The sequence below is a fragment of the Sitophilus oryzae genome, unplaced genomic scaffold (assembly GCF_002938485.1).
Source record: "Sitophilus oryzae breed Bouriz unplaced genomic scaffold, Soryzae_2.0 scaffold_935_pilon_pilon, whole genome shotgun sequence".
NCBI lineage: Eukaryota > Metazoa > Arthropoda > Insecta > Coleoptera > Curculionidae > Sitophilus > Sitophilus oryzae.
Window position 1 is genome coordinate 603,528 of NW_022147567.1, and position 72,089 is coordinate 675,616.

Below are 72,089 nucleotides of genomic sequence, written 5' to 3' on the forward strand. Positions count from 1 at the left end.
GCCCCTAATGATAATTGAAAAAATTGTGAATTGATCATAATCAGTTCATTTCGCTCTTAAAAATTAACTAAAACATGTATTGACATGAATCAAAAAATAAAATGCTCAGGAGTCATGGTTCTGACCGTAAAATTATATTTTAGGAAAATTTACACACGAAATTATTGCACAGGGTGTTTTAAAGTTAAAGTAAAAAAAAAGAACACTTCGATTAACCCTGTATAATATGCCAAATACTAAAGTTTATATAAAACTTAGTTTACGAATTAATGTTGATATAATTATGTACAGCTTGCTAAAAAATTCATGAAAATAGGGCTAAAAATAACAGAAATATTTCACTTTAAATTTGACTAAAAATTCCTCGGTTGCGTTTTTTTTGCATCTGAGCGTATATTAAGAAGAATACCTAATATGAATGAAAGTTATTCCTGAACAGATGGCTTGTATTTTATTTCGATACAAGGCGCAAATATAAAAATGAATGTCACGATAAGTCAGGTTGACTGTGATTGATCATCTCTACATTGTGTTTTGGTTCTCTAAAAAATTCCGAATTTCAGAAAATAATACAAGACATATTTTAATGATACACTCTCATTAACAAATAACTGAATTATTTACTAGACAAAACGAATTACGATGTTTTCAGTTTACCAAGTTGATTGCATTGCAGATGTATTAAAAAATAACAGTTTCTATACTGAAAGTTGTATTTTCCTGACAATATTCTGATTTCCAGAAAAAATACTTCATCAAAATTACAAAAAAGCGTTTCGGTATCACACAAATTTATATTAATATATTTAACTTTTTCGGAAGTAACGGCCACAAGACCGACTATTCTTTTACGGTTCCATTCCATACGTATCAATATAACACCGTACCCGTCAACCCATAACCATATATCATATTAGAGAGACCCATAGAAACCAGTCTCGAGGTACCTGAGGAATGTTCATTCAGTGTTTGGTGCGTTCTTTTTGTTGAATGATCGGTTTTTACCTGACTTGATTGATGCTCGGAACAGTAACAAGACACACAAATTATTTTTGGACTGGGCGGGAAGATTTTTTCGGTACTATTTGAGACATATTTTGTAGTACCTGTAAAACCATTCTAAATAAAATCTGTTTAAAAGTTAATTATCGCAAAAAAATTGTATAAAATAGTGCTACCATTTGTTGATTTAAAAACAATCTAAAATGTCAATATTCCATGGGTATATTGATAAATGAGGTCTAAATGATAATAAAATGCATTTTCTATGAAAACTTGAAGGATAGTTAAAAAATGGTATATTACAATTTAATAGACAATTAAATTGTGCATCTGATTCTCCTAAAATATACAGGGTGTTCTACTTAAATTAAACAAGTTATTGCCGTTTAAATCTAGAAAGTATTTAAAATACATTTTTAGACACTCTGTATGAGGTAGTATTATTTCTATTATTGCAACACAATAACTGATCAATAAATAAACTTTAGTAAATATTTAGTGTTAAAAACTATGATACCCTTGGAGAAATGAAGCATTAAAAATTTTACTGCTATTTCACAAAATTGAAAATTATTTTAAAAACGGTAAGGTTTAAGTGTGATAAACCTTAATCAAATTTACCTTTTTTTAATCGTAGAAACTAAAAATGTAATAACATACAGGGTGTTCTATTTAAAAAAATACATCTTTGATATTTTTTATTTATTTGGGCCAGTGTGTATCTTGTAAAAATATTTTTAAATTGTAGCTCTAATAGTCCTTCAACGAACCCAAAACTTACAATTTGTAAAAATCTAATCGTTTAGCTACAATAATCCGTGTCGTATGTGGTGAACAACCCTGTATATCAGAAATTTGATTTTTTGCACTACACTATAAAAGCTATCGGTATAGTTAAGTAACTTGGTGCTTGTCTCAATAAATAACAGTACAGGGTGTCCATTTTTCCACACTTTTGTATGCTATCTCGTTTATTTTTTAAGATAGAAGGTTGCCATTTTTGCAACACTTTACTACTTTTTAATGGAACTAATGATGCTACCAACAAAGTTTCCATAGCCCTCTTTGTTTCTGAGATACAAGGTGAAATTGAAAAATGGCATTTTTGGACACCCTTCTTATCTCGGTTGTCTCTTATTAACCCTTTATAGGGCAGTACTAATTATTTTTTTAGCACAGCCATGGCACTCTAGATTGAAATTTAAATTACAATTTGTTTCTGAGCAAATATGTCAAAAGTTGACACATGATATGTCATTGGATTCAGAGTGTCATTTTCTATCGAATAAAGTAAAAAAATACGGAGGGTGCTATTTAAAAATCAAAAGTTGTAGTCATTTCCGGTGAAACAGGAAGTGACAGAAAACAATTGAATACATCAATCAATCCTATTTTATGTCATATACTAACATACCAAATCTCGTTTTTTTATCTGAAAAAATAAAAAAGTTATAGGGTTGAGCCACTTTTGAGACGCACCCGGTATAAATTAGCACAAAGGGAGCATATTTTCTTAATAACATTTTTCAAAAAGTTAACAAATAAGGGAGTGGGGGTGGTGGTCGATTTTTAAACCAGAGACTGTCAAGGCAAATAAATAATATGTAATGATCTAATGTATAAACTGTATGTATCATCCAATGTAAGAAAAGAAAGTGAGTTCCTTTTGATTATCTGTGTTAGCTCTCCACTCAAAAATATGCCCATATCAAGTAAATCAAATTTTGTTTTTCGAGAAACTCGCATCCTGTGAAAGATGATCGAACACATACAGGATATGTTAACGATTTCAGAAAATATCATCCGAGCCGTAAATTTGGTCCACTAAATAAAAAGAAATAAACGTCACCGATACATTTGTATCTATTTTCTATATTTTTAAATTTTTATAGCACGAAATTTGTATAGAAAATGCTTAGACGCTACTTACCAACGCTAACTGGTCGAATATTCAACCGCTTACGTTAACTTTTCGCGCCAATTCAGCCAAGGTATAGATATGGTTGATTAAATAGCCATGGCGCGCATAGAAATGAGCATAGCAAACAAACTGGACGATAATACACTTCCACGCGACTGATTAGTTGGTTAAATTAAAGTGGTAGATTTAGCGATCATCAACAAAGGGTTGAAAAATGATAATGCCATTCTTATAAAACTTCTTCGGTAGAATCCAGCGGCGTGGCTAGATTTGTCCTAGCGCACTCCTTTTTGCAGTTATGAAGTAAACATACGTTTTTTTAATGAAAAACCCTCTATATTTTTATATGTGCAAATTGGGTATCATTTTCACTTTCCACAAATAAGTGATTTTTGTACCATTGTAGGATACTCTGTGTGTGTGAATAGTTTACAACATGATTTCAGTTTGAGGCATTTTTTAAACTTAAATAATTAATCATCCAATGTTTAAGATTAATATTTGCTGTGGCTATTATACAGGGTGGTCCGAATTGTATTAGGGAAACTTCGGCAGCATATTCGGCAGATAAGAATATGTAAAACAGTTCGTATAAATGTATATCCTAAAATACTTAGTTTTGAGATACAGGGTGTAGAAGTTTCATTTTTATTTCGATTTTTTCCTAATAATTTATGAACTAATGTAGATATTTAGATGAAACTTGGTGTCTAGAAGTTATTTGACACGGGAAATTTGATTCCGATGTCAATGCGGCTCCCTGTGGGAGGGGGCGCCACCTACATATTTTTAACTGGTTTGAAGAGTAATAACTTTTCGTCCGTACCTGTATAAAACTGCTGTGTAAAAAATTATACATTTCTGCTATTTTTTATTTAAAAAATGTCTCTTGATAAAAATTGCTACGATTTATTGTTCTCGAGATATTTAGAATCAAAATTATCAATACATGTCATCATTAACAAAAATTAAATATATTGACAAGATAGTTATTAGACTGAAATCATAAATTTAAAGTGTTTTTGTGTCAAAAGTACAACAGACACTGTTCCATCATATTTTTTTGTAGAAAAAATTATGATTATTAAAAAAAATAAAAAGTTCCCAAATTCATTATTTCAGTCAAATAACTATCTAGCCAGTATGTTTATTTTTTGTCAATAATGACATATTGATAATTTACATTCCAAAAATCTTGATAATGGTTAGTATTAGCGATTTTTATTCATTATTCATATTACATATTATTTATTATAAATATTACTTATGATATATTTCCCCCGGTATATTTAAGCATGTTTTTCTCGATAGTTATTTCTTTTCTTCATTTTTCTTACACTCATATTATCTACTTGATCATAATATTCTATAGCCAAATTCACGGCAATACACAACTGTGAAAGTGAATTTGATTATAGCGATTGATATAAACGTGCTTAAAAATAGTGGATAAAATAAATGTCTCTGTCTTCTTCCGAAAGAATGTTGATTAGTTGTTTTCTTTTCAAATTTCAGCCTATGATTCACCGCAATATGAATTTGGACCCATACTGACCTCAATGGGAAAGGTCAGTAACACAATTTTTAAGCACGTACCCTATATATACCGTGTGATCGAATGAAAATAGTGCCACAGTATGCGTAGAAATAATTTTTCAGTTCAATCGTCACTTTGTCTACACAATGGCATCTGCTAAATAGTTATTTCAATTCTTGTAAACTTTAAATGGACAGTATTCTTTGGTAATATTGTATATTGTCGATTTACACTTTAACAGTGACATTCGACAGACATAACAAAATTCGGACTGAAGAGTTATTTCTACGCCTACTGTGACATCGTTTTTATTTAGCCATACGGTATTTATTGTATTTTAGAACATCCAAAATTGCTTCTTTAATTTATGCTTATTTTGTGTTACGCACGCTTAGACTATCAATGTTTTTATAGTAAAAGAAGACCTTCATATTGTTTTAACAGCAAAAATATTATAATTATAGGTTTAAAATAGGTTGCTGAATATTTTGATTTGATATTAGATTAATTAATTGCTGATCATATATTTATTAATGATGGACAGGTTAAGATAAGCTTTGAGTACGAAAATATGGATTGCACTGTGTAGTCCCTATTTTGCTGGGTGAGTGTTAAATAAGTGCAAAAATTGCAATTATTTAAGATTCACCCTGTATAGTTGACTGCACTGTGTTTTTTTAAAACTGTAATTGAATTGATCCATTGCAACTAGTTAAAGAAAATTCAGTATTTTTGGGACAATTCTTATCTAATCTTTTCTACAAATTCAATAAATGTCACCTTTTGTATTACAATTAGGAGAAAAATAAACAAAAATGAAAATCATTGAATCTTTGAAGACCCTGTATTGAGCTTTTTATTATATTCGATTCGAATAATAATAAAAGTAGTAAAAAAGTTATATATTTCTTCTTTTCAATTCAATTTTGTCTTATGCAAAATAATGGCTCTTAAATAACACGATATTTAAAGGGTTTGAAAAAATTGCAAATATTTATATTTGAACACACTTATATTAATTCAAAGGGCAATATACAGGGTGGTCCGAACTATATTCCGGAAACTTCCTCAACATATTCTGCACATGAAAATAAGTAAAAAAGTTCGTATAAATGCATGTCCTAAAATGCTTAGTTTCGGAGATACAGGGTGTAGAAATTTTATTTTTACCGAATGATATCTGACTTGTCATTATTGACAAAAAATAAACACGTTGAGTAGATAGTTATTTGACTGAAATAATAAATTTGGGAAATTTTTATGTTTTTAAATTAATCATATTTTTTTCTGCGAAGAAATGATGATAAAACAGTTTCCGTTGAACTTTTGGCACAAAAACATTTCAAATGTCAAAAGTCAACAAGTTTAATTTATATCAATGATGACAGGTATTGATAATTTCGATTCCAAATATCTGGAGAACCATTACTCGTAGCGATTTTTACCAAGAGACCTTTTTTCCATAGAGAACGTCGTAAATTCACATTTTTTTACTCAGTAGTTTCATACAGGTACGAACGAAAAGTTATTACTCTTCAAACCAGTTAAAATATGTAGGTGGCGCCCTCTACAAATAGAAGTTATATTGATACCAAAATCAAATTTCTGACTTCAAAAAATTCCCAGATACCAATTTTCATCCAAATATTTACATTACTTCAAAAATTATTTGGAAAAAACCGAAACAAAAATGAAACTTCTACACCCTGTATCTCCGAAACTAAGCATTTTAGGATATACATTTATACGAACTCTTTTACTTATTTTTATCTGCAGAATATGCTGTCGAGGTTTCCAGAATACAGTTCGGACCACCCTGTATATCTTTATATGGGCTTACCAAATTGTTCCATCTTCGTTTGTTACTTCCAGTATTTTTAAATAGTCCAATTATACATTTCTGATATTTAGTAAATAATAACGGTGCTTAAAACTGCGATTTTGTATGGACTAAAAGTTATTTCCTCGATTATTGTTCGCTCTCTAATCTTGTTTTGAAGGCCGGGATAAAAATAAGCTGTGCTTTTATGTATGTATTTCTTTTTCATGTTGAACACTCTACTTAGATGTATTGAAAAATAGTAATTTTTGACTGTAACACATGTTTTTGGCAAATGTTTCGATTTTACAAATAACAAAGTCAAAATTTTAAGTAAATTTTCAAGATAAAGAAAAAGCCAAAAAATTTACGTCAACGAATTGACATAATTTGCAGAAATTTTTCGATCTATAAGTTGTTTTAGCATCATCAGTACCAATCACTAATCGCAAAATCTTCTAACACAATATTGCCAACTATTGCAACCATTGTTGATCGCTCCGTATGAAAATATCGTTATAAAACATTATATTTTATTTGTTTCTTACATTCTTGCTGTCTGCAAAATTGATATTAATAAGTAGGTACTAAATTAGAACGTTATTAAGTGTTTTTGTTAGGTAACATTAAACTTCGCCGGTATTAACTTAATTACGAGTATAAAATATGGTACCGAACGACAGGAAAATATACCGGTAATTAAGTGATCAACTGCCACCTCTGATTAAACTAAACGATTTAATAAATAACCTTTAAATAATTCACTGTAGGATATATGTATTTTTGCAGCAACTATATAGTTTGTAGTTTTAATTGTGTCTAGAATATGATAACGTATTTTAAATGGCAAATGAAAGGAATACGGATATTTATGACGAGAGTTCTGTTTTTTAATAGAAATGTAATTGTCAGAACCGTATGAAGTTTTGATTGCTTGTACAAATGTGGAATGTTCGGGAGGGGTGTTATCACCCTTACAGATCTGTTTTGTGTACCTATTTTTTTTAGTTATAACAAGTTATAACTAATCATACAGTCTCAGGGCCTTGACAAAATCCAGTCTCTAATACGGCTTCACAGAGGCTAGTTCTTCATCTCCGATATCAGTCGTACCAAAGTTTATGGCACGAATGGTTGTCGTCTCGGCGCACTCAGTGATGAGGTGTTCTGGTGTTTCCCTATTTTCCCCACAGAATCTGCATTTGTTGTTGTTTCTTAGTTTCAATCTACTGAGGTGTTTGTTGAGGAGACAGTGTCCACTCTGTCACAATCCGGAGATTCTTCTTCCTTAAATTAAGGAAAATCTTTTCTTGGTCGTAAGTTCTTGGAAATTTGATTGTGTGTTAGAGATTGAAATTTAAGTGTCTTAGACCGTTTGAAGGATTCCCAGGTTACGGATGGAGGTTCTTGAGTTCCACTTTAAGTTGGTTTTCACTTGGAAAGCAAAACGGTTAATGGAGTGTTCGCTCCTTTTCTAGTTTCTAGTTAGATCGTTTATTTTTTCATTTCCTTCTATCACTTGGTGATTTTCTTTGCCTAATTTATTCAGCTTCTCTAGGCATTCTTTGACCAACTTTGAATTGATGGTTAAATACTCCTAACCCTGTCCTCACTTTGGTTTTGGAAGCATCAATATATCACGTTATTGAATGTTCTTTATCTGCTGAGCTTGTATATGCATTATACAGGGTGTCAAAAAATAGTGTATCTAACTTTGGTGGATGATACTACAGATAAAAATACAACAAACAATTCCTATGAACATATGCCCTAAAATACTTCCCGAAGAAGTTAAAGCCTTCGAAAGGCCAATAAAGGTATATAAATATTTTGTTTATTTTTAAGAACATTGATAAACTGTTTTTCTTGAAATTTGGTACTCTTACACACATTTTAATGCCAAAGCGAATGGCAGTTGTATAATATTTCGTAACAGCCCTGTAAGGGTACTTTCCATTAGGATAGAAAGTAATACTGGTGGTACTTCTTTTATCCTTATAGATACAGTAATTTTAAGACATGACGTAAAAAGCTAGGACCTTGTTACGTAGAAAAGGTGTTCTCAGTTTAGTTCAAAAGGGTGAAAGGTTTTCAACTCGGTTTTCAAGATATTTGCTTTTAAAGGTAACGATGCATCGATTTTAGTATTTACAATTTCTTTAAATTTTACCCACCAAGAGATAGAAATTAATGAAAAAGTAAACGATCTAGCTAAAACAGGAGCAAACCCTCCATGTCCCACTAACTAGACCAGTGGAAACCAACTTAAAGCGGAACTCAAGAACCTTCGAAGACTCCATCCGTAACCTGAAATGAAAATCCCCCAATGGTCTAAGACACTCGAAGGGCTTACGACCGAGAAAAATCAAAGATTTTCTTTGATTTTAGTATGAACAATCTACGGATTGTAACGGGGGGGCCAAACCAAACCAAACAGTACATTGTCGCCTCAATGAATACCTCAGCAGATTGAAGCTAAGAAACAACGGTGAATGCGGATTCTGTGGGGAAAATGAGGAAACACCAGAATACCTCATCACTGAGTGCGCCGAGACGATAACCATTCGTGCCATAACCCTGACATTGGCAGTATCTATTATTATTGGAGATAGACTGGCTTTTCTCAAAACCCTGAAACAGTATGATAAGTTATAACTCAAGAAAGGGGTACACAATAGATCTACAAATCGCGGTGATTAACTTCCCCCCTCGCATACAATCTACATTTACATAATAACTAGGTCGAAACAACTAAAATATTGAAAGAATAAGGCAATCTTAGTGAGAGCGCCCACCAAAGTAACGTAGCATCTGACGTGACACGTAATCTGGCAAGGAGTAACATGCACCTAGCAAGTTACGTCGAATTGAACAAACGACAATAAGTGTGTCAGCGCACACTGAAGTAACGCTGTCAGAAACGTCATTTGTCGTTGTAGCATGCCATGCTACTGCTTCAAAACTAGAACTGGTTCTACTTTTCGCCACGTGCTATTAACACGTTACTCGAATTTGGCAAGAATGAAAGACGATCCGGACTTCAATATACGTTTTGTATCACTGATTGAGACTAAACCATGCATGCATTTGTGACCACACTCGTGCCGATTATTCCAATAGGAATAAACAAGACAAAGGTTTCTTTTTTCATTCCATAAAATGCTTGAAATCTTTCAGGATAGATATTCAATTCCTTAAAAACACTAAATCCACTGTTCCTTTGTCTCTTTTTGCAAAAGGAGTGTAGCCAATAGTGACGCTTTGGATAATTTTGGTTCATATTAATTAGGTTTACAACTGCTAACAAATCTTTATCCTCTGAGGATGACATGTTTACGCCACTGCGACATCACTTATAAGTGCGCTTCCTGAAAAATCACGTAACGCTATTGCCATATCATTGCCATGTATGTGCCACGTCAGATGCTACGTTACTTTGGTGGGCGCTCTCACTGAAACTACCAACATACATAAATCAAGATGTCCAGCGCTCGGGATTTTTTGACGACCGACCTTAACGCCGATTTGCGTTGTTAATTATAATTGTTTATGCCTTAAGTTTTTTAAGAGGAACGTCCAACGTGTCGTGGTAATTCGGTGCCGCGTCGGTGCCACCGCCCCCGCTCCACGGAAGATCGTTGCCGGTAATTATTTTAACTGCCGTATCCCTATTAAAACGTTAATTACAATTCGTTAAGCCCGGTTCACACACACATACGTGCGAGCACCTAAACGCAACGACGGCGTAATTAAAGAGAGCGCGCGCGTCACATCCTTTTCCTGCTTAGCGCTCCCAGTTCTAATTTGGACAGATTTTCTCTAATTGACTTAAGTGAATTAAGAGGACAGATAGAAAACGATTTCGGACAATGGCGATGAGCGCGTGAATAAGTGATGGCCTTAGAGAAGTTAATAAACATAGAGCCGTCCTAACAAAATGAATAATATTGGTCTGTAGTTAGACATCACTATATTAAAGATTTTTTTTTATTCTGTGGGAAAGAGAATCTTGCATAAGATACCCAGCACTAATAACAGTAAACTACTGTCCTTAGTGCCGGGTAGTGCCGGATTCTTACCGGCTAAAAAAACCCACACTTCCCTAACGCTGATCATGGTGGAAACCGCTTCCGCATTACTTCGCCATGAGCTGTCTGTTTACTGTCTTCTTATATCATTTTCCTTTTCCTCTAATATTTGTCTTAGTATCCCTGCAGTTAGTTTTCACATTTCCTCTGTCCCAGTGAGGTATTTCATCATATTTTCCGCATTGAAAACTGAGCCGGTATGAGTTTTATAATCATTACGAATGTAGTCCCATTTCGTACATCTAAACAGTGTATGTTCTGCGTCATCACTATTTCCACAGTAGTTGCAACTATCTGAGTCCCGTTTCTTTCTTTCCGTTAGATACTTCATAAAGCAACCATGTCCCGATAGAGCTTGCGTGACAAAGTAATCAGTCTCTCCGCATGGCCTGGATATCCATTGCCTAATATCAGGAATCAAATTTCCTGCCACTTGTCGAGTAGGTCCCCTCTTGCGATTTGCTTCTGTACTCCATTGTAAATTTCCTTCCTTTCCTCTATTAATAGGTCTATGGGTGGGACGCCTGCTATTGCGCCTACTGCCTCTGTGGAGATTGTTCTGTAGGCACTTGCAATTCTGATGGAAGTAAGTCTTTGGATCCCCGCAAGTTTTTTTGTTCTGCTTTTATTACTCGTTACGGTGTGCCAGAATGGAGCCGCATAGAGTATTTGAGAGTGTATTACGCTACCTAATATTTTACTTTTGGAGGATCTTGGTCCCCAATATTTGGCATGATGCAAGACAAGGCTGTTAGTGTTTTTCCAGATTTCTGTATAGTTCGAATTATGTGTTCCGTAAATTTTAATTTAGGGTCCAGCCATACTCCTAGGTATTTGATAGCTTTTGATGGAATAATATCCACGCTCTCTATAGAAAAGCATATTGGCTTCACCTTTCGTTTTGTTGTTAATATTATTGCCTCTGTTTTCTGTGGTACAAGTTTAAGCAATTTGATTTCCATCCAGTTTGAAATTCGTGGAAGGCCGGTATTTGCTTTGTTCATGAGAATTTTTTCATCCTTCTCCACTATTGTCATGGCTATATCATCGGCAAAACCGATTAAAGATATTCCGACCGGCATTTCCATTATGAGTAGGCTATCATATAAGATATTCCACAATGTGGGTCCAAGTATGGAACCTTGGGGTACACCACTGCTCAAGGGTATTTCTTGGGTCTCACCTTCCGCTTCTATAATAAGTTTCCTATCCTTAAGGTATGATGCTAGAAAAGATATTAGGCCCTCGTCTATTTTTCTCTGTCTAAGACTCTCTAATATTACTTGCCATGATGCGCTGTTGAATGCGTTTTTCACATCCAAAGTTATTACCGCGCATAGTCTTCGGTGAGCAGCAGAAAAATCCTGTGCCTCCTCCGCTATTTTGAGTACTTCTACTAAGGCATCCATTAGTTGTTTCTATATATATACTATATTAAAGATTATATTAGATTTTTATGAGGTAGTTATTCGTTTACTCCACTGCGACCTTTAAATCTATTGTGGTAATTTTGTCCTCAGATTATATTCTCCAATCTTATCCTTTTTACAAAGTCTAAAAACTTGGAGAGAAACTCTGAATCAGTGAGAAGCAAAATATCCACTGGGGAAACAGAAGGAACACAAGCATAGCAAGGCCTATATCCAAGGACCTAATTCTAAAACCACAAAGGAACTGATACTAAACAGGAATAAAGTGCAGAGTATGGCAGGTCTCTTGACTGGACATATGGTTGTCAAGTGCTGCCTGAGCAAACCAAACCAAACCTATACCGGGTGCGTCTCGAAAGTGGCTCACCCCTATAACTTTTTTATTCCCCTATAACTTTTTCAGATAAGAAAACGAGATTTGGTATGTTAGTATATGACATAAATTAGGATTGATTGACATATTCAATTGTTTTCGGTCAATTCCGGTTTTACCGGAAATGACTACAACTTTTGATTTTTAAACTACGATATTTTTTTAATTTATTCGACAGAAATGTCTTTGAATAGAATGACATATTATATGTCAACTTTTGACATTTTCGCATATGTTTATTTGAAATTATAAGATGCGGTTCATTCAACGACAATTTTGACTTGATATACCAAGTGTGCGGTATCAAATTATTCGTAAAAAAAAATTCTTTTTCCAAATATCCTAATGAGCCACCCTCATTCCATTTGCAAAAATTGAGATATGATTAAAAATACGATATGGGCATCTTTTAACCGGCCAGGACAAGACACTAAAAACATTAGACGATCAAATCTATTTTTCCAAGGCTCCTTGATTAAAAATTAGTGTTTTTAATACAGCCATGGCACTCTAGATTGAAATTTAAAATACAATTTGTTTTTTAGTGAATATGTCAAAAGTTGACTTATGATGTGTCATTCGATTCAGAAAGTCATTTTCTATCGAATAAACTAAAAAAAATACGGAGTGTGCCATTTAAAAATCAAAAGTTGTAGTCATTTCCGGTGAAACAGGAAGTGATCGAAAACAATTGAAAACGTCAATTAATCCTAATTTATGTCATATACTAACATACCAAGTCTCGTTTTTTTATCTGAAAAAATAAAAAAGTTATAGGGGGTAAGTCACTTTTGAGACGCACCCGCTATTAAGGAAGTCTTTGCCGCAGGCTCTGCGATGAAGAAGATCCTGAAACAGCGGAGCACATAATATTCACAGCTAGGCTTTGGATCGCAAGCACCACTTGAAGACCAACCTATGAAGAACCCATTCTATGAAGAACTTGCACACGTTGGTACAGGGTACAGAAATAGAAGAGTGGATGCAGATATTAGAAAGGGCGCAAATACAATAGACCTTACAAGTCGCAGTGTTTCCGGCACAGAACGGTCTTTTATTATTGGAAAAAATAATAACTTGGAGACTAAGTCTTCCATATCGCACATTGCCAATGGCTTTTTATAGTTTAGTATAAAGAACAGTACATTTGGTATGTTCTGCTCTTTTTTCTGTGATTGAGAATCTGCACAAGAGATCCGCTTCAGTTTTCCTATCTTTGTTTATCACATTTGCCGTAAATTTTTGCGAGTATTCTACTATGAACAAAAAGTGAAATGAATAATAATAATGGACAATTGAGACTGGAGGACCAAAAAGAGGACCCCAAAACACTATTAGAATTAGATTAGATTGGATTTTCTACTTAACTAACATCTTATCTAAAATTTTCAAGTTTCGACCATTGTCTCTAGTTCGAAACTTGAAAATTTTAGATAATGTTAGCAATGCTTTACTAACTATTACATAACGCAGAAAACGCTATCAAAATTCAAAATAATTCGTAAAAACAAACTAAATCAAACGAACAATTACCACAGCCATAAAACAATTATCATAAAAATATTGTAATTATTTTGCTCCACACTAAGTTTTCCTATTAAATATTACCTATGCATGATAAATTCGCATTCAATGGTATTCTTGTATATTAGAAGATGTAGTCATAAAGGTGATAGTTGTTTAATAACGCTCCCTTTTATGTTTACATTTTAGAACCGCTCTAAGTTTACTTTTTTCTCTAAAGCGTATACTAGTACGCACAACAATTTTTTAGCATCTTATGTCAAAAATAAAACAGTGTTTCATCACAATACACCAAAACTGACATCTCGCTAACTATGTTATCATCATCAAGAGATGATTACTGATGATGCTAACATGGTTAGCGAAATACGCGTTCAATATTAAAAGTAAAGTGTTTTGTTGTATTGTGGTGAATTAGTGTTTTATTTGGCTGTTGTAACACCAAAGGTTCCAACCTCCAACTGTCTAATCTTCTAAATTGTCGGATATTTTTTCTCTCTTAAATTAGTTTTATATTTGGTTTTACATAATTGTGAATAAGTAATTTCGATGTCATATTTAATTTTATGTATAATTTGTAAATTACTGTTATATGTAAAGGAATTTCTCATTGGTACTTTAGTTAAACGCAAACTTAGTTTATCAAAAACGTTCTTATGATGTTTCAAGTGTTATTATCTTTATCTAAGTAAAAAAAGAACGAAATCGATATTTTTAAAACACAATCGTTATTTTACAGATACTAAGTATTATGTGTGTATAAAGTGTTTTTTACTTCAAAACTCTATTGAAAATTAGTTGAGAAGATGAGATGTTTTAACCTTTAGAAGTTAAATCATAAGTAGATTACGCAAATTCGTGTTTATGTATTTTTAATTAAGTCGAGATATTCCCAAAAAATATAATAACATTTTGTAAATTCTGATGTCTCATAAAAAGTATAGTTTGGAAATTTTTTCTAATAAAGATTTCTTTTTTTTTTAGGTGAGTGATATTCTATTTGTCCAGAACTAGGGGCTACTTCAAATCGTAAGTTACTTAAAATTAGTATTCTTAGTATAATTATTTTAAATAAAAAAATTCTTGATTCTTAGTAAAAACTAAACAATTATTTTGCATAAAATACCTGAATTTATTATGAAATCCAATTTAACTATATACAAATTATGTTAAAAGCCAAAAGCTTTAAAAATCTGGATATTAATCAATATTGCTGTTAACGTTAATTGCAGCAATCTGTCCTGGCACGCGCGTCTACTTCCCCCCAGTTTTCAACCGATAAACTCTTTATAATTGCCATACTTTACAACTTTATCTTGCTCCAAAAATGCCGTCGCTATTTTCCAACCCTTTTTCTCATTAATTTTCCTACTTCAACCCTTTTCGCAGCCAGGCGCGTGTTGTTAGAATTTGATTTGACAATCACTGTCCAGAGAGTGCAAAGCCGCTGGATATCAATACAATTTGTCTTTGTAATCAACAGATGTGAATTTAAATGAAGAGTAAAGGAATACTTTTTACTTTTAAAGATTATTTTTTTTAATAATTTTTTACAAATAAATATATAATGAGAGAAATAGGAATAAACTAGGAATTTAATTTTCTAATATTAAACGGTATAAACAAATTATTGTTTGAAGTACATGCTGTAGACATTCATACACATCTAAAAAAAAATAAAAAAAAATCAATATTAAATGCACCTTTATTAGAACAAAAATAGTGATCTCAGTTTTCAGGAAAATGAAAATACGTAAAAATGTTTGGTTTGTGCGTTGAACAGCAATAGATCATTAATTACCATTTTACTACATATTGCAAGAGTATGATGAAAGCATATATTTACCACAGTTTAAAGAATATATACACAGTTTAAAGTATATATTCTTTAAACTGTGATATTACTTCTAAACACCAAAAATTATTGTATAATTTTAGTTTCAATAGTATTTATTATTGCATTATATTGCTCTCAGTTGCAATCCTGGTATCCAATTTTTAATGATTGCAGCCCATGATTAGCAATTTGAGTATTAAAGAGATCGATTCAGAATATTAACACAAGTGTTTTTCGTCCTAATCAATAAACAAAGACATAATATTTTTGTCTTTTTTAAGGAACTAAGAATAATATACCACTTTTTTTGGGCTATTACTAGGAAGAACCTAATGAATATAGAAGAGCATTATAAATCAAGGCAAATTAAAAATTTATATTTGGGACTGAGGAATGAAAGAAAGGGATACCAAGGTAGGACACTATATATTAAAGACAAAGATGGACAAATAATATCAACTGAGGAGGATGTTTTGAATAGATGGAAAGAATATTTTGAAGAACTATTAAATGAAAGCGAAGATACTCGAGACAAGCAGGAGGAGGATGAAATAAATATAGAGCATCAGAATAAAGAGGTACTCCCACCGAATTATGAAAGTGTACAAAGAATAATCCAGAACTTAAAGAATGACAAAAGTCCCGGAAATGTTCACATGCCGGCTGAGGTATTTAAGTATGGAGGGTCCAAGTTGATAGAACACATCCAGGAACTACTGAAAGACGTATGGGAGAAACAAGAAATACCGAAAGAGTGGAAAGAAGCAATAATCTGCCCTATACATAAGAAGGGAGATAAGAGCGAGTGTCAAAACTACAGGTATAGCTCTCCTAAATGTAGCGTATAAAGTACTGGCAACATATATTAAAGAAATGTTAGTGGAGGAGGTTGATGACAAAATTGGAGAGTACCAATGTGGATTTAGGAAAGGAAGAAGTACCATTGACCAAATATTTACCCTTAGAGAAATACAAGCGGAGAGTTATGAATACGGAAAACAGACAATGCTCCTATTGCTAGCTTTTCAACAATGTCCAAATGAAACAGTATCGCAGTCGTAGTTTTTAACTTCTGTTCACACATAGGCCAGTCAAATAAGATCTAGCGATAGGGGTCGCTTGAAAAAAAGTGTTGGAAAGCTAATTATGGTTTTGATTTTTTCAGTTGACAAAGATAATAATTATCCTAGTTTTGCACGGTTGCTCGACCGCCGCTCGATTCAGGAGGACCAAAACATGGTAAACTTCTTGGACTTCTTTCGGTTTTTTGCATATAGTTCCGAAACGTTGTGTTCTAGCCAATATTTCACAAAAATTAAAGACCATTAAATTCTGCATATAATGAGTATTCGTTCAATTCGGTCCAGTAGTATGGCAGAAATCGAAAGATGAAGAATGGTGATATTTACCTATTTAGCAATTTTGCTGATAAACGCATTAAAGTCACATTCAAACGTTCGTCAAACGGAAATGATTATTCTAAATAATAAACCATACAATGAAAGTTGCAGAGCACCAAATTAGCATTATACATCAAGTAATACATGCTGAGGAAATGAAAATGTTTGTGTCTCTTTAGTACTTTGTTTTGGAATCGCTGGATTATTTCCATGACCATAAAGTCTTCAGATCTATGAGTTGTAAAGTTTTAGTCTATATTTGACGAAAAACAAATAAAAAAAACTATTTAACTAACAATTTAGACTTTAGAAACCAAAGAGCTCTATTTATAATTTGTTGTTTGGCAATGTTTCATAAAAATGACTCCAAAATGTAAAAAATAAAAAAATAATGTCTTAAAATAACGTGCTTTTACAATTATCGGCATTTACATCGAATTAACCTCTACAAATACCGAAACAATACAAACAGAAATCCGTTCTGGCACGAGCCGACTTTCTCCCCACTTTTCATCCGATAAACGCCTTTTAATTGCCACGCTTTGCCACTTCATCTTCGCCGTTGTTTCCAACCCTTTCGCTCGTTAATTTTCCGACTTTAACCCTTTTCCCTGCCAGCTACTTGTTGATTGTCGATTCGGCTTCGTGGAAAACTAACTAACTGGCTAAAAGCCCTCTCTCGGGCTTAAAACTCTCGTTAATTATCGGCTCGCGGCCGCATTGTTTGAATTTAAAACGATTAGCGACGATTTGACAAATTAAGGGGTTGTGTTGGTGAGAGGAAAGGGTTGAAATAAATTCCTGCGTTGTGTTCATTTGGGGATATCGCCGTCCGAAGATGTTTAGGGGGAATAATTCTTGGTGTTTTCAGTAGAGTATCTATAACGTTATTGAATAAATAATCTAATAAAACAAATATAAAAAAATTGAATAGTTGTATGTAGATATTTTTAAATAGTTTATTGAACTTTGTGTTTTTTTTTTGCTTCTGACGACCGGAGGAGATATGCCTCCTGAAGCATTGTTTGTCGGTTAGACAAATTTGTTTTATTAGTAAAATGCCGCGTAGCCCAAGCAGTAGTGTGGCGATCAGGCGATCTGCGGTGCGAGAGATGGGATGGTATTGGGTTCGATCCTCAGCCATTACGGTCGCTTTATTTATTTAAATAAAAATATTTATTTATCTAAATAAAGCGACCAGCGAGCCGCCACCTCAAGGAAGGCAATGGCAAACTACCTTAAGTATATTTGCCTTGTACAGCCTCTAAAATAGTGCCGTTCGGATTAGGCCATAAACTGTAGGTCCCGTGTACTTGTGAAACACTGATGACACACATCTCAAGTACATGCGAGAGGTAGCCGACGCTCAGTATAGAGTATAGCACTATAAGAAGAAGTGTAACAGTCAAATTTCCTCGCAACGACCTCTGTGTGCCAGCTCATAAATTTTCGCAAATAACTATTGTTTTTGCATCATGTTTACTATAATTTTATGGTTAAATATTATTTTATTTAAATTTTACGATTATGCAACCCGTTATACACCGCGATATTATATAGCCACAGAATATTGTCACTGGATACCGCCCAGCATTAGAATTTTTGTCCATCTCTCTATATCTTTGGTCATCACTTGTCCCTTGTCACTGTCAGATCAAATCAGATGTTTTTGGATTTATTTATCCTTTGTTTTGGTTATTGAAATTTTATAATTATCAGATAAAATTTCGTAGTTAAATTGGTTATTTTTGATGTGGATCGCAGTGTGCAATTCGTTCATTTAATTGTGGGAATTTGTGAGTTTAGTTCGTTCATTGACCGGATATCGAAGATGGCTGTGAAAATAACCTAGAACATGGTTTTTTATTTATGCCTTTTTGTGAGTTGGACTAGTCAAGATATATAGTTCTCTATCTATATCCTGGAGGGAGATTTTCGGTTGAAATCTGATTTTGTGAAGGAAATCGAATCCTTGCATCACTTCTTGTGTACTCCCCGGCTGAAGAGTGTCGTCGTGAAGAACTGGCTGCCGTTCCGTGAAGCATTCCCTGTTGGTGATTAGCAGGTCTTCCTAGTGAAGGATTAAGTCTTCCAGAACACATTTGGTCAGAGACGTGGTTGTATTTTGTGGGATTTACATGGACCACCGACCAGTTTCCATAATGGGATTAAAATAGCCTTTTTCCGACCGATATTCCGATTCCACGTGCCCAAGAAGTCCCCGAATAGTTCCAAGAGCAAGAAGACCGATCCAGACCGTAGCACAGAACAGTCCAGAATTCCATCCGTTCCTGTTGCCCGTGTGTAGAGTTACCCGTTGGACATCATAAACCCTCGTTGAGGTAAAGTTCAGATTTGATTAGTCCTTCTTTATTACCTTTATTAACTCCTACACGTTTTGCTAGTCCTTGTTCTATAATTGAGGCTCTTTTCTAAGACAACCAATATTATTTAGGGTTTTTATGTTCACCTTTTGAGGTCCTACACCTGCCTGTACATTTGCTGAAGGGCTCCAATTGCAGTACACCGAGCTGCTGTACCCTGCTGTAGCCACCTCATAGCTATACACCGTAGCTCAGCCCGAGGAACTTCCGAGTTGTTTCAAGATTGTACATCCATTAGAGTAAGACTGTTTAGATTTAGATTTGCTATTTATAAACCACCCTGACTGTATCTAGTATAAGTTAGCTAAGGGGGTTTGACGTCATAGGTTTAGTTCTTATTGATTTACATACTGATTTAACTTACATTTTCAGTCATTTACATTCATTTTTTATTTTCTATTCGTTTTTTTTATATATCCTATTTAACTTTTAATATTTCAATAAATTGCTTAAATATTTTTAGTAGTATTATTTACAGTCTAGTCTCATAGTTAAGTTAGAGTTACATAAGTTCAAGTAATTATAGTATATTTGAAGTTCATGGTAGTTGCACTCAACAGTTCGAGGTTAGTGTTGAAGTCTACTTAATAGTTACATCTTTATTGCCGAGTTCATAGAGGATAATCTCGTGGCGCCCTTTTATTAATATCTTTGAACCCCGACCACCCGGCTGTTAAAATTAAAAAGCTAGTGGCCTCTATGCAACTCATTCAGATTAAGTAAACTTTGTGTTTTATTGAACTTCAAATTAGAAAGGGCGTGGCAGAAGAAGTAAAATACCACTGACAAATTGATCTCGGTTGGATAAACGCAGTGTTGTATGTAGAAGGTTGTAGTAACTATGTTACCTTTTTTAATAATACCTCTTTCTGTTTTTATTATTATTAAATCATGAGTTGTTTATAACTTTCTCTTAATTAATTATAATATTTAATATATATATATATATATATATATATATATATATATATATATATATATATATATATATATATATATATATATATATATATATATATATATATATATATATATATATATATATATATATATATATATATATATATATATATATATATATATATATATATATATATATATATATATATATATATATATATATATATATATATATATATATAAACAGGATTTGGTTTAAGTATTTAATACTCATTTCCAACTACAGCCTATTGCTGCCTTCCCGTTACCCTACGCCACACATCTCGATTTAGAGCGTCATCAGCTTCTAGGTTACGAGCTTCCATTGATTCCGTAACCGTTCCGTTCCAGGATTTTCTAGGTCTACCTCTCTTTCTTCTGCCCTGGGGAGCCCATTGAAAAACTTTTTTTGGTCATCTGTTCTCCGGCATACGCAGAACATGTCCAAACCATTTTAAGCTGGATTTTTCGATTCGATCCAGCACTGTCTCCTCCGATGCATTCATGATACGCCTGACCTCGATGTTTGTCTTTTTTTCCATCCTAGATATACCTGCACTTCTTCTAAGGTAGTCCATTTCAACAACTTGGATTTTGCGCTTCGCGTCTGCACTCAGAGTCCATAGCTCTGAACCATAGCAAAGAACTGACTCCATCAATGTTCTTCCAAGTCTCTTTTTAGTTGTTGCAGATAAGTTTCGGTCCCACCAGAGGCTATTAAGACATCCAATAACTTGTTTACTCTTCTGAATTCGGGTTTGTATTTCTTCTTTGCCGAAACCCTCGTTGTTGATAGTAGCACCCAGGTATTTAAATTTGTCTACTTGTTGAATCTGGACGTTATCATTAATGAAGACTAGAAAACAAGCGTTGGAATTGACAGCTAAGTATTCGGTCTTCTTTAGACTAACCTGAAGTCCCCATTTGTTGTATTCTTGATAAAGCCTCTTAGCCATGAACTCTAGATCGTATGAGTCCTGCGCAATCACGACCTGATCGTCTGCAAAGCTCAGGGTAAATAGTGTGTTGTCCCCAATGGGTATTCCCATACCTTGACATTTCGTCTTCCATTCCCTAAGGGCTACTTCGACGTAAGCGTTGAAGATCAGAGGAGATAAGCTGCATCCTTGTCGCAACCCTTTTGTGGTGTTAATTGGATTAGATAGCCTGTGTCCTATCTTAACGTACGATTCATTTTCTTTATATAGCTCTTTTATTATCTTAAGCAAAGGTCTATCTACTTCTAGAGCCATTCAAGACTTCCCATTCCAGAGCCATTCAAGACTTCCCATATCTTGCTGCGGGGAATAGAGTCGTACGCTTTCTCCAAATCAATAAATGCTAGATGGACTTCTTGATCTACTGCTATCTTTTTTTCCATCACCTGCTGCAGGACAAAAAGGTTATCTGTGCAAGATTTCCCCGGTGTGAATCCGCTTTGGTCTTCCGAGATTTTGTCACCAATACTGTCCCTGAGCCTACCCTGTAACACCTTTCCAAAAAGTCTGTTGACCGAACTGTTAATGCTTAGGCCTCTATAACAAGTGGGGTCGTTACGATTTCCCTTTTTAAAGATGGACACTATGTGAGCCACTCGCCATTCTCGGGGTAGTTTACTTTGCAGGCAGCATTGGTTAAATAGCTCTGCCAGACGCCAGCGTAGTCTTTGGGTTCCACACTTTAACAATTCGGCTACAATATTACCAGGACCTGGTGACCGTCCATTTTTCATTCTTTTGAAACTTTGATGTACTTCTCTTTTGCTTATCATTAAAGTGCCTGCAAGGTTGCTCTCATCTTCTACTGCTTGGAATTCTGGTCGGTTTTCTGTCAGTAATTCTGCATAGTAGTTGCGCCATTTTTCTATATCCATTCTATTCAAGAGCTTGTCCGTTTGATTGGTTTTCATTTGTCGGATTGTTCTCCATATCTCAGTACTCCGTGAGCCCCCTATTAGGCTTTCCACTTGCTGGCACCTTCTTTCCCAAATATCTGTTTTTCCTACCTTAATGGCGGCTCGTACCTCTCTATTTTTTTGCTTGTAATGACTCCAGTTAGTATCTGTTCGGTCTGAGAGCCATCTTTGATAGAATAAAAATTAAATAAATCATAATATTTAAACATGTCATAATATTGTATTATTATTAACAGCAGGTGAGCTACTATTTAAGTAGGTAGCTGATATTTTTGCAAAAAATACCTCTTTATGTGGTCAGTACGGCAACGCCGCTAAGTTTCATTTCCTGATGTCATTTCTGGATTGTCAAAATCTTCATTGTTCTTTTCCCTGCGATCGCCATATTGGCGTGGCGATCGGGAGGAGATTGTATTTCCTTATTTTTATAATTCATCTGAAAGATTGAGTAGAATATTTAGATATTATTACAAAGTTTGCCTCAATCAATCAATAATTATTAAAAATTACCTGTCGATTTGATATTTTTTGGTGTGCCATGTGGCCAGATGTTGTGTCAGTTATCTTTTCCCGTTTTTCTGCCATTTTTCTTATTCTTTTGACAATTTTCCTTAGATCTGAACATTACTGAATAAGATCCACTATTTTTTATTAATATTCAATAGATGTTGGTTAGGGGGATGTTAGTTACACTTTGGGGTAAGGTATCATAACCTAAAGTCAATAAATATTCATTTAAATATAATCCACAGGTTTTTTTTTTCCTTGGTGATCTACTTTTCCTTATTTCTGAAGATTTTACATTCACTTGGTCAGTTTACGTACCTTTATTCAGGTTAAGGGTAACCTGGTGAGCTTTCTGTGAGAAAATCAGAAACTTGCATGTAATCACATGGTGTCGATAAATCCATCCTGTTTTTCAACATTCAACAAAGATTTGTGGCATTGGTGATGCAGCTATTGTTCTTGGCATCAGTTTTTCCATGTCCAACCCTGCTCAACATTGCAGTGCTCAGCTGCTGCTAGTGGAAAATTAGACAGGCTTGTATACTTTTATTTTGGGGTATTTTTTAAGTACCCTAATTGAACACTGTACACTATAAAAGGTATAAATAGTAAAATCTTATTTAATTTTATTAAATTTTTCATAAGTAGTCTTGAAAAAATCTATAGTAATTTACTAAATTTAATTATTTACCTTTATTACAAATTTATATAATAATTAATTTATCCTTAATCGACTTTCAAAGATTAAACCTATTTCATTGTCCTTTGTTGTTTGTTATAAAACAAAAATTTATTTTATGATCAAACAATAACTTTAATGAATATATTTAAATTTAGTTTAGTAGAAACTTACTTGTTTTATTGTATGAATGAGATTCCATCTTGCCCCATCTTGGCAAATAACATCTTTTTCTAATAACAATTTTCTGAATCTTTTGTGTTATTTAATAATAGTAATAAGCAATTAGGTAGATTGAGGTCATTTGAGAACAAACTTTACTCACCCTATAATGCTGTCCACACGAACAGCACCGTCTCTGTAATGTATTATTATAATTACATTTTATTATTCTCAAAAAAGTCTTATATAATATTTAACAACTTTTAGTTGTTAACTTGTTATTTATTGTTTTATTAAAAAACTGTTAATTTTTAAAAGCCAAAAATATTTTTAAATAACATTTTTAAACAGGACCTTTTATCAATTTTTATTTTTTGTCTTTTAAAAATTAAAATACCCTGCCCTTAATCTGTGTAAAGTTATATCGTTTTACTTGACTCGCCCTGTACATAAATCTGTACACAACATTCGAAATCGTTCTTCTGCTGGAGGAAAATATATTATTAAAGTAACATAAAAAGTTGTTAATAACTAAGAGTTGTCCGTTTCTTCGATCGAAGTGGCACTGCCTAATTGGGTTGATCACGTACTAAATGAGATTTACTGGTGATTTTTACACGTGTTGCGATGTCATAACATTACCTTTGAGAATACCATCCATGGGAATCGCTCCATTACGTTGGTAGGATAAATAATATTTGTAACTTGTCTTACTTTTTTAATATTATTTTTTCATTTCTATTTTATAAAACGATTAAATGATAATATTTAATGTAAAATTCCATATACTTTAACAAACAAGAACCTACTGGAAGCATTGAAGATTATGCTGTTACGGTTTAAAATTTCACCGTAACTTATTATACTTATTTTGCTTATTTTTGGGACACTAAAACTTACTTGAATAACTTGAATAATAACGTTTAATTAGCTTACTTCTTAACTGTACATATAATTTCTAATATCTTATCTATAAGTCTCATCATCACAACAATTTCTTCGGATGGAGTTGTCTCCGATAACTGTAATATAAAACCTCATTAATATAATACCAATTTGGCTGTTTAAAACCTACCTTTCTTTCTACAGTGGTTACTAATTCTTTATTTAGACTTATGCTTATGTTAGGATATTTTCTTGCATGGCAAGTTTTCTTCGGAGGATTCTTGAACATAGGTTTGATGTGGTTATCTTTGGTCTGTTTTTAACGCAACAAGTGGGAATGTTGGGTCTGCAATATACATATGGGTTAAGGATTTCATTATGTATGTTTCCTGTGTGTAATCAATTGGTTTTACCTGATTATAGTTGATGTTAAATTATGCTAAATTTCATCTTGTTTATATTACAATTTACAGACTGACGTTTCAGTTGTTTGTCAGCTGATCGTGTTGACACCGGCGTTGAAGGTTGACAGATCGATCTTTGTAAATTAGGTTTTCGATCTTTTTAATCGGTTTTTATATGATCGGAAAATGTATTAATAATTTTCCGAAGATATTATGTTCATATATGGATTATTATAATTTTATTATGATGTAATAATATGTTTCACCCAATTCGTATGCATTAAATAAAATTTTATGTTAAATTTTATTTTGGGTCTTTTGTTTTACTGGTTGCTAGTGTTAGATTTTGGGTTGGTATCTTGGAGTCCAGCGTCTTTTGCGGATTTTGCAAACACGCGTCCTTTTTCTTTCGACTTTGAACCGTCTTGGTGAAAGCAGGGGAAGCCTTCTGATCTCTGCTGGAAAAAAAAAAGAAATTCTAGTGATATTTTTTCTTGTCGCCGTTCCGTATTGGGATTGTTCAGTAGAATTACGGTCTTGGAATTCATTGAGGGTCGAGAAGACCGATTGGCAAGAAATTGAGCTTGGCCTGTGTAGTTGGAATTCCGGGGAAAACCTTGAAAAGGGATATCTTTGTTGGTTGGGTAAGAGACATTCTTAGGTAAGGTTCTCTTCTACAACTGTTTATTTTAGAGGACAGGAGCTGTAGATGGGTGTGTGGGCGTACTGGGTTGAGTACCACGACAGTTAAGGAACCCTTTTCCATGGAGTATCATGCGTTGAGACACCATCTTGTCTAGGTACTTTACTATGTCCAAACTAGAACGTGTCACTAAAATAGATCATATTTTAGGGTTCTTGTTCCTTGGCTATTACTCCTTAGTGATGATTACGGTTTAGCTTAAGATTTTTACCATTTTTTTTTTGTACTGGATTTGGTACTGCAACTAATGCCCCTGTAACGTGAATGCCACTGTGACGAGGAATGCCACTGTGACACTGAAGACCAGCAATCTGGATTTTCTCATGGACTGACTGGAACGACCACTGGATAACAGATAAGACTTTAATCATCTCTTATTTTATTGCATTTATGATTGATTAAAATTTATTACATTAAATATACGATCGTATGTGAACTTGATATACCAGGGGATTTTACATTTAAATTTCATTTTATTCTTTATAGTCATTTAATCATAATCACAAATACGCGTCAGGGTTGTTCACAGTTTAGTCACAATAATATTTTGTGATACTATTCATGGTTTAATTTATTTTACGGATAGTTTACTTTTACAAGGATATTTTACTAGTATATATATTTCATTAATTCTTATTTAAATATTTGCTACATTTTATGATAGATCTTGACAATTTTCTTAACTTTAAATTTAGTATTTATTAAACGAATCCAGTACATTTTGGACTTTTCAATCAGTACACTTTTTCCATACACCTCCCTTTTGATATCCCTTGTTCTGCGCATATTTTTTACTTAATTATTTACTGAGCTAGCTGGAACCTATTTGTAACGGAACCTTGTGAACCTGAGTTTCCGTTATAATGCATCTGACATTGTTAGGAATAAGGAAATAATAATGTTACAAAATATAAACATTAAACTACCTTATTGCAAATATAAGCACTAAATTATTACATTTTCATTTTTGTTAAAATGAAATTATATTATAAAATAGTAAAATCATGGGTGAATTAAGCTTCATTCGTAACCACGCAGTTAGTGGAATAAATTAGTGGTTTCAATTAGCGTAGATGTTTGTTCCTTTAATTTCAATGTAAGTATTCCGAACGTCTAAATTAGTGGTAGACATTTTCAATTAGTAGAAAAAGTTATCAAATTTTTAACTTTTCCACTAATTATACTTCAGAATTTGCGACAAATGCCATTTTGGCCTTTGATTGTCTTCCGCCAAGAGAAATTGTGGTTAGAAATCAAAAGTTGATTGTTTTATAAGCTAAATATTAGGCTTTCACTATGGATACAACTGAATAACGCAAGCTGTTAGCAGGATATTCTATTAATGTAAACTGTTTTTTAAACATTGTGAATGATCGTAAACTAAAAACTATAAAGTGTAATCGAAACCACTAATTTAATCCACTAATTTCGACTTTCTGAATGAAGTTTTAAACCAAAAGTAGCTAGGACATGCACGTATAAAACAGCATTACGTCCATTTAATTTTGTAGTTAAAAGAAAACTCATTTTCGATGTTCCTATTCCTGATATGTATTTGCTCCGTTCCAATTTAGGCGCGCACCCCCTTCCACATAAATTAATTCATCTGTCGATGTTTAAAAAGCGGCATCGTCGGCGTAAATTCGAAGAAGGGGAGAAGCCCTCCCGCGTGTCGGCCGAGGGTTGCATTTTTTATGTGCAGAAATGCTCCCTGTTAATCGGGGGGTCGGAGAAAAAAAATGAGTCACGCATCAGGAAAAACTTAAAAATCTGACGGGCGACGTTGCCATGGCGGTCTTGGATCGTTGTGTCAGGTGGAGAATTTGTAGGGCTAAAAGATTCGAGGAGGGAAGAAATAAGTCAATCATCGGGAAATCTTAAAATTCTAGCCAGTGTTGTTACAGTTTGTTATAGTTTGAGGTAATTAAAAAAATGAAATAAAATAAAACGTTGTAGTAAGATAAAGTTCAGAGAATATAGTAACTTATCGGAAAAAGCTTAAGCATTAGTCCGATATTGCTAAGTTGGAAAGATCAGATCTTAGATCAGTTTATTTAGTGGTTGGAAAATCATTAAAAAGATTCATTAGTTAAGCCTCATTCTTAGAAATTAGTAGAATAAGTTAGGGATTTAATAGAAACCACTTATTTACGTAGAACTTTATACGTAAAAATTTACGATCATTTGCAATGTCTAAAAATACAATTAACAATATTAGAATATCCTAATCTATACTAATATATAAAATCCTTAAGTGACTGACATACTGATTAATCACGATCCTGCTCAAACCACTCAACATAAGCAGCTCAATTTTGGCATACAGGTTGATTCTAGGGTTTAGAGGTTCGATAAGGACTGATTTTTCGAAATTCCAGTTCCAAGAGGGTGAAACCACCCCTCAAATATTACAATATTTTTTATTTAAAAAACGGTCAAGTTTCCGAAAAAAGCTTAAACACGTTTATTTTATTTTGTTTTTTTACATATTTTAAGATATTTAAAAAATGTAATACAGGGTGTTTCGAAAAATCTGGTCATTTATTAATCACGATCCTGCTTAAAGCGCTTGACGTAAAAAGCTGATTCTTGGAAAACATATTGACTTTGGGGTGTAGAGGTTCGATATAGGTGTTCGAGGAAATTTTTCGAAACTCGAATTCTAAGGGGGTGAAAAGAACTATCCCTCAAATATTAAAATATTTTTTATTTAAAAACCGGTGAGTTTTTCGGAAAAACTCTTAAACACGTATATTTTATTTTGTTGTTTTACATATTTAAAATTTTTTATAAATTTATACAGGGTGTTTCATAAAATATGACCATTAAGTAATCACGATTTTGCTTAAACTGCTTGACGTTTAAAGCTGATTTTTGGCAAACGGATTGACTGTGGGGTGTAGAGGTTCGATAAGGCGGGGTTTCTCGAATCTCAAATTCCAAGAGGGTGAAAACGCCCCTCAAATATTACAATATTTGTTATTTAAAAAACGGTTAGTCTTTCGGGAAAACGCTTGGACAAGCATAATTTATTTGTTTTTTGTTACATATTTTGAAATTTTTTAAAAAATCATACAGGGTGTTCCAAAAAGTTGGGTAATTTCTTAACCACGATTCTGCTTAAACTGCGTGACGTAAAAAGCTTATTTTTGGCAAACGGATTTTTCGAAAGTCAAATTCCAACGAGATGAAACTATCCCTCAAATATTACCAAGTTATATAATAATATCGCCATATTGTTTTTTCTCATGCTGACATAAATGTGAGAAAATTTTATCCAGTTTGTATGTTAATGGAAATTCTTGCTTTGCTTTATCATCACCATTACAAATGATTAATTCGACGCGAACGAAGTCGCTAGTACACGCTAGTAACAATATGAAATTATCTTTTAACAATAATAGGATATAACAGCTTGCGGTAGTCAGTTGTATCCATACAGAAAGCCTAATAATTAGCTTATACAACAATACAGTTCATACCAAATAAACTTTTAGTCATGTGATTAAGCTTGACCGTCACAGAGTTTACCATTTTTTTATATATTTTTTTAATCAAAATATTTTAGAAAACAAAAATAAATTAATTATAAATATATAAACAGTTATTATTTACATCAACAAAACTCACCTTCTTAGCAACATCTTGTACACTTCGCACTAAAAGAGGTTAGGTTAGGTTGGGTTCTATCAAATTAAGATATAAAATAGTATTATTAGTTTATCGTAAAATAATGAAATTAAATGAATTAAGAATTGATAACTTATACTTACATCAAATCGAAAGCTTGATTTCTTTCTAAACATCGTTTGTTGACATCTCTTATACAATGGGTCAGTTGCTTCTAAAATAATCGGAGTATTATTTTAGACAAGTCATATAGACAATATTATTTTAGACAAGACAGTCAAAACTACCAATTAAATAATAACTAGATGAACGTTATAACGTAAGAAATATTATTATGTACTTTATATAGGTATTTCATAATTTTTTTAATGTGATAAAAATGTAACATGTAAAAAACTACATATTTCCATTGCAAATAAAGAAAAATTGTTCATATTACTGTTAGCTTAAAATTTCAGTCTGTCAGCAGAACAGAAAAAAAATATTTTTAATATATAATATACTAATTCTTTCGAATAGATAGGTGTATCTATTTTATTAGAAATTATTTATTTGTTATGAGGAAATATTTATAAAAAAATTATTAATATTAAATTATAATAATATTCTCCCAAATAGCAATTTCTTCTTTTTATCACGCTCTCTCCTGCCGAAGGTTGGCGATCTAAATGGCAATTGTGGCACTGGAAACTGCAACCCGGAAGATTTCCGCAGACGAGCGTTCAAACCATCTCCTTAAATCTTTTAGCCATGAGTTCTGGCGTCTTCCTACTGATCTTTTCCCTTGCACTTTGCCCTCTATTATGAGGCGCAGTATTTCGTATCTACACTCAACACACTACAATCTACACCTCTCATCACATGACCCAGGTATTGTATTTTTCTTTCCTTGATGGTGTTCAGTATCTCTTTTTGTTTCTGCATGCGCTGGAGTACTTCATCGTTGGTGATCCTTTGTATCCATGAGATTCGCAGCATCCGTCTGTACACATACATTTCGAAGGCTTCTATTCTCTTTTCGGTCTGTTAATTCAGTGTCCAGCTCTCATATACATAGAGTAATACAGAGAAGACGTAGCATCTGGCCATTCGAGTTCTGAGTTCCGCACTGAGGTCTCGTCTTGTAAAAAATTATTTCTTTCTCACGAAGATTTTTCTTGCTTGCTTAATTCTTGAAAATATTTCTCTTTTCGGGTCACATTGACTATTGATGTTAGCTCCTAAATACTTTATTGGGGTCACTTGTTCGATTATTTGTCCCTTGACACGCAGGTGTGCATTTATTGGAGTCTTAGAAAAGACCAATAGTTTGGTCTTGGAGACATTGAGATGCAGTCCAAACATCTCACTATAGTGGACTACGGAATCTATAATGCTTTGCAGTTCTTGTATATCGTTGGCTATTATAACCGTATCATCGGCATATCTGATATTGTTTATTGGGATTCCATTGAAGTTCATTCCGCCTTGGATTCGAACCAGAGCTTCTCTAAATATAGTCTCCGAGTACAGGTTAAACAGGAGCAGAGACAAGACGCAACCCTGCCGCACACCCCGTCTGATTTTTATATCTTCTGATGTTGACTGCTTCATCTCAACTACCGCCGTTTGATGCCAATAAAGTTCTGATATGAAACGTAGGTCTTGTTCGTTAACTCCGGTTGTTCTTAGAATTTTGATCATCTTCTGATAATTAACACAGTCGAACGCCTTACGATAGTCTATGAAGCATGCAAATACATTCACATTTATGTCTCTACACCTCTGTGTCATTACATTTAGGGAGAAGAGTGCTCCGCGCGTTCCTTAGCAATTTATAACTTCCTATATCGGAGTCATTGGTATACTAGGAAAGTATTTTTTCCAGCACTGTGCCTCACCCGCCCATTATTGTCTTGGGATTGTAAACTCAAATAGTCATTTAAGGGTGAGTCCATCCAGTTAGCCAATCTATTTTATTTATATTAAAATAAATCCTGCGGATTATATGCCACTTGCAGAAATTAGAGCTGTGACGTTTAGTGTAATGGACGAAAGTTGCATTTCTGTGCAACCGGAGCCTTATTTAGTGTTTATTAAAATTAAAAAAAAGTTATATTTAAGCCGATTTATATTTTTAAAAATCTTTAAACCAAAAAGAGGGAGGTGGAAACCTAAAAACAAAAAGTAGTTTACACTAATATACAATTCACATTGATAAATAATACTGCTCTGAATTTATAGTTTCTGCCCTGAAAGAGAAAACCTGTCATCAAAAAATCATCATAATTTAATACAAAAATACATAATTATAGTGGATATGATGCACGTCGCTTCTTTTGATTTGGTTTAAAGTCGGTGGCTCATCCAAAATCCAAAAATTGAATTAACGATAGGGAATAGGAATTTCAAAATCGGCCATATAAATCATAAAATGACATGAAGATCGCAGATGATCACTGCTTTTTAGTCAGTCGTCAAGATTGTGACTAAAAAAACATTTTTTTACGAAAATAAAATAGTAATCAGATATACTTTTATAAATTAAAGAGATAGACGTTGGTAGATACTAGGGCTGGCATTTCTGGTCTTGGGCGCCGATTTGCGTGTGTACGAAGAGCACGGTCAACACGTTTAGCAAAATAAGATCCACTGAATAAATACAGAAGGCAAGTATTTTTCCAAGCGCATGGAATCTAGCGTCAGATTAAGTAGTTATCTAATAAATACTTGGTATTTTTGCTCTCTCCGAATTACTAGATTGCCATAGCCCTTCACTCCTATACATGTGCACGCCGACTCAAGGTTTCGCTTGCCAGCAGGGTATAATACATACAATTTACATTAAAGTTCTTAATAATGCTTGTCAAAATACTCAATTACAAATTTTAAATTGGTAACTTGATTGAACTTCTATTTAATGTAGAGAAAATGTACCTATAAAGTCAGGTTGCGTGGAAAACTTAAGACCTCTGACCTCTAAAGAAGCTATTACGTTTTAGTATCTAATAGATATGGCAACTGTGGAAAAAATCAACCCCTCGAAAAGGAAAAAAACTGAAGGCCCCGCGGGTTTAAATTATCGATTAACCGATCCACCCCACGTTCTGCTTATTCGAGTTTCCTTGATAAGCTTCCTACACATATATATCGGGACCGACGAGGAAAAACTAATTTTCTCATCTCGCATACATATACGTATATATCGGAAAATGCAGAGAGGAGATTAGGAAATATTCGTCATATACGAGGAAGAAGGGGGAATAAGACGTCCTGTGGAGTATTTCCAATTTTCTTTATTTTTTTAAGCGAAAATATAAATTTTCCTTTAAGAAAAATTCAATATATTTTTACTGTTTTTTTTTCTATATAGTATGTCCCCGGACTATTTTTACAAGATGAAAAGCTTTGTTATTATTCACTTTTTATTAATATTTAAGAAAAATGCATTCTTCATCAAGAATTTTGCTTGTTCTAAAATGGTTAATCCCGTTTATACTTTTCTAAATTTTCATACCGTTTTAAACAAAATTAAAAAAAAAAACATGAAAATATGACTGAATTTTTTCTGTCTTAAAAATAAAAGGCGTTTCTGTGGTAATATAATTTTGATTTCATTCTTTGATAGATTATTTTTATTAACGTCATATTTTTTGCAGTTCTTAAAGTATCACATTTCCCGGTAACTATTATCACCCTTTCCTTAGCATTGAACTAAATAAATTTTGTGCTTCTTTAACATTTTAAAACAGCAAAAAATACGTTAATTAAAATTCTATCAATAACAATCTATCAATGAATGAAAACGAAATTATACTACCATATAAACGCGTTTTGATTTTTACAACTTAGAACAAATTCAACCATATTTTCATGTTTTTCTTAATTTTCTCTAAAACGATATGGAAATTTGGGAAGGTATGAAAAGGATTAACCACTTTGGAACAAGTTTTTCCTCTTATAAAGACAATCCAGGGACATACTATATACAAAAATTACTAAATAATATGAAAAAAATGAAACGAAATTCTAGCATATCATCAAAATCAATCATCAATTTATCAGCGATATTTTACCAACAAACCAAATTTGCTTAAAAGAAATGCTTAACGTTTCAGCAGGTATATCTCCGCCCGTCGTCGTCAGAAGCAAAATAAAGAACAAAAAAGTATTATATTATATAATATTATTTATATAATAAAATTATTTAAAGTATCTAAATACAACAATTCAAGAGTTTCAATTCAAGTTCACAGTTTAGTTTTTTTAGCAGATACGTCTATCATAAACCGCTGAAGTTCTCTCATTTTCAGCCATCTTGCAGTACAGGCGAAGACACATCTGTTTAGAAATTTTTTATTCCTCAGTTCTCTAGACATACTATGAACTCTGGTGTGCAAAATTTCTATCATTACCTCTAACTTAACATAGATTTGTCTGGTTGATAAATAAATTTCAAAATTCTTCTTTTAACAATTTACCACTTTTAATCTGTAATTTAGAATGCATTAACTTCAGAGCAATATAAATTATATTCTAACCGAATGCGACTCTAGAAATATCTACACTTTCTAAAACGGGGAAACTTATACAAGACATATTTGGTAATGCTTCTCCTGTTGTGATATATTTACACCTATAACGTTCACCATCTTGTGATGCAAGCATTAAGAAATATTCTTCTCTTGCAATTTTTTGATGCTTTATAAGCTCGTCTATCTCACCATAATATTATTTTTTCCAGGTGTTTTTCCCGGATTGTGTTTTAATTATTTACTTATGATCCTATTCTGGTTAGCAAACGTCCACCATAATGGTATAAAATATGATACAAATTTTTGTCGTTAAAACTAATTTTCACAAGTTTCTAGGGCTAAGAAAGAATCTTTAATCTCTGCCCATCTATTATCGGGATAATCTTTAAAATAGGTGTACCAGGTTATTTGAAATTTTTATTGGTAGAGGCCCTTTCAATAAGTGAATGTGCTTATTTCTGTAACTCGAGTATAAAGAGATGCTTAAAAGAGACACCAGTGCATCTTAGAAATAGAGTTGAGTACTACCTTGGTACTTAAAAGTACATCCTGATTTTACTTCAGCATTTATAAACTGTTTTTATCTGTTGTTTCTTTCAAAGATTTTATTCAAAATTAAATTTTTAGTAGTTAACATGATTAGTTCTGATTATTATTCTACTTATAGTAGTTAACATGATTATTTCTGTTAACATGATTAAGTCTTTATCTGTTATTGTTTCTTTCAAAGGTTTTACTCTAAATTATCTTTTAGTAGTTAACATGATTATTTTCTTTAAAAATATAGTGATGCATAGGAAAGAAGAAATTTCTTTATGGTCTTATTACTGATTGTCATAGGATATTTTCTATCTACAAAATACTATACGATCAAAAAAATACGGCGTCAAACTTGGACCGTACTCTTCTTCATTCCTTAATGGTACATACTACCAGTTGGCCTAAAGAAGCTTGTATTTTTTATATTGAGTAAATCGTTCTATCCTTTTTTAATCTTTCTATAATTAGTGTTAATTTTTGACAAATTTTCTGTGTCAATTTTTAGTAAGTAACTTCTAGAGATTGATCTCGCCAAAATGATTACCGATTGTCATTCCCCAGCCGTCTTTCATGGTGTTTTTTTCAATCATATGATACTTGATTGTGAAATGGTCATTACAATATGTAAAACATATTGTAAATATCATTTCACAGTATCTCATGTCATATACTTTTTACAGTTGGAGGTTGGAACTTTTGATGTTACCATCAAAGTAAACAAAACACTAATTCACCACTATACACCAAAACACTTTTTTAGAACACGTTGCGTTAGCCATATTAGCATCATCAGCAAATGATTAAAACTTAGATATAGTCATCTGCTGGTGATGCTAAAATGGTTAGCGACATGCGCGTCCAGTGTTAACAGTAAAGTGTGTTGGTATATTTTGGCAATTAAAGTTTTGTTTTGTTGTTTTGCCATATACTTTTTGTTTGGATTGTTGTTTTTATACAGTATTTGTGTTTTATATATGTTGAATATTCATCGTCCAATGCAGCTTCTTTACTAGAATATATTAATCAGATTTACATTTTTTCATATCCTGTTTAGCTTGATATTTTCTTTAGACTGCAATTACTTTAGCTATAGTTCTTTACTTATAAACTATCTATTATTTGAACATTTAATTTGTCAAGACACAAAAATTACCATTTGCAACAAAATAATATAATTTTTATCTCATTTTTATCACCTGTATTACTTCTTGAAGAAATTTAAGTAGAATTTCCGTCGCCCTTCCGAAATAAAAATCAAAAACCGTAAAAATTTCGACTGGAAAAAAATCGTTTTAGTCAACAATAAAGCCGGCAGTAAACGACGTCTTAAATTACACTTTTTCCGACTTTTTAATTATATCCCGTGGTTTAAATTAAAAAATACCCTCCGGCGGAAAAGGAAAATTGCCTATTTCTATCGAAAACGACGCAAAGGAAAGAAAAGAAAAACGTTTTTCGCGGGTTATTCCCCGAGAAAATTGAAAATTTTACTATAATGGTCGTCTTAAATTAAAAACGAGGCAACTTTCTAAATTAAAACTTCTAATAAATTTAAAACATCTTAATTTTTTTAAATAAATTAATATTTTTTGAAGTTATAGTTTATTTGGGGAGTTGCAGAGGAGGTTCGTAGTGACGAGTGTAGTATTATCGACGAGGTCGTGTCATTTCTGTGAACTGCCTTCTTGTGACGCTAATGTCCAGCTGTCATACCAATATTTTGGGGGCCTACCAACAGGATGTCTTGTTTCTGGTTTACTGGTTTTTGTGTTTTGGCCCACTTGGCAATTCGATCTGGACCTATTCTTTCTACGTGGTTTCTCCAACAGTGGCGTCTTGCTCTTACCCATCTGATAACGTCCTTTACTCCTAATTCTCTTAGAGCGTTTGCGTTGCGTATTTTCTAGTGCAATGTGGTCCCTTTTATTATCCTTCATTTATATTTTTGTTTCTGATGTTTCTGCTCTTGTTTCAGCAGCGTAAGTCAGTATAGGTCTTCTTCTGAATAGAATTATTATGAGCACGGAATAATGCTTTTACAACACGAATTATGTACTATACTTTGGTCTGGGTAAAGACCTACGACCACAAAAACATAATCAAATTAAGTCCTTAATTTTATTGATTAATGCAAGAGGGATGTTAAAAGTTGGTTTATATTTTACTGTTGCTATGAGGAGAGCTCTGTTTCCGAGATAATTTGTCACTTGTCGATCGTGCGTTTTACACACTTGATCGTTTCACAAATATTACAAATACTTGTGATTTTGTTTCCAATTGATCATATGATATTTCGTCTAATAATGATCAACCATGACCGAATGAAATAAAATATTTAGGTAGTTTAAATAGTTACATACTTGGAGTTGGAAAATTTGGTTTCTTCAACAACTATAACACTTTCAGGAAAGTTTAACAGCAGCAAAATGTTATACTAGTTCACCACAGAACACCAATACACTTTACTTTGAATATTGGCTACTCACTTCGTTAACCATGATATAGTCTGTCTAACGGGAGGATCCCTGATAATGACAATTGTGTCTGTCATTTTAATTCACCGTCAAATTTTAGTTTCTGTTATTTTTTTGATGTCCTCTATCAAAATCTTTCCTGACTCGTTGGAAAAACTTTAGCATCATCAGTAGATCATTAAAACTGTTTTTAGTTTCGTTTTATTTGTTCATCACTTCATATAGTTTTAAATTTTCAACTTGATTAAAATAACATTTCGGAAGATAATAATTAATTTATTGATAATTTAGGTAGAGATATATTCGTGCTCCTATATGTCTCTAATTCACTTAATTTTGTGATAAAAATATTTTTTGTCTGGTTGATAATTTTACGTTGTTTTTTTTTAATTAGATAATGAAAATTTTAATACAATATTGATATTTTTCCAATAAATGAGACAATCAGTTCAAGAGTCGTTTTTCCAAAAACGAGAATAGTTCCATTTCATAATAATACACAGCTGACTGCTTAATTACTTACAAGTCCCACAATAAGTTTAGTTTTTCCTATTTCTTAACACTGTGCAATAAATGTGAAAAATTAACGTTTGTTGTTAAAATTTCAATTGTTATTCAAATTCGAACAAAGTAATGCTACTTTTCTTATTAGAAAAGTCCTGGCAAAAACTTTACAGTCTTGTGAAGCAATTTCTGTATAAATATTTATAAAGAAAGTGTTATAGTTATTGAAATTCTGATAAAACCAGTTTTCGCTTAATTATACCGCATGTACTATATTTATTTATATGATGTTCATTACAACCAGTTACAAGATTAGCAAATTTGAAGCAATTTTCAATTTAATACTAAATTAATAATACTGATCTTTCATCGGGAATAATATTATACAAATAAATACGATGTGACGCTATTGCTATTGCTACGAAGAGTGACGCTATTGCAAATATACAGTATATACTTCTGAGATATTACTTCCGAATTTGTGTTTGTGAGAAAATAACATTGAAGGGGGGGGGGGGGTTCAGAAACAAATTAGCCTGTTGCAATAAATAATAAAAGCGATTTTTTTTAAAAAGACGTTTAATGATAATTGTGTAAACACAAAAACGCGCTACTAAATTTAGTATTGACACTATGAACAAAATAATTGATGCATCTTATTCCTGCGTATTAATCTTATTGGTACTGTGTTATTGAAAGATGGAAAACGGCGCTTTTCTTCATGGATTTCTCAATATATCATTTTTTTAATAAAATAAAATTACTATAGAGGGTTGGGGAGTCTTAAATAAGTGGTGCAAATATTTTACGGGTGTTGCATCGTCGGACGGGGCATAGGAAATCCCATGTAAATTTTAATGGGGTCAATTATTGGCTTCCCTAAATATTTTAGAGAATAATTCTATTTAGGTTTATTGAAGAGCACTAAAACCCACATTCGAAAGAATAACTTTAGATATTTTTGATTAGCTCGTTTACGAGTTATCGCCGATTTCTTTTTAAATATTTCTCCTTTCTTATGGCCCTGTATTTACTTATGAGCACCAGTCAAGGTAAAAGATAACTGTCAAATGAAGTTGTTATTTCAGAAATTTACCTATTTAGTGCTTTATTACTATTGAAAACTCATTCCTACATCGGAAAACTTAAAGGTGTATTTATAAATACAAATTAATATGAATTAAAGTAAGATAAAGTAATCAATTACAAGGTTAATTATAATATTATTACAATATTCAATAACTTATTAATTTAGGTACTATTAAATTGTTAGAACTTAAGGATTTAAGAAGATGTTCAAATATTCCTCCATCGACTGCTAGACAATAACCCAGGCGATCATAAAATTCTCTTCTTACATTCGCTAGTTGGTAAACTGAAATTCTATTGCATTCGACAGAAATAGCATTTTTAACTCGTCTAGATTTGGGTATTTTTTATCCTTGTATATCCTCTTTTTTAAATGGCCCAAGAGAAAGAAATCATTTGGCGAAATATCAGGAGACCTTGCTGGCTAATTTACTGTATGATTTAGGCCAATAACGTTTCCGTTAAAACTATTGTCTAAATATTCTCGAACAGCCAGGGTACTATGTGCCGGGCAGCCATCCATTTGGTACCAAACTTCCTGATTTTCCCTAGCGGCATCATGTAAAGCAGGTAAAATATGATTTTCGAGTAGTTCCAAATAATATTCTGCATTTAAATTTCGCGTAAGAAATAATGGCCCGATAATATTGTGTCCGAATATCCCTGGTCAAACATATACTTTCTGTGGATATTGCGTCCTTGTTTCGACAAACCTGTGTTGGTTTTCTTTGTTCCAATATTGATAATTTTGAACATTGGGTTCATTATTTAAGGTAAACGTGCATTCGTCAGTGAAACATATGTTTTTTTAAAAATTCCCTATCCGTGTTTGCTCTTTCCATCATATCAAAACAAAAGGCCTGCCGCCGTATTTCGTCCCCATCCCGTAGCTCTTGGCGCTTTTCATATTTGAAGGAATAGTATTTATGTCGTTTCAAAATTCGAAACGCTGTAGTGTGATCTATTCCTATTTCATCCTCAAGTTTCCTTGTGCTGATCTTTCCGTCGTTCTCTTCCACGCACAATAAAACTTCCAAGTCGGTATTATTTCTTGCATCTTCTCTTTGTTCCTGACTTGCTTCACATCTGCAGTTATTTATTAGGGTACCTTTGGTCTCAAATCTCTGGATATTCCTTGCGATTTTAGATTTTCCAGGTATCGGTCTATTCGGATACAGAGCAGCAAACATGTCCGACACCTTTTGATAATTATTTCCTGGATAATACCATTTAATCATCAATTCATTTTCTTCGGTAGTGTAATTCATGGCTAATATTTTCGATGTAGGTATGAGTTTTTAATAATAATAATAATAAAGCACTAAATAGATAAATTTCTGAAATGACAACTTCATTTAACAGTTATCTTTTACCTTGACTGGTGCTCATAAGTAAATACAGGGCCATAAGAAAGGAGAAATATTTAAAAAGAAATCGGCGATAACTCGTAAACGGGCGAATCAAAAATAACTAAAGTTATTCTTTTGAATGTGGATTTTAGTGCTATTCAATTAACCTAAATAGAATTATTCTCTAAAATAATTAGGGAATCCAATAATTAACCCCATTAAAATTTACATGGGATTTCCTATGTCCCGCTCGACGATGTTTATATACATTCAGTTTATCAGATAAATTGGGTAGTCAAGCTATAATCAAAGAATTAGGTTTGGAATTCAGATATGTCAATATTTCATCAGAACTTTAAAACTGAATGAAACAAATACATTATCACATTTCAGATTGGATTCATTTATAGTCAAAAGGAGCAAAATTAGAACCAGCTTTTGCTTTCACTGAAAGTATGAATTATGAATAAACTGATCAATTTTACTGAAAACGTGTTTGATTAGGGTATTGGTGAGAACCGGCCTTTAGTAAAGTTATCGACATAAGTTATTACAGAATAATCTCATAAGTTTGTGAGCAGCTTTTTTCTTATATTTCTCAACAGATCAATTTTTTAATAAAATAAAATAATTATACAGATACAGGGTGGGTCTTAAATAACCTTTTCGACCACAGAAACAGTCTGATTTTTTTTTAAATTTTAGTCAAAAACATTATTTAGTGATGTAACGGGTAATATTACCGCGGTAAGATTACGTCATATTACCACAAGATCGGTAACATTGGAAATATTGCTTTTTTCCGCTCTATCCTTTTTCATTTGTCCAGCTCTAAAATAAGTATGTTGGCTGTAGATATTTTGAATTTAGCATCGTCAACAACCGCAACTGAAAGAACCTTTAGCCACAAAAGTTATGGATTTGTTCATCGGTCAAGATGAAACAGGTACCTGAAAACTTATATCGCCCATAATTATAACTTACTAAATTCAGAAGAATATCCAAGAATGGTAGAAGCTGCTGAGAAAGAAATGGAAGAAGATGAAGATATCGATTTCGAATTAATAGACTTGACTCAGATAACGAAAGAGAATGAAGAACCAGATGATGAGATTGAGGATAATTGACCATTATCCACTATATTACGTACTATAACATAGACTACTCTGACTCTGACTAGTTTAAAAAACGTCCTAGTCTTCTTTTGGTAATATTTTTAGCCGACCATACCAACAGGTATGGTAGGCTATTAAGATCGGCAAAAAAAAGTATTTTTAATTTCAGTCAAAATGAGTTATTTGCGTCATAAATGACCTAAATACAAAATATTTTCATGGTGTCTGTCTGTCTGTCCGTCTGTCCGTCTGCCGTCTGTAACACGATAACTCAAAAACCGCTAAACCGATTTTAAACAAGTTTGGCACAAAAATACTGTGGCATCCGAGTATCTGGCCATTAGTTTTTGGTGGGGGTGGGAGGTTGGTAATGGGGTATGGGAGGGGGTTAAAAATTTAATAAAATTTAATAATAAATCGTAACTCCAAAATGACAGTAGGTAGCGAAACGCGGTTTTCAATTTAAGATTGGGAATAATATTTGCAACAAAATTTGTAATAACATCAAAATCAGTCAAAGTCGCAGTTTCTGAGATAATTGATTATTAACATATTTTAGTATGGGCGGCTATACGTGCCTCCCGGCTCCAATTTTTTGTTCTGAAATAAAAAAATAATATTCTTTAAAAATCTGTTTAATATAAATTACCAATGTTACCATAATATTACGTAATATTACCGGTAATATTACCGACTTATAAAATACCGGTAATTTTATATCACTAAACATAATATCTTAATTAAATAATATGGCAACATAGGTAGTAGATTTAGTTTACAAAAAGGGAAACCTAGAAAAATTCTTTTGTCGAGGTCACAGCCCTGAAATATTTGCACTTATTTAAGACTCACCCTGTATAATATTGCTCCGCCAGAATGGATCTAACTCAGATGCTCCAAAAATAGCTATTGCGGGTGCAAAAAAACTATATATATACTTTTTTTCACATTTTTCGTAGAATAACCCGCACCTGCAAATCCTTATCGTCGCAACCGCGCCACGAAAAATATTAAAAAAGAAGATGAAAATTCAGCAGACCGACTGTATATATATATATAGTAGTGGAAGCGAGGGCGAGGGATTCTTAAAATTTACTTTTTCGCCCGACGAAATATAATGGGGGCGGCGGTGGGGGCAGAAAAATGCGGGAGGGAGGATGTTCTGGGGAGAACGACCCCTCCTGGGGGTGAGATATGGATTTTTGTTTCCGACGCCGCCGGGCGCACCGACTTTTTTCCCAAATTATAAAATATTATATTTCGCCGGTTCGGGCTGAAACGGTTTATTGAAAAATTACAAATGTGTGAGATGATCGTGTTTCATCTCCGTATTGAATAATTCTATTATTAAATATATTAGTTGAATATGAATAATTTTGTTATCATAACCTACTTCAAAAAAATATTCTTCTTATATGTTCATTACAACTGAATTTCCATAAGAGTACCAACAAATCCTCCAAATCAAAGAGTTACCACAACGCCTTATTCTTTTTGAAGTAGGGTTATCCTTGTGTAATACAGGTATTCAAACATCTTGTGATCCGGATACCTAATCTTTCTTAATTTTTTTGGTGGCTTGCCAAGTCGTCTGAGAGTGTTGAATGTTTGTGTTTGCGTCCATTTTGCTATTCTGTCGTGGTTCATTTTTTCATCGTGTTTTTCCAAATTAGGCTTTCTTGATCTTTCCCTCCGTAAAATCTTTTTTATTCCCAGTTCATCTCTGATGTCTTGGTTTCGCGTTCTCTCAGCGTTAGTCAGCGTATTTTCATTTCTATTTGGATGTTACGGCTGAAGCTAAGAACTAATCTAACACAGCCCTTGTATATGCAGATGTTGTTTTCCTATTTATATGAATTTAACTCCACATACGGTCTTAAGTAACCAAATATTAGTGCTGCTTTGTTTACTTGAACTCTTGCTTCCTCTGAAAGATTTCTGTAACCAGAGATATACACGCACAAATAGTAAAATTGAGATAAATTATTAATTGTTTGATTGCTAACTGCTAATTTCCGTCTGATTGGTTCTTCGCGAGCACAATTTAGTGAGTTTAAAGTAAAAAGAAGACAGTCAGTGTAAACCTAATAAAAATGTACTGGGGTGAGACAAGCAATTCTTTCAAATACTTAAATTACAAAGAAGTAAAAATTATATTATCGGCGATGTCTCGAATTACTCTGGATTGTAACTGGGATTCTAACCGGATATTGCTAACTTAATGGTATCTCTTTATCAAAAGAATGAATCTAACTAACAGACCATTCTGCAGGGAATGCCATCAGGAAGACTAGATGAAAATTTGAACCAGAAATATCAGACACTAAAGCAATGCTCTCTGCCATTCGATACTCGAATACAGAAGAAAAATCCTATCACCCAGCTGACATTGTTTTTGGCGATACCCAGAATTATTTTTGAGACATTGCCAACTCACTGGCTCAATGGACACCTTTACAAAATGAACTTAAGTGACATACTACTCTACAGAATCTACTGAAAACATGAGAGAAAACATAACTGAAAACAAGATGAGACAGTTTACTTTATGGTAGTACCCAACCCTGGCTTTATTCAGAGAATTTGATTAACGTCAAGTCTCTAGCCTTTTTTGACTAATTTTCGGTTGATATCTCCGAGTTACATTGCCACCTTTTATCTAAATTGGATTGGCTGATGATGAATCCTACGGTGTATATAGTAGTCATTGCACCTCTGTGAATGATTATTTTAATAATATTATCCATAATAATATTAATAAATTTTTCCACGAATGATTATTTTAATAAGCTCCTGCATTGGTTTGTTGAAGAGATTTGTGATTTGTCCAATCCATCGGATTGATTTTTTTTATTTTTCAGCCTTTCTTAAAAAAATTATTAAAAATACAAGAATTGTCCTTAAATTAAAACTATATTACGTATTTACTTTAGATGGTCTGTACTTACTTTGCTATAAATATCTTAATTTTACATCATACAGAATGTTCAAAATTCTACGCCAAACTTCCTAAAATATAAAATAGGTTTTCTTTGTTTTTTTTTAAAACGAAACACCCTGCATATTATTTTTTCCTAGATAGAGAGTTAAAAAATGAGCATTTTTTGTATTTAAGATATTTAAAATTTTTTAATGGTTTTGCAGATACACGCAGTATTATTTCATATAGCTCCTTCAATGGTAAATTACCAGAGAAAAATCAGTGGGTGGCTTTGAAAAAAATTTACTGTGGAAAATGCCAAATGAAATATAAAACCGCGAATATCTGCGAAATCGTTAAAAAATTTGAAATAATATACATATAATTTTAGTATTGAAAATACTTCTGGCCGCATTTATATGGGACCCGTCTTTGAAAAAACGACATGCTCGATGCCACACAAGTTCAATAACCTGTCTAATCAACTTGTCAACACGTAAGTCGATAGTTTCGAATAGAGCAAGGACGTTTTAGGGGCCGAAATGAGGTCTTATTAATTTATCAGAGAGGGCCAACTATTTTATGGATATGGATGTTTATCTGGGCCGGCGGATAAAGAAAGCCCATATTATTATAAAAAAGAATGTGCGTCAAGGCATATGGGTTGTTAGGTACAGTTTGGCTATTTTAATCTAACTCTTTCCTTATGAGAAGCAATGGGCAAATTATACGTGAAAGAGCGGAATTACATAAATAATAAATTTAGATTAATGCAATATTTTTTTCTTGGCGCGTAGGATAGGTGAATGCATTAAAGGAAATAATTAATTAAATCATTAAGTTCCAAAACATAATAACTCGGGTCTCATCGGATCTGCTGATACATTTTGCTAAAATTTAGGCTATGAGGACCTATATTTTTTATGATTATTATTTTTATAATTAACAACTTTACACAAAGAAAACAAGACAAAGTAAAATCTTGCATGGTTTCCACCGCCAAGGCGTAAAAACAAATGAATCTAAGGCGTTGCCAAATATTTATTTGGATAAGTTTGTATCCTTTGAATATTGTTGTAAATAATAATTATCATTTAATTAGTGCTAAGTTATCAAAGTTCACAACATGGCGAAATTTCAACAAAATCGGCCAACGGATCTTTGAGATATTAATAAAAAAGGTCTATTAGAAAACACTTTGACACCCTGTATCTTTAAAATTATACATTTCCGGACACATGTTTATATGAACTTTTTACCTTAAAACAAACAAAAAATAACCTCCTGAAGTTTGGCCAGATACTTAATTAACATCTTGTATTTAAAAATGACCATCTAGTGATCTAGTAAGCTATGTTTATTTTAATGGGAAAAAAATACATTTTATAAAAAATAAACAAACTCATAATACAAAACTATACACTAATTAATTCATTTTAAATGTATCTAAATAAGCACTTTAATAATTGAAAAATGGTCAGGAGTACTTAAAATCACTTCATAGAATACACCAAATATGCAAAAAAAATCCAATAAAAAAACCACAAATGGCACATTAAAATCTGCATTATCTGAAATCAGACTAGGTATACAGGACGCCAACATCGATAACGCGATGAGCAGTTTTAAATAATTATATTATTCCGAGTTATTATTACATATGTGTTTTACAATTTTTGTAATACAGTAGCGTTCCTTCAAATAAATTTTAATTTAAGTATTGTTAATATAGTCACATTAATGATTATAGCCCGTATGATTTCTAAAATAAAAAAAATCAAGTGTGTTTTTATCAGAATTATTAAATGATTAAAAATAAGTAGAAATAGTTAATATTTATTAACTTCGTAAGTGTTATATTTTAATATAATTAGGGACTATCTTAAGTTTAAATTATGGTAAACTTGTATGAGTTTCAATCATTTATATTTAAAATGTTAGGAAAGACAATATAGATTTTAGGCAAGAGAACTCAAGGGAAGGACTGTGTAACTAGTAATTAAAACTTAACAATTTTTTTTACTTGATATTTTTCTGGTCGTTCACGTTGCACTTTGACTCTTCGTTATTAGGTTTTAGTTGGTTTTGTATAAATAAAAATATAGACCTAATCTAAACTTAAGCTAAACTGACCCCCTTTTTGCATATTTTGGGCTCCTACGTGGGTAAGAGCCCGTCATAGTGTCGTGACCGTTATCGTGACCATTCACGAATCCGCACATGTTCATCTCCATCATTAATATTTTCCTCACTAAATTCTTCACTTTTACAAAAAGCCATCACGATAAAAATCAAATATCAAAATTATTTAACGTTACGAACGTTAAACTCACTATACGTATCTGGAATATATTTGTGAATAGCGATCAATGATACGTTTACGTTAGACTGCCGCGCCGCCGGAGTGCTGACGTCACGAATGTCAAATTGCTTTCCAACAAACAAGGTTTAGTTCTTTTATATTTCTATTGCTCTTCCAAATGACGCCACAAGTTAATATAAAATGTAAAAAAAAACAAGTGATTGTCGACAACCGCCGACTTGTGTCTGGTATTTTCAATACGCCTATGATGGTTGCGCATGTTGCAAAATCTGTGAATTTTTTTTTTAATTCTCCATCTATTGAAAAAATAATTAATTCTGCATTTTATACTGTTTTGTTTTATTGTATGCAAGAATTCTTCATTGCATTCTAGGAGCATTTCTAGAAGACGCTACTTTTTAGCAGTATCATAAAATAATAAAATATCATCGGCTCTTCATGAATAATCCTCTACTTTTATAAACAATTACTTTTAATCTTTCCCTCATAAAAAATGCTCATTTTCAACCATCTAACCTCCTCTTTGGCATATAAATTTTCCTAACAAAAAGGATTTTGCCGTAAAAACATTTGGCTGTCTCCCGCAAAGCGCCGATATAAATCTAAGAATGCGCAGTTTGATTTAAGACGGTGGGGAGAGAGTGTGCATTGTTGCCGGGAGGCCCCTTTATTACCGAATATAATGAGTTTTTTGGGGCCCTCTGCGATTGCTAAAAAACTTGGGGTGGCACGGGCCATTGTTTCGGAAGGGGCGATTTATTTAGATCGATTATTCGATAGATATACTGCCGGCTATCATTTGAATTTCCTGTATCTATTAGGCAATATCGACTGGAAATAATTAAGTAACTGTCTTCTTTACCAACAATTGTTACTCTATGTTATTATTTATAGTAGTTTATTCTTTTGGGAATATAAATTGCGCGATTTTTTATTTCCGACTATTGTTCTAGCTTTAATGTGCTTGCAGTATTAACGTTGATTGAAAGAATTGGGAAGATACGCAACCTAATGGGCAAATTCGTGACAAGGCTGATTTGGTTTCCCCTTACGTCTCAAGTGCGTTACGGTGAAGCCTCTACTCATTCTACGGCCAAGGCACAAAACACTCATTTTCTCTAATTTGGCGAGATTGAAGACGGTGTGGAACTGGAAGCGACAGTGTTGGCCATATTAAAATGTGTAATATCTGTATACCAAACCAAAAAAAACGTACTGTTTGACGAAAAGATCTTTGGATGAAAAAATCACGTTTATGCATTGAAAATTTATTCGTGCTAAACATAGAATAAGCAACAAAAATTAAAAAAATATATAGGTACTGAATATTTCGTATGATCAAAGAAATCGTTGCCATAACATTTTACATATGAAATAACAGCGATCTTCATTTCTAAGCCAACTCTGACGCCGTTCTTGTATAAGCTTATAATAATAATTGTTATATTAAATTATTTAATGATAGAAAATCCGTATTGTACTGCACCCAAAATCCGTAAATCTACGGATTAATCTGTAATTCTGGCAACACTGTCTTCGGCAACCACCCACTCTGTCCACTGAAAGCAGAACTACGGTATAGTATTTAGCGCGCAGCGGCGCAGAGCTAAACTAAATCTCGGACAGGTTGACTAACGGCGACTGTATCACCAGCTACATTTCGGACAAGTTTTTTGTCACGAAGTCGCCCGTAAGGTTGCGCATATTAGAAAATGAGTAGGGGGACCATATGGTGAAGTAGATTATTATATCACAATAAAATATCAACATTTAAGGCCGGGACACACTTATCATGCACGTTTCCGTTCCGGCTCCGGTCCGATTTTGTCCCAGAAGCGGATCTCTGTGGGATCGGAAATGGTGAGTACACACATGTCATACATGCTTCCGACTCCTTCACGATTTCGGGCTTCGGCTGGATACAATCGCCAGTCTTGATTCAACAATCATCGCATGAAGTCGTGTGCGCAAAATGTTTAATAATTTTAGCAACAGTGATTTAGCCATGGTGGCACTTTGTTTGGAAGAAGAAGGTGAGGAAAATGAGAAAGCTTTTATAGAGAACAGCCAAAAACGCAGATTGTATGTCTTTGTAGTCGCAGTTTCGGTACTGCTGTTTGGTCTTGTCATACAGCACCGGATATTTCCTCACTTCTTCAATTAGTTCCTCCGGTTTTATTGTTTCCATTTTTTATTACTTTAGTAAAAATCTAAAAATAACACAGCAAAAACAAAAATAAACAAAATAGTTCAAAGCGACACTCGTCCCACAGCCGGCATCGATGAATAGACTGACAATCGGAACACGAACGGATGCAGGAACGGAGTCGAGTAGGAGCGGCGATGAATCACGTATCGGAAAGGTGTACACTACGCTGGTTAAAATAATGTACGATTTCCCTCTCACAAAAACACACACTACTGACAGAAGCATAAACAAGAGGAACAAAACATTAATATATTATTATAATATCATCATCAAGAGTATAACCACATACAGCTGTGAAGTGTGGCCAATTAAGGAAACAACAAAACGAGTGCTGGAAGCTACAGAGATGGATTTTTGGAGGAGAGCAGCAGGAAAATCAAGACTCGAACGAATAACTAATGAACGCATAAGAGAGATTATGGAAGTTAAACATACAATAGTGGAAGAGATGAAGAACAGAGAGCTCATATGGTACGGGCATGTCCAAAGAATGGCAAAAATAAGAATCCTAAAGCAAATCATATACTGGATGAGAGACAGACAGGCACGAAGAGATGGCATCGGAAGACGTAGAATGTTTTAAACCGATTAATATAGGTATGATAACGGTTAGTGATACATTTGACCGAAACTTTGTGTATGTTAAAATAAATAAAGACAATGGAAGTCCGAAATTAGTGTTTATACTGAAGACTGACTTTTAGTGTCAATACTGAATCATTGTCTAACACATTCATAAAAACCAATTTTCTGGTGACCCCCCGGTACGACCGAGACTTATTGCTTTATATAAATTTGTTTTTCTCCTCTCGATGTGATTTCATTAGCGTTATCTCAATTCGGAATGTCATTAAAACAGTCTCGGCCGGGCTGTAGAGTGGGTCGGCGCGCAAACCCACCATAATCACGGCCCAATCTTGGCACAAATGTTGATACAAATTTATACACGTCCATGAAGCACCGGCCCAGCCCAACGCCCAACCGACCAGCCAAGCGGTGGACCGCATTTTACCGATAGCGAACGAGCAGTGGTTGGGCCGGTCCGCTCGATAAAATGTCGATGTTAATGTATCGACAAGTGTGTAATCTTTTAATGATTGTTGTTTATTTATTTTATTTATTTTGATGCCCTCGGAGCAGGTTTTAATACTTTTAATGTGGGCTGGTGTCGAACTTTATGGGCTTTAAAATGCCTACAGATAACGCTTTTTATTTGATTTTATTTTTCGACGGTACCGGGTTCGGTCGAAATGTTTTCGTTGAGCCGTTTTTAATGGAACTATGGTTTAATATATTTCAGTCAATGACATGCATAATATGTATAAGCTTTACTAGTTAGTATCTTTATAATATCGTACTCAACCAGTTCTGTTTTAGTCCAGACGGTACGTTAACGAGATTATATTTACTGAGAATTGAAAATCACATAAACTAAATTTTTAAGTTATTAAGCATTTATATATTTTTTCATGTGTTACTTACGAGGATTTGAGAATCCCCATTTTAGTGTAATTAATGTGAAATAAATAGTTGCGAATTAGGATAGAGATTGAAGCCTGCTTTAAGTGGAGTTTGATTGAAACACTCGAAATAAAAGTGATCTATGATGACCTTTTTTAAACATTTTCCACTTTCTTGCTTTTTACTTACATTAAATGAATCTCCTGTCCCTACCAATATATTTTAAACAGTTTCTATACTATGCGAAAAACTCTTCGAAACAGGTGAAGGTCGCATTTCGTCGCCCAACTTTGACGCATTTCGATTTTTTTCCAGTTGTCTTGACACACTTCGGTTTGCCTCGACCTACTTTCGATTCTTAAAAGCGCCTGAAAACTACTCGTGAGGAGGGCGCGGTGCGATTTTTTTGGCGTTTTTTGTTGCCTCGTTCAATTTTGTTTTGTTTTGAGCTATTTCCAAAACGTGGAGGTATCTGTATCCCAGGCAAAGGATTTTTTTTTCATAAATCTCAGTGAAATAAGTAAACCTAGACGTTTCTAAAATACATGTAATATTTGAACACGCGTTTATTAGTGCACAGTAGATATTTAGATTAGATTTTTTTAGATTATTATTGTATAGTAGATTTTTAGAATTAATATTTTCACTTAAACTGTAGGGATATAATTACAATATTTTTATGATTTAATTTTATTATAATGAATTAGTATATAAAATTGTATATGATATGTTTATACGGCCTTAAATAATTAATATAAGAGTAGTTTTAAAGTTTAGAGGTAAAATTCTCAATATATCCGCTTGGGAAAATTATTAATTGACCCGATGTCAACTTAAGTATGGTCCACGGACATTATTTAAAAACAATGTTATTTTATTGTTCTTAAGAGAAATCTGTAAACGATACTTTTATTAGCACCCAGCATGGTTTAAAATTAAGCAATTAAAACTAGGAAAACAAAATCAAATTTATAAACTAAACTTTGCTACAGACTACAGTATAAACGATATTTTACCATAACCAGAAATAATAAATAATTAGACGATTTTTTAAATAATTTTGCGTATATGTATTTTATTCACGAGGCGCAATACCGTGTATTATAAACCGATAAAGGCGATAAATGGTAGCAGGTAGACCGCTAGTTAGTTACTGTTTGTGACTAACTAGCGGTCTACCAAAGTGATAAAAAGAATACCAAAAAAGTATGGCAAAATGAGAAAGAAAAATTCGAATTTTTAAACAAACGAAATTATGAACACCTCTTCTATGAATAAAATTTCAGTAAATATTGAAATAATATACTGATTCAAGGTAATTCTTTAACAGGAGACCATACCATAAAAACAAATCCCTAAAATTTAAATTGAAGTTGTTAAAAGTAAAAAATAAATCGTTTACAAATCCCTAGTAACAAAAAATATCATTCTTTTAGACAGTTGTATAAGAAACGTTTCTTCCGTTTTAAGCTCTTTTAAATTCGATTTTAGATCAAATTAATTACCCAAAATTAATTCGGAAAATTCACGCGCCAAAAAATCCGACCGAAAATTCGTTTTAACGCCCTGCCGAATTTTTCCCAGTAGATTTTTCTTTGCGTCGTTTCCCGCGAGAAAATTAAAAATCAAATCACCCCACGACGTGATTTAATTTGGACCGATGCCCGTGTCGGATCTAATTACTGGAAAAGATTACTTTTCTCGATAACGCTACATTAATTTTAAGCGCTTTCCTTCGCATTGGTCTTCCTGAATAAAAAACATTTTTTTGTGTTTAATGGTGTTAGGAGATACCTGCTTTCCATGTTAAAATAGAGGATGTTTTATAAGTATTGGAAATTTCGATAGATGCAATATCCAAAATATATAGCTTCAACAACTAATTCAAATTAACTATACCAGGTAGAGATGAGCAAAAAATCGTAAACTGTGATTCAAACGCAGCGATTTTAAGATCGCAATTGCAGCCCGCGATAGGAAACTGTGATTGCGATTTCTTCTATTTGCGAGTTTCAATTTAGTATTACTGCAACGACCAATAATTTACGGGGTGTTACTCAAGAGTGGTTTGGGTTTTAACTTTTTTAACTTTTCTGATATTTTTTAATTTTTTTCTGATAAAAACCTAGATTTGGTATCTTAGTATATGACATAAATTAGGATTGATTGACGTATTCAATTATTTTTGGTCACTTCCTTTTTCCCCGGAAATGACTACAACTTTTGATTTTTAAATCGCACCTTCGGTATTTTTTTTTTACTTTATTCGATAGAAAATGACACTCTGAATAAAATGGCTTATCATATGGCCACTTTTGACATTTTTGCTTAAAAAATCGTATTTAAAAACACTAATTTATCTTAATCACGATGCCTTGGAAAATAGATCGATCGTCTATTGTTTTTCGCATCTTGTCCTGGCCAATTAAAAGATGCCCAAATCGTATTTTTAATAATATCTCAATTTTTTCAAATGGAACAAGGGTGTGTCATTAGCATATGCCGAGGCCGAGGAGTGGGAGATAATTAAAATTGTTACATCATTAAAATCCAATGCAGCTGGCTATGATGGTATCACTACTGTTATGTTACAATACTGTTTGCCCTGCGTTGCTTTACCTCTAACTCATATTGTTAATTTATGTCTTGAAACGGGATATTTTCCAACTGCTTGGAAACTTTCTTTGGTTAAACCACTCCCAAAATAAATAAGCCGGCAGAACTTTCAGACTTCAGACCTATAGCTTTAATACCGGTCTTATCAAAAATACTTGAAATTTTTTTAAAACCTCTAATCTACCAGTATGCAGTTTTTAATAAAATAATACCAGCTCATCAATCTGGTTTCAGGCAAGGCCATAACACTGCCACTGTGCTATCGTATGTAATAGATAATATTTTGAATAGTATGGATGATGGCGAAGCTTTGGCTCTAATTTTACTGGATTTTTCTAAAGCGTTTGACACGCTGGACCACGAGTTATTGTGTAGCAAACTGGCGTTTTATGGATTTTCTGACATATCACTGAAGTTTTTTCGGTGCTATCTCTCGGATAGAAAACAAGTTGTTCAAATTGATGACAATTTTTCATCCTCAAATTGTGTTACTTCTGGAGTGCCTCAGGGCTCTGTCCTTGGTCCTATCTTATTTTTAATTTACACGGCAGACTTACTTCAAAAGTCGTCTTATTGTAACATGATATCATATGCTGATGATACACAATTACTTATGTCATTTAATCCAAATGAAACAGAAACTGCTATAACTAAGATTACTCATGATCTTAAACTGATATCTGAGTACTCTGCTGAAAATAACTTAAAGTTAAATATTAATAAATGTTCTTTGATGTGCTTTTGTTCTGCGCGTCGTTACGAATCTGTTTCATCACAGCTAAAGGTCAACTTGAATGGTACATCCCTAAATTGTGTTAAGCTATATAAAAATCTAGGCGTCGTCTTTGACGTGGACATGCGGTTTAAAAGTCATATAGCAAATATTCTGAAAAAATCTTATTGTGTCTTAAAATCGTTATATGTGAATAAATATCTCCTAAATTTTAAAATCCGAAAAAAATTATGTGAGTCTCTTATATTTCCTATAATTGCGAATTGCCTTGTTTCATTTTATAACTGTTTAGATAAAAAATCCAAAAATCGACTGCAAAAACTACAAAATTCATGTTGTAGGTTTGTATTTGGCTTGCGGAAGTATATATGAAGAATATACTACAATGGCTCAAAATAGATAACATGTATAAGTATCAGACATGTAATTTTACACAAAAAATTATTTCCACAAAGACACCCTCATATTTATTTGACAGATTTATATTTCGCAGTGATGTAAACAGAACCTTGCGATATCCAAATAAACTGGAGTTTCCTGTTTACAGCTCCTCTATCTTTCGCCGCTCCTATCTATATAATGCAATTTTATTGTTTAATAATATCGAAAATAATGTTAAGAAAATGTCTCTAAGTACTTTTCGGAAAAAGCTTAAAGAGGTTTACATGAGCCAACAGATTTGACGTCTCCCTGATCCAGATCACTTTTTTTTTATCAGTTTTGTTTTTTTATTGTCATAATATATGATTTTTTTTTTGTTAAATTATTTTATTTTTTTATAAATATTTCTTTGTTTTTCTGGTTATTTTCTGTCTGATTTACTAATTGTTGTAGTGCAGGTGGTGCTAACTGTAATTGTATATTTAATTTTTTTTTCTTTGAACAGGTTAAGTAGAGTAGCCATAGGCTAGACTTTGCCTGAAGAAGGAGTATGTATTTTGTTACTTTTCCTTTAATAAAGCCATTTATTATTATTATTATTATTATTATATGCGGAAAAGGCATTTTGTACGAATAATTTGGTACTACATACTTGGTATTTCGAGTCAAATTATCGTTATAAACCACATGTTACAATTTCAAATAAACCTTATGCGAAAATGTCAAAAGTTGACATGTGGTTTATCATTCTATTCAGTGTCATTTTCTATCGAATAAAGTAGAAATATACCGAGAGTACCATTTAAAAATCAAAAGTTGCAGTAATTTCCGGTGAAACAGGAAGTGACCAAAAACAATTGAATACGTCAATCAATCCTAATTAATGTCATATACTAACATACAAAATCTCGTTTTTTATCTGAAAAAATAAAAAAGTTATAGGGGTGAGCCACTTTTGAGGTGCACCCGGTATACATTTACATTAGTATAAATAAATTATCGCGTAAGATCTTTTTTGAGACTGCCAATTTCAATGTCCAATAGTTCGTGATGATACCTAATTGAAAATATATTTGTTCTTTCTGTATACGAAATAGAGTAATTCCAGAAATTCCAGATTTATTTAGTCCCGGTTGTTCATACTCGGTTCAGAGTTCAGGTTTAAACTAAGTTTAATCATTTAATAGGTTGTTTAGTGACTTCTCATCGTTAAATTTAGTTCAAAAATTAGATATTTTACGACTGAAACGGAGATAACCATTTTTGAAGCCTAACTGGGCATCCCCATCTTAGAATCTTATACTACAAAAAAATATACCTAAATAGAATTGCTGAGTTCAGGGCGTGTCAGAGGTCACTTGAACTTGAATTTTAAGCATTGGTGTAACTACAGGGGTGCCCCCACCCAGGTACTGCTGGGCACCCCCCAGAGAAATCCTGAATTATGACTCTTGGCTACGTATTAATTTTTATTTGCTTGTGATGTAGTAAAAATGACGTTTTCTAGTTTTGTTTAATTAATATTATTTTGTTCTGTTCAAAAAATGTGTTAATATTTATTTTTTTAGAAAAATTGTAGGTATTTAAGTAATCTACGGGAACACGGTTTGATAACCAAGTCTATGAAATTTATTGATAGAGAAATTCATGTAAACGTTTTATTCAAAAAATGTTTTTTTTTTAATTATTTTCATTTTTAAAAAAACAAAAACCCTAAGCGCCCCCAGGGATCAACACCAGCCCCCCCCCCAGGCCCACCCCAGGATAAATTGCTAGTTACGCTAATGATTTTAAGTTTGTTCAATCTGGTCTTTGTGTAGTATTAATAAGATGATATATTAACATAAACATTTTTGATAATAATGCAAGTCAGCACCCTAATCATAAGCCTGTCGGTTAACACTCTTGCTCTATACGAATGGTCCATAATCTCTCTAATGCTATTAAAAGTATTGGTAGATTTTTATTTTTTTCATACTAAATATGTAGTCTAATAATCAAGTTTTTAATTTTGTGGCATGTTTTAATTTTATAACCGGTCACATTAGAGCTTATTCTACCCATATAAAATTTGAAAACAGATCAAGTTATTGGCTTTGGCATGACGATTGATGACATTCAGCTGCGTTCTTCATTTCCAAGCCAATTTTTTTGTGTCCACTATAACATAAATATTTATTATTTTTACTTAGAAATTAAAAATTATATAGCTTAAGTATTTAGTTTATAATGTGAATATGACATTATTAAACTCATTTCTCATTGTTTCAGGAGCCGGAGGATTGCTTCTAGACACCGGAAGTGGTCCGTCTTTTCTTCCCCTTCCACCCCAAGTCCTGGAGCAAGTCGCCCAGAATAACAGCGAACCCGGTGTTACCACCCTCAAACTACCCGATCCACCATTTCATCGTCCGGCAGACCTGCCAGTCAAAGACATCGATATCGAGCTTTGTTTCGTCTGCAAAAAGTGCCGCATGGCATACCCAGGCGATTCTCCGTTACTCAGCCACCAAAGACAATGCTACGGAGCCAACCAGGAGAACAGGGGCACCTTCAGGATAGTCCAGAGTGGTTTCGAGTGTCGTCAGTGCAATAATGGCGAAAAAATCAAAAATTTGCTGGAATTAAAGAGCCACTTTGAGTCGGGAAGTCACCAATATAAAGATCATGCTCCTCCTCAGAGTGAGAGTCCATTAAGTCACGAGATGGAAGACGTGGTGAAACAAATCACTCTTCTGGCAGCCAGGGCAGCTCAGGAAAGCCCATCCACTCAAGGTCAGGTAGTTGATTCGAACTCCAATACTTTCTGCCAGCCTGGAGAACCAAAAAGGAGGTTTCTTAGTCCAGGGGAGGTGGCGCAAGCTCTTGCCACTACCAGTCATTAGAACTTCCTACGATTTCAGTGGTGAAAAGTGATTCTTATTTTATAATACCAACAGAGAATAAGATTTACTTTCATCACGTTAAAAATGATTACAAAGAATTATAGATTACATTAATCTAAAAAAATCCGGTATTAATTATTATATTATCATCCAAAAATTATTGGTGATATTTGGTCGAAACATGTAAGAGAAATAATCAAGATCTCTCGCTTATAAGTAACTCCTATTAAAAGAAAACTTAGTCTCGTAAAACTTACGTAGCTGTGTAAAATAATAATTATTGTTGTATGTATTATAGAAAAGTAGGGTTATGTTTCCTATACTGCAACTGATAGTTACTAAGACGACGCGGGTCGAAGGTTCCCGATCGACGGGCGAAAACGCCCGAGCCGCACCCGAGACCCGCCCCCTGGCAGTTCCTGACGTTTTTTTTGTTCGTGTGACGAGTGTGCGTGTGTGTATATATTAGAGAAACCAAGTAAAATGAATAATCGAACACTGCGACATTTATGATGTTCCTAATTGTAACCTTATCTCGCATAGGCGCGCGCAGTGGAACCACCCGGTTCGAATTTCGCGCGCGCCGGCAAACTGCACGCGCCCTCTACCGGGGGCGTCAGTAAAACAAGTTCCTATTGGGCGCGGTCCGGCACTGTTCCTCAATTTGAAAATGATAAACGCAAAAAGAGAGGACCGCGCCCGTTTATTTCTATTATTATTATTGATAAAATGAAAAAAGATATTTGCAGAAATCTTTTTATTGCTCTATATATTGATTCATTTAATTAACTTATTATTATTATTATTGAAAAGTTGCTGTATTTAAGTCGGAATCGGTTTGACGGGGGACGGATTGACGTTCGGAGCGTCCTGTCAATCTCCCCTGTCATTTCGATCGAGTATATATGTATATTTATATGTAACTGAAGATGATATCAAGCTAAAAAGGTGAAACGTGCTTTTTTAAGTATCTCGCATGAGTAAAACTAAAAAAATAACAAGATATCTTTATCTGGCGAATTGGTTCCTATTAACTAATAATTAGTTGTAATTAACAATACAGTGTTTTACTTGAGAATCGTTATGGGAAGAGTTTAGAGGACTTTACCTTTTTATCCTGAAAACCCGAAAAGTTAGGTACGCGTTCTTTTTTTTGAATCAAATAAGAAAAGAACAAGATCATTTTATTATTATCTATATAAATTATTATATACGAGTTTCGGTTTACGGGATATAAACTCCTCCCACGGCGGAATGTATCTAGTTATGTTTCAGTTGGTTTCCAACGTCATCGTATATATAGTAGTAGATATATATTTAAAATTTTAACTCTTAGGTTAAAACAAAACGTATCCAAAATAACTCAAAATGGGAAACGCTCCCCAGTGGGCGTGACCTACCTCGCATTGAAAAGTGAGTTTTATTGGAACTAAGTGTGATTGTTGATATAGAAAAACGATTTGTTGCCCGATGCACCCTCTCAATTGCCAATTTACTTTTTTCAGAAACATGAGTAAGAATTACAGGATTAAGTCTCAACTAAATGCTCTATAATTTGACATTCGTTAAAATTTATTTTCAAATTTGAGAATCAACAGATTTAACTACATTAATAATAAAATTCGTTTTAAGTTTTCTAATAATGATTTCATATTAAATTTTAATAAATGTTTTTATTGTATAAAGTTGTAGTTTCAACTAAATTTTAATTTCAAAAAATTTAGATTTCAAATTCAAACACAAAATATTTCAGGTGGAAATTAGTTAAGGTTACCTAATATATGAAGTTTTATAGAAATATTTAATACTTACCCATAATATTTTAGCAATCCATTATTAGATAATATATCAGTGAATAATTGATCTAAAGTAAACTGTTTAAATAATTGGAATATAATTATTGTTAATTGTTTAAAAGATTTTTTTATTTACGCTAGAACAATAATTAATTCTCAGCCTACAAGAATTTATTAGATATACTACATTGGCTTTCCGGAACCTGTTTTTTGGAACCAGGAATTTCAGTCCTGCTCAAAAGAACCGGGATTTCCCGATTTTGAACTCTAACTGTACCTACATAATACAGGGTGAGTCTTAAATGCGCGCAAATATTATTAGGGGTGGTATTTTTCGATCCCAGGAACGCGTCTATGAAGTTTTTTTCGCAAGAAAAAAGATAATAAATTTTCCTGTATATTTTAGAAAACTTTTTAGAACTGCCCGTCCACCGCAAATTTTCCCACGGAATAATATATTAATCTCTGATAATTACCATTGTTACGGCTTTACTCTATGGGTACGGCACTAAAAGGGATGCAAATACAGAAAAAAATCCGGTGGCATTCAATTTTTTTTAAAAATAAACATTTTTTTTTTATTTTCAAACATGAATAACTCGGTTATTTTTGACTTATCTAAAAAACGGTAAAGAGAAGTTATGGTTCCTTTATCCAGATCTACAAGCCTTGAAAATATTTGCACTTATTTCAGACTCACCCTGTATAAATGTGGATCTAATATTTGAATGAATATTTTTAGACAGTAGTTAATTTTGATCATCAAAATTATAAATGAAATTTACTATTTTAAACTAAAAATAAAGATTATTGCAAATTTCTAAATTACAATTTACTAAAATAAAAATATCAGAATATACAAAAAGATTTTTTTCTATAATAAAGGTGTCATAAATCGATTCTTGATTTAAAATTTATTCTCTGTTAAATTTAAGTACCTGCTGTTATTATTTATTTAAAAAAAAACTAAATTTAAACACTGCAACAAATTAGGGTACCTAATACTGAGATCTGCAATATGTTTACTATACAAAAAGTGTAATTAATTAAGTTGGAAGTTAAGATGAAGTTTATCCAAAAAATATAAACTTTTGGTTAAGTTTACATTTAGCTGCAAATTTCATTCAAATTCTAGCATAAAATTACTTGCTGGTAACTTAAATAAATATGTCGTTTTTATAATCTAGTAATATTGCAATGTTTAAAAAAACTGTTTTTTATTTTTATTTAGAATCAACCAATGGTGAAAATAGTAATGTCGAATTATAGAGCAATTATTAGTTGAAATAATATACCTATATAAACCAAAAACCATCGAAAAATCATAGACTTAAAAAATGAAAAAATAAACATATCTTTCTGGAATTCCTTTCCCATCTTGCCAAGAGAGGGCGCCCGCGGCACAATCTCGCCGGTTTCCCCAGCGAAACCAGTGGCGTGACGTAAAATATTACACGATTATTATTAATATTCATATTTAAAGATAATTATTATAAAGAATTTTTGCTATTTGTGTGGGAGCAGCTGGCGCGCCATTATTTTCTATACGTAGTCTGTTTTTTCGACGGTGTTTTTTAGGGCTAATATCCCTCAAAATAAAATGTGGTTCCTAAAGTTCATATCCTCGAATTGTGTTTTTTGATTTTTTGATTCTACACTCCTCGACAATAAATTCAGGAAAAAAAATTAGTTTTCCTTCTCTGTTTAGACTTATAATTTTTTAATATATATTTTTTTCATTTTGGTTAAACTCTTTGTCTAAAAAAGACCTATATCTCTAGTGGATGATTATGTTCCTTGAACACTCCTCAAAATAACACTCATTGATTGATCGTTATGCAGATAGAAACAAACGTTACTTTCTTACACATAAAAATTTAAAACACTATGGAAAAATGGGGTTGAAAAATGTAGCTTTTGTTTCAGTTGTTATCTTTAAGACTTGCTTCAGATGAATATTATCCGATTTCTGAAAGAAGCTATACATTTATAGAGAAAATGTTACGCTAATTCAATTTTATTTGACATTGAGAATACTCATTATATTATAGTCTGTGAAACAAATAACTTTGAATTTGACAGTTCCCGCGGGCTTTTCTGGTGTTAATTTTATTAGGTTAGCAACTTGCGGCCAGGCTGACGCAATGCCGTCTCTAATAACAGCCACGGAGGGAGATTTATGACGTCACGCTAGTTAGATACTACGGATTAAAAAATATGTTGTAGAATACATGGAAAACATAATTATTCCTCGTATTTTTGGTTTGTATTTTAAAAATGATATAGTTTACATGAAATATACATAATATACAGTTAATAAATACAATATATGTATATACCTATTTATAGTAATAAATACTTTGGCAAATAAACTATGAACCATACAAATGCAGCAAATGTTTTACAATATACAAATAATGAATAGGTACATAAGATAATGGATAAAATGTAAAATATATTTTAAATTTTGGGGTTTGAAAATCGATCTAATTTAACAAAAAACATTCAATATCTACTAATATGCAAATATAATTTTTCGAACATTGATACTTGCAAAATATACATATAAATTTTGTGAATGCAAATAATAAATGAGATATTGAATGTTTTTTGTTAAATTATATCGATTTTCAAACCCCAAAATTTAAAATATATTTTACATTTTACCCATTATCATAATATGTACCTATTCATTATTTGCATTCCTATTGTAAAACATTTGCTGCATTGGTATGGTTCATAGTTTTATTTGCCAAAGTATTTATTACTATAAATAGATATATATTATACTGTTTTTATTAACTGTATATTATGTATTTTTCATGTAAACTATATCATTTTTAAAATACAAACCAAAAATACGAGGAATGATTATGTTTTCCCCGTATTCTACAACATATTTAATAATCCGTAATATCTAACTAGCGTGACGTCATAAATCCCGCTCCGAGGCTGTTCTATTAGAGACGGCATTGGTCTGATATTTAGAAATGTCAAAAGCTGATGACATTTTACTTTTGACAATAATGACATTTCGTGTTGATTTTTGCAAGAAGAGAAAGAACTGTCACTTGTTTTATTATTTTCCTTTTCTATTTCACGAAAGTAAAAAGAGTTACCTATCTGATTCGTTCAGGCACTCAATTTAAAGAATATCAGTAACTTTTTTGACAGAGGGATTTTATATTTGCCATGTTGGTAAAAAATAACGGTTAAGATTCAAAGTTATTCACAGGGGCGGGAAAGTGAAATAGCAAAAGCGGTTCTACCGTTTCCACGGAAATTTCAAATAAAATAGTTCCAGCCTCAGGCGCTAGGTGGTAGTGCAATTAATTTTTAGGTTAAGAAGTTGCTACTAGTTATTGCCAGATGGCGTTAAATCAGAATTTTTTTGTAGTTTCCATAGTTTCCAAAGGCCATTGTCATACTATTGTCAAATTCTCAAAAAATATTGTCGTTGTCATAGCGCCAATCATAATATTATCATGATATTATCAAAACGTTTTTCAAACTATAATTTGTTATAGGTATGTGTTTTAATTAGACAATTCCTTTTGTTTGTGGCCCTAAAAATATAATGTAAGTCTTTTATTTTTGCCATCATTTAAGTACCTATTTATATTTACTCAATTTACAAAACTTTGGGCATATTACGTTGGTCTTGTTTTATTATAATAAACGATGTTTAAATATTTGACTTATAAATAAAAACTTTAAAAATAATAAATAATGTTTACACATGTTCGGCTTTATTTTTATTTAATTGTATAAATTATACTGTTAAATCTTATTTTTTCACATCACAACGATACTTGTTATTAGTATTGTTGAATTTGTGTAAAAAATAAGATTTAATAATCAAGTTTAATTATTTTAGAGTAAAATTCAATAAATACGCTCATTTAAAAAGCCCGCGCTTCGATCCATGTAACACAAGCCCTACTCAATAGATGGCCCCATTCTGTGGGACCATTTTTCAGTATGGCAGAGTCCATTCTTTTTCTAGCTAGGTATATTCTTTGGTTATTCATTTTATATACTATATCAGAAATCTAAAGAACTATCCAAAAATTATTAGCATGTACTGTACAGGATGGCCTCAAACGAAGGAGAATGCGATGCAGGAATCAAAAAAAGAATGTATATAGCACGCAATTCTATGAACAAACTTAATAAGATGTAGAAAGATTCCCTATTGAAGCTCTAAGTTTCTCTATTGTTACTTATGCCTCGGAGACCTGGGCCCGAATTCTGGAACTTTAAATTAAAAAGTTACGCTTTCAAAGCGGTAAGCGAAAGTATTCGATTAGCAGAACGCCAAGCAGTCGATTTTAGTATTCTCGTTGCCATGCGAATCGTTTTCTGGATACGCGTTGAGCACATATTGGCAGTATCGCAATTTCTTAGGTATCTAATAGTCAAATGTGGATAAAACAATAAAAAATGTCAATGTTGATGAGAATTTCATAACCTATTGTTGAGTTATGTTAACCTATTTTACTACAGATGTCATTATTCTTATTAAACGAGGGAAACTTCGAAGACCCTTCTCAGCATTTTCAATGTTTTGAACAATATTTATAGCTGCCAAGTCGTATTACCAATTACTTATTGGGGAATTTATAGAAGAAGTAGTTTTCACTTGAGAGCAAGAGCACGCACAAAATCAGAATATTTTCTATTTTTACTGACAGTTCAACAAGCAAAACTAACCTTTAAGGTTTTGGAATCGCTTAGCGCAGTCAGTAAAGACGCTAAGCACCCAAATCGGTGGTTAAGTGCGCGCTAAGCGAAAATTAAGGTCATATGCGCCGAGCGTCTAAATGCGCTTAGCGTTTTCTAAGTTACAGAATTCGGGCCCTGGACGTTGAAACTTGGTAAAATAAAAATAAAAAGTGGTTTTCTACAAAAATTGTTATTTCAAAACATTAGCTAAGAGTAAGTAAACATAAAAAAGCTAAGCATGTTTATCGCATACACTAAAAGATACACTGTTTCTATATTAACAATTTTAGGAAGCAGGGGCGATAGACGATTATTTTTTAGATTTTGAGTTCGGTGTGTAAAAAAGAGGAATTTTTCGATACGTGAGAGAAAAGATAACTGAGCAAAACGAGGAGAGTAAATAAACAATGTGTAAAGAAAAGATTACGTTTAAAACCAAACCCTAACCAAACTACATTTACCGCTCAGATTTTTCAAAAAGTGTAAAGTTTTTAGAGTTAAAAACGTAACTTTTGTTTCTACCTGTATAATGACCAGACAATCAATATTTTTGAGGAATAATATTTCGAAACCGGCTCGGCAAAAAGTTTTACCAAAATAGAAAAACAATTTAAAAATTACTTTAATCTTGAATTTATTGTCTGGCAGTGTATTGAGGGGCGGGACGTGGTAGTATGCCTGACGCGTCCGAATTTCCCCAGTCGCCTTCGAGCAACGAATCTCTCCAAAACTAATGTGCAATCAACCAGATTCGGACGCGTCCGAGGTAAGACCCGTCATTACCAAACCGCCACCTGCTAAGTATACTGTTGATCTGTTTCTTGTATAAAATTACTATTTATTTTTGGATGTTACTTTGTATACCTCTCTATTTCGAGCTGTCTATTACCGCTACCAGAATATACATATACTCATATTTACCTATTCTCATTATCTCTTAATACTAATTTTCCCCTTGCAAGTTCCTAATTATTAACAATGATTGCCAAAATTTCGAAATTTTTTTGATGCGAATCTTTAACGCTAAAGATGAAAGTTCCTGGTGATATGTTCCTCAAATTGTCACGTGACAAAAATTGTTTTTTCTTTTTTGATTTCGTTTGAAAATGTTATATGTTTTTAGTAGATTTCGAAAATTTGGCAAGATAATCTAACTCAAGAGATTTGCAAAGATGCTTTAACAAGGATGCTAACTGAAAACTAAATTACGACTAACATAATATTTCTTTTCACTTACTAATACGTAGGGTGTACGACTTGAAGAAGCTTATAATACAGGGTGAGTCTTAAATAAATGCAAATACTTTCAGGGCTGGTCGATCTCGACAAAAGAAACATATTTTCTGTTTACAATTTTTCAAATAAGTACAAAATAACAGAGTTATTTTGATAATAAAAAAATTGGCTTAAATTTTGAGAACCACTGTTCTTTTCTGGGTTTTCGCTATTATAAATTTAATCTACAATATGTGTTGCCAATTTTTTTTTTCGAAAAATTCATCATTTTTAAAAATGTTTTTTTTCGCTAAAAAATCTCATAGATCTCTGGTGTCGTAATATACCATCGCTAAAGACATTTGCACTTATTCACCCTGTATGTACGTGGTGAGTCAAGAAAAAAAATCTTCATATCCGTATTTGAAAAAAATGATTCAGCACAATTGAATAGAATTATAATTCTCAAAGTTAAAGCCCAGGTTTTTTTCTATTTCCATAAAAATTTAACTTCCATAGTGTAAAATTTAAAGAAAATGAAGATAGGAAATAAATTATAAAGAAACTTTATTTGCTTTATACCAGTTAGTGCTAACGAATAAATATAAATAATAGTAATAATTTAGAGAGAGTAAGAAATAATTTAGAGATATTTCTTCTCGAAATATTGTCAAGTGAAGCAAGGTCTGTATTTTGTTTTTAAAACCACACAATATAGTACGGTACAACTTCTCTTCTTCTAATATAATATTATTATTATATACAGGGTCAGCCTTAAATAAATACAATTTTTTTAAGGGAGGTATATTTTTACCCTAGAAGCAAGTCTATGAGATTTTTTCGAGGGTTTTTTTCTGAAAAAAAAATTGAAAATATGTTTCTTTTATGGAAACCTAGCAGCCCTAAAAATATTTGCACTTATTTATGACTCACCCTGTATACACTTACATTATACAACATAAATGGTTTGTCATATATTTTCTTCAATTTTTACTGAATGATAACCTTCATTTTTTTTCTGCTTTAATGTTCACAATTATTCATAATAATAAAATCATTTAATTTTCATGTCAGACTTCATTTCCAAAAAAAATCGTTCTTGATTAAATTCTTGCCAATTTGGTTAGGAACCGAAGATATCTAGAACCTAAGATAGATAACCTAACCAAACCAAAAACTACCATGTGCATATTTGCTGTTTTTTAAGCTCTTCTAAATTGAATTTGTTTTACTGAAACACAAATACACATTTTTTAAAGAGTTATGTCGTGCAGTTCTATATCAGATTGAAACTTAATTAAATATTATCTTTAATCGCATTTTTAAACATAGAACCTTGCGTATTGCATCTTTGTAAATACTTTAATATGTTTAAATACGTTTAAGTGTTATTTCTTTTGTAAAGAAGCAATGTTACATTTAGGTTTGTCTTTTTTAGTAATTTAATTATAGTTTTAAGAATCAAACACGACTTTACATTATCGAATCAACCGTGATTTTACTTTTAAGCCGCCTATTTAAGGGTTATTATTTATTTCTTTTGTGATGTCAACAAATAGATTTAGTTTGTATAATAATATACCTTTTTTTAAGTTTCTTTGTATCGATTGAGAATACTTCCACGAAGAATATTGTTTTTCTGTTGTTACTAGAGGTGATTTTTTTAGCTGAAATCAATTATAAAAAAAGAAACCAAAAATACAGTATATAGAAGCTTTCCTAAACAGAAAACCATACAAATGTATCTGCGGAAATGCATCATTTTATTTTTTTCCTACTTTAGAATAACTGAAATCAGTTAACTGTTAGTTAACTTCTGTAAGATTCGAAACACTTTTCTAAACATAAACACACAAAATACTTCTTGCGCAAATATGGCATTATCATCTTGAAATAAGTGTTAATCTTGAATAGTGTTAACTCTAGATGAACCGAAATCAGTTACATAAATACACCTTTGTGCTTTACATTCTAAACTTAAACACGCAAGAAATTCAAGATTATAGTAAAATAAATTTTAAGAAATATTAATTAAAACGTTTAAACCAAACCAAATCGTAGAAAAATTAAGAAAAAAAAGACAGAATCGCAACAAAAAAGTTTGAAACCAAAGCAAATCGTATAAAAATTAAGAAAAAAGACAGAATAATAACAAAAAGGTTAAAACGAACACTTTGGCTAAACAACCATCGGCGGTATGATTAGTGTATACGTATACAGTATATACCGCCATACCGCGGCATGATATTTCCATATCTGTAAATGCCGGTGGAAAATTCAATTAATTTGTCGTTGACGGCGGTATAAACTTAATCTGGTAGATAAATGCCGTTTACCGGAGGCATTCTTTATTTATACATCAAATACCGTACTGAGAAAAAGAAAAAAAAAAGAAATGAGTGAAACCAAAGCAATCAAAACATGCCTGTAGCGTGTTTTGATTGCTAGAGTTATAACCTAACTTAAAAAAAAGAGCGCCTATCTCGACGACATGAAAAAACCTGTCGAACGCGTTTGTTTACGTATTCCAATTACAGGGTGTAGTTCAAATCATCCTATATTTTACAATAATTTGTCATTAAATGAAAATGGTACACTTCCTCAAGAAGTTTTTTGCGTATTTATGTTTAGAAAAATGTCTAGAATCAAAAACAAAAACGTGTTTTCGTCTAACTGGTTTCAATTATTCTAAAGCTGAAAAACTAAAAATTATGCATTTCCGCTGAAACGTTTTGGTAGCTTTCTATTTGGAACGGTTTCCAAATACTAAATGAATAAATATTTCTTACTAATTAAACTGATTTCAGCTAAACCAAAGTTGAGCCATTACTAGGACTGTTTTTGCGATTTTTCTTGTTTAAATTTCAGTACAGATGAATACTAATAATAATAATTAGAGTTATAGTGTCGTCGCTTAAAGGTTCTCTTCCTCTTTACCTCCAAAAAAGTCAAACTTTCTCAGATTAAACAAAATAAAATCTCCCTCAAATTGAAATAATGTAAAAGATACATATTGCGACGACGCTAAAACTCCTTAATAACTAATAGGTAAATGTTTGTATCCTACCGGCTTATCTAGCCGTCTCTCAATTTGTGAGTGTATATGAAAGTCAAATAAACTAAATAGTTTATCATACGTTTGGTATTTTATTGATTCGCCTTCTATTTGCCCATATTAAAGGACGATATTTCATTAAGGAAACGGGGTATTATCGGGTAAATTAGACAGGGGCATTCTTTGTGATCGTGGCCGGTCTACTAAACTAATTGAAATAGATAGGTTCGGATTGGAGAAAAAAGTAGGCTGCCGTAAATTATGTTGTTGATGGAAATACATATATTAGTGGGTTTATTTGTTTTTGTGGTGGTAATGTCATTTGATGATAATTTTCTTGGAATTATTTTATTATCAGCTTCATTTTGTTTCTAAAGATATAGTAATTGCAATTAATTACAAGTATAATCGTATAATTAATAAGTCAATTTTAAGTCCAGATCTGTTTACTAAATCATTTTTTTTATTATAACACTAAAATTAAGAATATTATTTATGGTCTCTTATCATAGATTATATTCAATATTTAAACCTTGCTAAAATATTCAATCAGGAAATTTATGATCTAAGTATAATTTAGCCAAAAGTTTGTGATAAAGATTCCTATCAAAATTTGCGAAAGATTTGAAACTACTTATATTTATCATTTGTAAAATGTCGCTGGATACAGTATCCAATGGTAACCAGCTTATTGGTGAAAACTCCTTTTTATACATTTTTCATAATTTAAGTCTAGCCTCAGTTATACAGTAAAGTATATCATACAATAGCTCATATTTGATAGGATTCATATAGGATGTTCGAAAAATGCATGGACAAATTTTAGAGCGTGATTCCTAATCAAAAAATTAAGTTGCCCGAATGAAAAAAAAAGGTAAATAGCTTAGCTTGAAGAATTATAACCAAAATAGAGCCTGGCTGGCCAAAAGTTCAGCAGTCAATATACCAACTTAAACTGATTTAGTTTGGTAGGTATACTTCATAAGATCCAAATCAAATCTATACCGGGAAATCCCATGTAAATTTTAATGGGGTCAATTATTGGCTTCTCTAAATATTTTAGAGAATAATTCTATTTAGGTTTATTGAAGAGCACTAAAACCCACATTCAAAAGAATAACTTTAGATATTTTTGATTAGCCCGTTAACGAGTTATCGCCGATTTCTTTTAAAATATTTCTCCTTTCTTATGACCCTGTATTTACTTATGAGCATAAGTCAAGGTAAAAGATAACTGTCAAATGAAGTTGTCATTTCAGAAATTTATCTATTTAGTGCTTTATTATTATTATTAAAAACTCATACCTACATCGAAAATATTAGCCATGAATTACATTACCGAAGAAAAAGTATTGATGATTAAATGGTATTATCAAAGAAATAGTTATCAAAAGGTGTCGGACATGTTTGCTGCTCTGTATCCAAATAGACCGATACCTGGAAAATCTACAATCGCAAGGAATATCCAGAGATTTGAGACCAAAGGTACCCTAATAAATAACAATAGAAAACAAATTTCTTGCAGTAGAGGTATATAATAAAATTATATAAGGATTCTTGCCACTTAACTGCTAATATAGAAATTTAATTCTACGCTGTGTTTGTCATAATGCGGATCAACCTGCTCTCACTACCGATTGCGGAGCCCTACTCCATCATCAGGTGAGCTTGGGAGATCCACAAAATGACAACCACAGCGCAGAGATAGTTAATTCCGACTTGTCGGAAAGTATCGGTTAGATATTCAGTCCCGAACGGGAGATAGCGGCCTGCGTGCAATGGTAGTACTTTCGTACCACCGAGGCGCAACTATCGATAGTAAAAGGATGGTAAAAGGCTTTTTTCCAGGCAAGCCAAATTATAAAAATAGAAAACAAATTTCTTGCAGTAGAGGTATATAATAAAATTATATAAGGATTCTTGCCACTTAACTGCTAATATAGACATTTAATTCTACGCTGTGTTTGTCATAATGCGGATCAACCTGCTCTCACTACCGGTTTCGGCGCCCTACTCCATCATCAGGTGAGCTTGGGAGATCCTTTTACTATCGATAGTTGCGCCTCGGTGGTACGAAAATACTACCATTGCACGCAGGCCGCTATCTCCCGTTCGGAAGTTAATATCTAACCGATCCTTTCTCACTACCGAAGAAAAAGTATTGATGATTAAATGGTATTATCAAAGAAATAGTTATCAAAAGTGTGGACATGTTTGCTGCTCTGTATCCGAATAGACCGATACCTGGAAAATCTACAATCGCAAGGAATAATATCCAGAGATTTGAGACCAATTTTACCCCAATAAATAACTGCAGATGTGAAGCAAGGCAGGAGCAAAGAGAAGATGCAAGAAATGGTACCGACTTGGAAGTTTTATTGTGCGTGGAAGAGAACGATGGAAAGATCAGCACAAGGAAACTTGAGGATGAAATAGGAATAGATCACACTACAGCGTTTCGAATTTTGAAACGACATAAATACTATTCCTTCAAATATGAAAAGCACCAAGAGCTACGAAATGGGAACGAAATACGGCGGCAGGCATTTTGCTTTGATATGATGGAATTTTTAAAAAACATATGTTTCACTGACGAATGCACGTTTACCTTAAATAATGAACCCAATGTTCAAAATTATCGATATTGGAACAGAGAAAACCAACACAGGTTTGTCGAAACAAGGACGCAATATCCACAGAAAGTAAATGTTTGGGCAGGGATATTCGGACACAATATTATCGGGCCATTATTTCTTACGCGAAATTTAAATGCAGAATATTATTTGGAACTACTCGAAAATCATATTTTACCTGCTTTACATGATGCCGCTAAGGAAAATCAGGAAGTTTGGTACCAAATGGATGGCTGCCCGGCACATAGTACTCTGGCTGTTCGGAAATATTTAGACAATAGTTTTAACGGAAACATTATTGGCCTAAATCATACAGTAAATTGGCCAGCAGGGGGTCCTGATATTTCGCCAAATGATTTCTTTCTCTGGGGCCATTTAAAAGACAAGATATACAAAGATAAAAAATACCCAAATCTAGACGAGTTAAAAAATGCTATTTCTGCCGAATGCAATAGAATTTCAGTTTACCAACTAGCGAATGTAAGAAGAGAATTGTATGATCGCCTGAGTTATTGTCTAGCAATCGATGGAGGAATATTTGAACATTTTCTTAAATCCTAAAGTTCTAACAATTTAATAGTACCTAAATTAATAAGTTATTGAATATTTTCAATAATTCTATAATTAACCTTGTAATTGATTACTTTATTTTACTTTAATTCATATTAATTTGTATTTATAAATACATCTTTAAGATTTCCGATGTAGGAATGAGTTTTCAATAATAATAAAGCACTAAATAAGTAAATTTCTGAAATTTACCTATTTAGTTGTGACTTCATTTGACAGTTATCTTTTACCTTGACTGGTGCTCATAAGTAAATACAGGGCCATAAGAAAGGAGAAATATTTAAAAAGAAATCGGCGATAACTCGTAAACGAGCTAATCAAAAATATCTAAAGTTATTCTTTTGAATGTGGGTTTTAGTGCTCTTCAATAAACCTAAATAGAATTATTTTCTAAAATAATTAGGGAAGCCAATAATTGACCCCATTAAAATTTACATGGGATTTCCTATGTCCCGCTCGACGATGCAACACCTGGTATATAATTTTGGATTTGATAGATACTGGTAAACGAGTGATTTTATCAAAGTAAATCCTAAAATAAAACAACTAGGAAGAATTTCCTAAATTCACCTTATTTACTTTCTACGAGCCCTAACAACTATATGTTGGGACAAGGTCATATTTTGGAATTATTGCCCTGGTTTTTCAAAATGACTGAAAAATATATGTTTAATTTTTTAAATATAAACATAGGCATATATCCTAAACAACTTGACAATATTTTTATGAATTTGTAAATCAATCCATATTTACAGTAGCGGATTTTGTTCATAAAAGAACAAATTTGCTGACAACTAAATGTTGGGACAAGTATTTTTAAATAATTAATATCATCATAGGCGGCTTGTCTACAAACGTCACAAATGTCGCAAACTGGTTACTTCAGCATTGACAGCTTGTAAGTGACTCGATACTTTGAGTAGTGAGATTTACTGTAAGTAATTTTATTTTTTTTAATTTTCAATTCTGTTAATTTATTTCAAAGTAGTGGTCCGTGGAAAAGCTACAAATCAAAAACTACGCGAAATTATCATTCGTCAATACAGTACGGGAAAAACAATTCGAAAAATTTCTGATAATTTAAGTATTCCAAAAACCACGGATTTTAATATAATAAAAAAAAACGACGAATCTGCCAATGTAGACGTTAGAGGTAAAAGTTCGGGAAGGCCAAAAATTGTATCTCAGAGAGATTTACGAAATTTAGTAAAAATTTGTTAGTCTGCGAGAAGAAGTACTCTTCGCGAAGTAAATGGAATACTGTAACTGGTTTAAATATATCGAGAGAATGTTGCCGAAAATATATCCATAAATGCGGTCTGGGGTTTTACAAGGTAAACTCTTTATTTTGTGTGAATAATCAATTACCTGAAGATTATTGATACAAATTCTTATTTAGGCCAAAGAAAAACCGCTACTGACAGGAATTCAAAAGAAAAATCGCTACAATTGGGCAAAATCTAAATTATCGTGGACACAAAATGATTGGAATAAGGTCATATTTAGCGATGAGTCTAAATTTGATGTTTGCGTTGGAGATCATCGAAAACGAATTATACGAAATAAAGCACAAGCCTTTCATAAAGATTGCTTAAAGAGGGTTGTTAAATTTCCTAAGGGGATTATGGTTTGGGGTTGCATGTCAGCAAGAGGTTTGGGCAAATTAAATTTTATAGATGGCACTGTTAACGCCCAAAAATATCAACATATACTTGAGACCTCACTTTTGTCTAGTGCTCAAGAGTTGTTTCCAAACGAAGACTATATTTTCCAACAAGATGGAGCATCGTGCCATTCAGCAAAATCAACTAAAAATTGGTTCGGTAATAATAATATAAAAGTT

The 72,089-nt window shown here is 32.6% G+C and overlaps 1 protein-coding gene across 1 annotated transcript; it reads left to right on the forward strand.

The window, feature by feature from the left end:
* Positions 1-4,474: 4,474 nt before the first annotated feature.
* LOC115890866 lies at positions 4,475-57,892 on the forward strand. Its single transcript, XM_030911220.1, has 2 exons — positions 4,475-4,491; positions 55,639-57,892. Exon 2 carries the CDS (start codon positions 55,842-55,844, stop codon positions 56,250-56,252), a length of 411 nt encoding a protein of 136 aa, XP_030767080.1. The 5' UTR covers positions 4,475-4,491; positions 55,639-55,841; the 3' UTR covers positions 56,253-57,892.
* The last annotated feature ends 14,197 nt before the right edge of the window (positions 57,893-72,089 follow it).

Bases quoted from the DNA above. Each gene is read 5' to 3' on its own strand.
- LOC115890866 (XM_030911220.1), top strand. From the start codon at position 55,842: ATGGCATACCCAGGCGATTCTCCGTTACTCAGCCACCAAAGACAATGC.